Here is a 72089-nt window from a genome sequence, read left to right as displayed (position 1 = left end):
CTTGGAGGACACCACGCAGCTCTGTTGTCATCTCATGTATCTGAACAGTGAAATTTTATCTTTGTTTCTGGTGTTTCTCTAAAGTTTTGATTGATAGAGCGTCTGCAAGAGAAATTTTGGCATTCTGTACCTTTCTGTATCTCAGAAGCTTGACTGGAGGTGGAGCTCAGCCGGTAAATATTCTGCTTTCCAGAAGATCCTTCTGCTTGCCATTGGTCTTTCTCTTAAGAGTATCTTCCATCTCTGCCTGTCCCTGTGGACAGGCCAGAGGGTGGATCGATGAATTCAGATCGTAAGTCCTTCCCTTGGGATGGACTAACCCCTACTAACCCAAACTAACCCCTTTCAATGCCACAGGCTGGAGACTGTTGGAGACTGCTTTTGTGGGGCGTAACTCTATGGAAAAAACCCTGATGTGTCTCAAGGATGTTCAGACCTGAAGCACTTGCCCTGTGAGAAGAAACTGAGGAACCAAGACTGGTTCAGTCTTGGAAAGACACTGCTTTGGGGGATCTGGCAGCAGCCCTCAAGGGGGTGTGTTCCCCATGTGAAGTTGTGAAGTAGATGGGACCAGGCTCTTCACAGTAGTGCAGGGCAGAAGAATGAGAGACAACAAGCATAAATGTAAAGAAGGGAACTTCAGGATGGATGTAAGGAAAAGCTTTTTCACCATGAGAAGAGCCAGGCAGTGGAGCAAATTTGCCAGAGAGACTCTGCTATTTCCATCATCAAAAGTTTTCCAGATGTGACTGGACAGAGTCTGGAGCAACACAGTATGATCTCAAAAGACTAGTCTGCTGTTAGCAGGAGGATAGACATGAGACCTTTCTGACCTGAAATACTCTGTGATCATATGATCAACTATTGCTGAATGTTTTGAGGCATCTGACACCTATAATCAGTGTTAATGGGAGAGAGAGAGGATAGTCATGACTCCAAAGGTTAAAAACCTGGAAAATTATGACAACTTTAGAAAGGAATTTGGATATTGAGAGATGGTTATGGGATTGGGGAATAAACAAACAAATAGATAATGAAGAGGGAAATGGACGCATAGGCAAGGAGAAAGTAATTAGAGATTAATAAAGGTGGGATGTGAAAATGACTGAAGGGGAACAACTCAGGAAGCAAATCAGTTCAGGCAGACAAACTTACAGTTAATGGGAACAGGCCAATGCTAGGTATTATGAACCAGTTCATATTTCAGAGGTGGGAGCTCAATTATATTTTGTTTTGGAGCTTTTTTTTCCCCCAACATGTCAGGTAAAACTACCCTGCCTGTGACAAAATACACACTGGCTTTGTATAACTTTTAAACATTATTCTATAAAAAGGAAAAAGTGCTGTATATGTTAAATATCACTGTTTATATGAATATATTTGCATTAAATCAGTGGGACTGGATAATGCTTTGTGAAAGTATCTGGCATTAATAATAGCTTGGGTTAATTTGTGTGACTGGATAACAGAACCTGGCCTACTAACCTTGTGGGAAGCAACCTGTTCAAGGACCAGTTTCAGGTTCTGTTACTCCTTTCTGGTGGTGCTTACTCACCTAATGAGTGAGGCTTAGTGTTGGAGTAAGGTACCATGCAGATTGGAATAACTGTGAGAAAAATCTGTTTTTTACTCAAATTGTATTGACTTCTATTATAAATAACCCCAATTCAAAATCTAGCCTGAAATAAAAAATAGTTGGATTTAAAATTCTCGAGCTACTTATCTTTTGTTTCTCAAGAATGGTATCGCATTACTGTTTTCAATGGTCTTGGCATCTGCCATTCATATTATTTCGTCATGATATACCGTTATTGTTAAGGAAATGAAACACTGAAAAAGAACAAGAGATAATCACAGAACCACACAAAATAGTTTGCACTGGAAAGGACCTTAAAGAGCACCTAATTCCAAGCCCCCATTGCCATGGGCAGGCACACCTTCCACTAGACCAGGTTGCCCAAAACCCCATCCAACCTGGCCCTGAACACATCCAGGGATGGGGCATCCACAACTTTCCTAGGCAACCTCTTCCAGTGCCTCGCTGGAAATCTACCCTCTTTCAGTTTGAAACCATTACCCCTAGTCCTATCTCTACACTCTTTGATGAAGAGTCCCTCCCCAGCTTTACTGTAGGCCCCCTTTAGGTATTGGAAAGCCACTATAACATCTCCCCAGAGCCTTCTCTTCTCCAGGCTGAACAACCCCAACTCCTTCAGCCTGTCTTTATAGGAAAGGTACTTCATCCCTCTGATCATTTTTGAGACTTTCCTCTGGACCCACTGTAATAGGTCTGTATCTCTCTTGTGACGGGGGCCCCAGAGCTAGATGAACATACTCGTGGCCCTCCTCTGGACTCATTCTAATAGGTTAATGTCCTTCTTATATTAGGGGCCCCAGAGCTGAACACAGTACTCGAGGTATAGCCTCACCAGGGCAGAGTACAGAGGGACAACAACTTTCTTAGTCCTGCTGACCACACTGTTTCTGACACAAGCCAGGATGCTGCTGGCCTTCTCAGTCACCTGAGCACATTGCCAGCTCATATTCAGCTCTTAACCAATATCCCCAGGTCACTTTCCTCTGAGCAGCTTACCAGCCACTCTTTCCCCAGCCTGTAGCTTTGTATGGGGTTGTTGCATCCTAAGTGCAGGATCTGGCACTTAGCCTTGTTGAATGTCATACAGTTGGCTTCAACCCTTCAGTCCAGACTTCTTGTATGAGAACTGTTAGCAACAGCTCCTGAAGCATACGGAAGAAGACACTTAAGGGTGTGACAATGTTTCTTTCAAAATTTAAAAAAAATACTCAACAAGTTGATAGCTGATACAAGAGATATCTTTCAGATATTTGAAAATAAGTTATATCATGGTAATTTGATTGGTTTTTATCCTGTTCTATGGGGAGAACAGAACTAGTTTGTTCTACTCATGACCTTTACTCCATTAATTAAACGGTAGCAGACAATGGCATTTTACTTTATTGAGTAGATCTGTGTGGCCTACTTTAATCTTGTTTAAAGTGCTGAAAATTCTATTTGTAGGAGAGCTAAGGTATCAACAACACATTATGATGATCTCCAGAAGTCCCTCCCAGCCTCAACCATTCTGGGATTCTTAAACACATTCTTAACCATGAGAATTTAAAAAGGAAGTTAAAACATTCTTTTTTTTTTAATTTTGTACATTATAAATCTCCTAATATTAAGAATAATTATAAAGACACAAGGTGAATATTATAAGTTAAAGCAGTTTATTGTGTATAATTTTCCTAATTACATTTCTATGAAAATACGCTCTTGTACCTCCTCCTACACAACTGAGCAGGTGCCAGTATTTCTGTGACACAACACTAGACCTCTACACCATACTTTTCCCAACAACTTGGTATATGCTCCCCTTTTAACTTTTTATCCTCCACCACAAAAGAGCTGCACTCCCACACTCATTTCATAGGGGGATCTTGATGGATGTCTACATTTGAACAGCAAAGTTAGAGACCCAAATGATGAATTCTTCTGAAAATGAGGATACTAATTCAGGAGTTAAAAAGAGAATAGGCATCTGAGGTGAAAAAAAACAAAAACAAAAACAAACAACAAACAAACAAACACAAAAACAAACAAAAAAACTTGATTCAGCTTAATTCTTAATAGCATTATTATTATGATATCTAATCTATTTAATAAATCTGATCATTATTAAGAAAAAAATATTTACTTATTTATATTTATTTATTTTAATATTGATGCAGAATGACATATATAGATGCATATTGATTCTGCATATTGATGCAGAATGACATATATAGAAGTTACTTCATGTGCCTTAGACCTACATGTATAAACTAACAAATGTTGAATTCCTGATACAGCTTGACAGAAATATATTCCTGTTTCCTGTTAGTCTGTAGTTAAGATATTGAAATCTAAAGTTGAAATCCTCTTCTCCAGGCTAATCATAAGCAATTATGCCCTACCGCATAACTGTTGTTTCTGGACGTTCTGTTACATAAACAATTCAATGTGGCCTATGGGAGAACATTTAAATTGTAACATACTAGTTTTGCTATGATCTGTTGAAGTCTCTGCACTCAGTTGGCCACTTCTTTGATGATGCTTGTAGGTTATGTGTCACTCTGTCCACATGATGGCATAGGCTCGTCTTGAACTTGAGATAAATGATTTAAAACAGTTACACATAATCACTCCCTTAAAATTTCAACCTTTGTGTGAGTTAAGGCTTTTAGAGCTTGTTAAAAACAGCACATAGTGTTTGAAGATACAAAGAGTAGCCACGACTTCAGTCCTGAGTATGAGAATCTCCAGTTCATCCTCATTTTATGTGAGATCAGTCAGGAAAATAGCTGCTGTCACTCTTTTTTGTAGGCATTAGAGTAAGCTTGTGAATGCCCTCTCCTCTCCCATATCCTGCATTCCTTCCCAGTCCACCAAGCCCAGGCATAGGATTCACATAGCCAGTGAAGACTTAAAAATAGTGTTTGCTCTTTGTTCATTGTTTGCTACTATCCATTACTATTTTCCCCTCTACAGTTATTGAATTGCTTACAAAAAAAGCACAATTTATATCCAACTGAACCCTTACTCTACAGCAACACTAAAAGCTCTACAATTTACCATAGACTTGATATACATGTAGTAAAATATTTGTATATAGCTTGAATGCTGGAGCCATAATCTTCTCTGATGTTGAGCTGTATAAGTTTCTTGCATGTCTCTAAGACTACATATGTAGAGCTTTTCCACCACTACCATTGTGTTAAATGAGTCTGCAGATTCCATCAGGTGTGTTCTGTCAAGCCAAGGAATTCTCAATGGTTTATTTAATAACTGCAATAAAAATACTGCTTAACTTGAAACAGGTATACCTGAAGACATCAAAAGTCACTCCAAAACATTGAAACTCATTTGGAACAAATAAATAAAACAAGAAGTTTCTAATTCAAGTCATTTTTAAAGATCTGACTCTGTCCAGTGGAACAAGCACGTGGGTTTTCAGGGGGAGCTGGTGAGCAGAGTTGCTTGAATTACAATAGTGCTTTTTGAGCTGTGATTAACATGTCATCTTTTGGCTTTGAAGAACCATGTCATTAACTCCTGTTAACACAAAATTCAGTATTCACTTGTCAGTAATAATTGCTTAACAGAAACAAAATTACTTTTGCACTTTGAACAAGTAGTTGCAACTGTAATGTATCATGTCCTTTCATTTGTTTATCAACAAGTAAGGATTAAAGTTATATTTTGTTTTAACTTTTGACGTGGCTTTGTGCATGAATGATAATCAGACAAACTGTGAAATTAGTGTTGGTAACTTGAGTAGAAAAGTTAATGGGAGTCAAAGCTGGGGAGAAAAACAACAGAAGGATCCAGAGAAGTATTTTATTATGATAAAGACAAGGAAAATATGCAGTTAGATTTTTTTTTTTTTTTTGAAAAATCAAAGAATATATACATGTATATGTATTTCTATGTATGTGTGTACATTTATGAAGAGCATTCAGGTTTCAAAGTTCAATATCTGACAGCTGTTGAGATGGGTTCATTCCATAGAAAGTATGCAGCTTGTTTTTATGGGCTAAATGCAATAAGATTTTTTGTGAAGCGGAAAATACTCTTAACAAGCCTAGGTAGATAGCAAGAACATACAAATATAATAAAATGACCTATTAATAAATCTGTTGTTAATAAATCTATTTATTATTATATATAATAATATATAATATATTAACGTTATATTATATTAATCGTATTATTAATACAATATATTAATATATAATTAATATATAAAATAATATATTATTAATAATTATCATTATATTATATTATATTATATTATATTATATTATATTATATTATATTATATTATGATAATAAATTCCATGGTTTTGATTAGCAAAAGAAACTCATAACTAGAGAATGCCTATTCCTTGCCTGTAGGACTGCAGGCTTTTAATAATGTTGTTAAGATCTTCCTCTCCCTCTCACAGAAACTTTCGCAGGGTCCTGCAGGGCATCTCCTGCTTTTCCCAATATATCAGGAGCTGTCCTGGCGCTTTCTTAAATATAGAAGAATCAGCTCAAGAATACACTGAAGAATTATGTGAAGAATTAGCTGGACTGTGGAGGAAGGGGATAAATGGAGGCATAAAATGAATATATATTCATAGGCTCTCTGGTTTGAAAGGATGACTTTATGACAGATGTGTGGGAGGGAAAGAGAAAAGCAGATAGAGCAAGGAAAGTGATGCCAGACTACAAAGAGTTGAGGGATAAGAGGAAATAAAAAAAAATACGAGCATAGAGGATCACATCAAATACTTCCTTACGGGTCACAGAATCTCCAAGGGCACTGCTTTGATTCCTTGACCTCTACAAAACCTACATGTGTTATATTCCCACAACAGAAGTTTTGATGAGGCCCTTCCCTGTTTCTTCTGTTTTGACATTGTAACACATTGGATTTCAAGTGCAATCACCATGTTTGCATACTTTTTTTTTGGAAGTGGCTTGCTATGGTTTATTCATTTTTAATGTAAATTAATAAGAATAAACTGGAGTTTTGCTCAGGTTATTTCCCCTTTTTACCCAATGTTTTTCCAGTTTTTAGGAATGGAGAACAGTGTTAACAGTTTGTAATAATTAAAGAAATTCACACCTCAGCCAGTATGCAATATCAATTCAGCAAATATTTGAAGTTACAACCTCCTCATCAGATTGATAGCCAGAAAACCCTACAGCACTCTTTCCAGAACATCCCTTGTCTATACAGTGTAGTAGGCTTTGCTGTGAGCTCTGATCATCAGAGAATATGGAATGACAAGCACCAAAGGTGAAGTCTAACAAGCAGAGGTGCAGGCAATATTGGGCTACTTGCTCTCTCTTTCACTGGCATTGATTTTCCATGCAAGTATTATAATGAATCATTTTTACAGTGGCTCAAGATCTTGTCACTTACCTTCATGGACTTAACTAGAACACCTACACTAAGAGCATAATTTTTTGATTCAAGTGCTTAGTTTGGGACTTAGATAACAAACCTCTGTGCAAAACCTCAAACAGATGAGTTTAATTTTGCTGCAGTTTGTGAGTGCCCTGTTACTGTGGTAGGGCTGAAGGCTCTGAGATGGTGTAAGACCTCAGGGTAATGAAAGGACTCCAGACATTCATATATGCATAACATAAAGAATGGGAAACATTCAGTCTGTAATTATGATACGAACACTAATTCTTAATGTGATTACCTGGATAATTTGAGCTCAAATACATTAGTGCTCAGAATAATCCAAGCAATAATTTATTACCTTTCCTGGTTTGTGTTTCTGTATAAATGTATTCTTTCTCCTTGTCACATTGGAGGGTGCTTACCAGAATCAAATATTTGCCTTTTTCAGAGCTCTGCCAAGGATTTTCACTAAGACATTTTAAGAACCTCCATCCACAAAGTTTGTATAAGATAGAAGAAGAAGTAACTGCTCTACTCCCCTCTTGTCCAGGAGCAGTGCTTATCAGCGCTTATCAGACTAATAAATCTGACTGTTCTCCACACTCCCCTCTTTGGTGTCATCCACCTGGGGACTCTCTTTGCCTGCAGCCATCCCTAACTGATGAAGGAGTACTAAGCAAAAATAACTGAAGAAAGAATCAATGTCTGTAGGGCACTAATATGTGTATAAGAGTATTCACGTGCTAAAAGGGCAAAGCTTCATTCAATCTACTCTATTTTATGTAGACAGATGAAAGCATTTTCTTGAATCCCGTGCTTCAGCATCACTTTTAAAAGTCACAGTCAATTTTAAACCACTATTTTAATATCACAGATATGTACCTCTATGATTTCATAGCATTGCATAGAGTAGTTTCAGAAAGTTTCATTATAAAAAGAATAATCAAGTTGATAGTGTGAAATATTTCTGTAAAATTGTATTAAAAGTCTGTATCACTTTATTCTACAGAAAATTTTAGAAGTAATTCTCTCAGTTAGCATGTTTGTTCCAGAATGTTATTAAACTGGGGCATGTAGTCATCAGATTTTACAGTGAATTTCACTTACTGAATGTCTGTCTCCCCTTCCTCAAGATTAAAGATACCTTAAGGTAGATAATTTAATTTAAAAGAAGATACAGTTTCAGTTTGTTTTTGTATAACATTATTTTGCTGTGTATCAGGCAGATATTAACATTTCTACATTGTTCCCCAAAACCACTAAAACCTTAAAAAAATAGCACTGCCACAGACCTAATGATACCTACTTCCACACTGTGATAGCCTAATTCCCCTGCCATGTTCTCTACCACAAATTTTTTTTCTCCCTCAGCCTAACAGTATTTTTATTTCCAACTTTATCTTCAGACTTTTATCTACCATTCCCTATATGCCCTATATAGTAATTGGACAGCAGCTTGCCTGGCCAGAGAAACGGGATTACTTTAATGTCATCTTTCAGGCACTGTTCTCTGTTTTTGTCCTAGACCTAACTACTAGATCTTCATCACATGATCTTCAACAACTCTTAGAGTTGTTACCTGTCTGTTAAATTGTTTGAAAATGGCCTACGTTTTCAAATGCTTTCAGTGAGGCTGACGGGAATTCAGAAGACTTGAAATATAATTTTCTTACATAATCAGAATGACAGAAGTATTTATGCATTTCAGAGATAAGAACAGTCCAGCACTGAGTTGTAATTTAGTAATTTTTTAACAACATATAGAGACACAAATGCCACATCTAATCACTATTGAATAGCAATGCTTCAATTGAGCTTTTTCTTGAAATAACCATTTGAGTATTGGAAAGGAAAATACATTTCATTAAAAATAAAGAAATAAATAAACTTTTAGCGATAAGTCCAAGACCTCATTATTATCAACAACAAAACTGAACCAAAGTTCACAGTGAATATAAAGGAAAATGCTAATGTTGATGGAAAATCTATCTTTTGTGCATGAACATCTGTCTTTCATATGGTTCCAGTTATCTCTTATGCGTCATTTTTATGCTACAGTGTGCTCACTATTTTACAGCTTTCTCAGAAGCCAGTTACCAGCATCTTGAAAAATTCTCAAAGTTTGATGCAAGAAAACACATTGACAAATTATTTTTCTTAAATTACTCCTGCCAGTGTTTGAGTATGAATCCCCAACATGTGTCTTGCATATGCGAAAGTACATTTTGGTAGCATAACAGATACCTGTGTATTTTGAACAACTGGATCTGATAGCAACCTTTAAATTTCAATCTTGGAGTAGTACCTAAACAAGACTGGGAAATTTTCCCAGATTCAATAACAAGAATAAATGTGGGAAAACAAATTAATGAAGACTAACCTGTAAGAACTGCCAGCTGTCTTCATTTTATGATAACGAAACTTCCCTAAATGTCTAAAATGCTAACAGTTTGGGGATGGTCTAGAAATCTCAAAAGATAAGACTTCTTTTTGAGATTTCCAGGAAGAAACACCACACGTTGTGTTGAAACTGAGGAGAAAAAAGCATGTGGTGGAAAATCAAAGAGCAGAATTTATAATAAAGATTTGACGTCAAGTTTCATTTTGTCTGGAAATGCAGGGAAATTCTGAGGAGTACAGGAGAATTCCACTCCACAGCTAAACCCTGATGTTTTGTGCCTTTGGCTGTCACTGCTGCTATGTAAACCATGATCAGGTGCTAACGGAGCCAACTAGGAAAGGTGCCCTCCTAGACCTGTTGCTAGAAAACAGAGAGGGTCTGGTGGGAGATGTGGTGATTGGTGGCCGCCTCGGTCATAGCGACCATGAAGTGGTTGAGTTCAAAATTTATGGTGACAGAAGGAAAAGTGCCACCAAAACCTCATCCCTAGATATGGGGAAAGTGGACTTCAGGTTGCTCAGGGAACTAGTCAGCAAGGTCCCCTGGGAAACTGCTCTTGAAGGCCTCGATGTCCACCAGTGCTGGTCACTCTTTAAGCGATGCCTCCTAGAAGCACAAGATAAGGCAATTCCAAAATATCGCAAGTCAGGCAGGCGGGGCAGGAGGCCGGCGTGGCTAACCAGGAATGTTCTAATGGAGATTAGGCGGAAACAGAGAGTGTTTCGCTACTGGAAGGAGGGCCAGGCGTCATGGAAAGAATACAGGGATGCTGTTCGTGTTTGTAGGGAGAAAGTTCGAGTGGCCAAAGCACAGCTAGAGTTGAAGCTGGCTGTGTCTGTGAGAGAAAATAAAAAGGGTTTTTTTAGATATGTAAATGGAAAAAGGAGAACTAAAGAATACATAGGGCCGCTCCTTGATAGGGAAGGTCTCCTCACAGACGATGACGTAGGCAAAGCAGAGACGCTTAACGCCTTCTTTGCCTCTGTCTTCAATGCCGATGATGGGCTTCGAGACCCAGGGTGCCCTGAGCTGGAGGACCGGGACGGTGGGGATGACAAACTCCCAACTGACCCTGAACGTGTGCGGGATTTGCTACTCCACCTGGATCCCTACAAGTCCATGGGTCCGGATGGGATTCATCCCCGGGTGCTGAAAGAGCTGGCGGATGTCATCGCGGAACCTCTCTCAATTATTTTTCAACGATCCTGGGAATTTGGAGAGGTCCCGGTAGACTGGAAGCTGGCAAATGTTGTGCTGATTTTCAAGAAGGGTCAGAAAGAAGACCCTAGCAATTACAGGCCTGTCAGTCTCACATCAGTGCCTGGTAAAATCATGGAGAAGTTGGTTCTCGGACTTATTGAGGCGCACCTGGGGGACAAAGCAGTCATTGGTCCCAGCCAGCATGGGTTTGTGAAGGGTAGGTCCTGCCTAACTAACCTGATTTCCTTTTATGATAAGATCACCCGTATGGTGGACCAAGGGAAACCAGCTGATGTGATTTTTTTGGACTTCAGCAAGGCTTTTGACACGGTTTCCCATAGGATCCTACTGGACAAAATGTCCACCATACAGCTAAATAAAAACATCATACGATGGGTGAGCAATTGGCTAACGGGCAGGGCCCAAAGGGTTATGGTAAATGGGGCTGCGTCAGGCTGGCGGGCGGTCACCAGTGGGGTCCCTCAAGGTTCCATTTTAGGGCCGGTACTTTTCAATATTTTTATAAACGATCTGGATGTAGGAATAGAGGGTATTTTGAGCAAGTTTGCTGATGACACCAAACTTGGAGGAGTTGTGGACTCAAATGAGGGCGTAAAGGCCTTACAGAGAGATCTGGACAGGTTGGAGAGCTGGGCGATCACCAACGGCATGAAGTTCAATAAGAGCAAGTGCCGGGTCCTGCACGTGGGACGGGGAAACCCTGGCTGCATGTACAGACTGGGCGATGAGACGCTGGAGAGCAGCCTAGAAGAGAGGGATCTGGGGGTCGTGGTAGACAGCAAGTTGAATATGAGCCAGCAATGTGCCCTGGCAGCCAGGAGGGCCAATCATGTCCTGGGGTGCATCAAGCACGGCATTGCTAGTAGGTCAAGGGAGGTGATTGTCCCGCTCTACTCTGCGCTGGTGCGGCCTCACCTCGAGTACTGTGTGCAGTTCTGGGCACCACAGTATAAAAAGGACATGAAACTGTTGGAAAGTGTCCAGAGGAGGGCTACGAAGATGGTGAAAGGCCTGGAGGGGAAGACGTACGAGGAACGGCTGAGGTCACTGGGCCTGTTCAGCCTGGAGAAGAGGAGGCTGTGGGGAGACCTCATCACAGTCTACAACTTCCTCGTAAGGGGTTGTCAAGAGGCAGGAGACCTTTTCTCCATTAACACTAGTGACAGGACCCGCGGGAACGGGGTCAAGCTGAGGCAGGGGAAATTTAGGCTGGACGTCAGGAGGGGGTTCTTCACAGAGAGGGTGGTTGTACACTGGAACAGGCTCCCCAGGGAAGTGGTCACTGCACCGAGCCTGTCTGAATTTAAGAAGAGATTGGACTGTGAACTTAGGCACATGGTCTGAACTTTTGGGTAGACCTGTGCAGTGTCAAGAGTTGGACTTGATGATCCTTAAGGGTCCCTTCCAACTCAGGATATTCTATGATTCTATGATCTAATATTTGAAATTGGGCCAAACTTTCACTAACAAGTCATGTTAAACTTTTCTGCATTTGGTTTTCTTGACAAATTTAACCATGAGTGTTAAAAGGAACATTTGGGTTCCCAAATGTTTTGAATAAACTTGGGCCTGATTTGCTGAAAATTTTGTGAAAGCTGTTATTTAAAAATTTTTGGTTGCAAAGCAAAAAATAAATAAAAAAGGATAAAAAAATTGAGCTTTGTATTTCTAGGCTGACTTTGCCCTGATTTTTTATTCGCTGGAGCGTGAATACATATGTGGAGACTGATATTGGTCCCAATCACAGACATAGCTCAAGAAAATCTGTGGAGTGAAAAAGCTAAAGTTACAACAGCTTTGGGTCTATGTACGATGTGTGTATGTCCACCAGTGAAGAACTGGACAATAAAACGACCTATCTGAGTGTCTGTAGGGTTTAGGATTCAAGGAGGCATGGGTAAAATAAATTGAAGTTCAAGACAAATGCTTATTAGTTGTTAATTAAGCCCAGCTGATTTATATACTAAAAATTAAATAAGTGAAGGAGCAAATAACCCTTTTAAAGAAGATAAGTATCACAGAATCACAGAATCACAGAATTTCTAGGTTGGAAGAGACCTCTAGATCATCGAGTCCAACCTCTGACCTAACACTAACAAGTCCTCCACTAAATAAGTAGACTGAGTTGAATTTAAAAGTATTTTTCCAGAGCTATATTTCATTATGAAGAAGAAACCCTATTTTTAGAATTGTTTGCTTTGCTGAATTACTTCATAGAATCATAGAATATCCTCAGTTGGAAGGGTAATGACCCTATATGACCCCATAAGGATCATATGACCCCATAGTGACCATATAATGACCCCATAAGGATCATTGAATCCAACTCGTGGCACCACACAGGTCTACCCAAAAATTCAGACCATGTGACTAAGAGCACAGTCCAAACCCTTCTTAAACTCCAACAGGCTTGGTGCAGTGACTACTTCCCTGGGGAGCCTGTTCCAGTGCGCGATCACCCTCTCAGTGAAGACCCTCTTCCTGAGGTTCCTTCCTTACTTGAGAAACATTAAGCGTGTTATTCCAGTGATGTCATGGGTTGTTAACACAGGACAGGATGGTTGTCTGATAAAAAGACTGGGTGCCAATGCAGTCTTATTTTCTTTCCATCCCCTTTTCTATACTTTTTTCTAAGTTTAGAATCTGTTGCAACTTCTTGCACAATAAATAAATAAATAAATAAATAAATTAGCAATTATTACCAACTGCAGTTCTTCATTTTCAGAAAGTGAAGTTGCCATTTCAGTGATATATTTATTTATTTTAGCTCAAAGGCAGTTAAAATGTTGGGAAAAAAAAAAAAAAAAAAAAGAAAAGAAAGAAAAAGAAAAAAGAAAGGAGTAGCTGTACGTGCTGAGTAGCCCTCTCTTCTGGAAACCCACAATAATTTTCATAATGTTAGTCAGAGAAGAAGTTTCTTTGAAGGATGGGATGGTTAATATGCCAGCATCTGTAGGATGATGTATCATGGTTAGGATCGTAATTCTTTGACAGGATATGGAAATTACTGACTGTTGAATAAATGTTATAATTAAGATATGCTGCTTTTAATAATTTCTTTGAATCTTGTTAACATTTCTTGAGTTTATTGAGGAATATAAATTATCTAACAGTGATTTGAGATATTTTAACAAGCCTCAATCTGCCTACTAAACTCCTAATTATGCAGCACTCTATTTGTTGGTGAATATTTGTTTGTTTGTTTTAAATAGCTTATTTAGGAAAAAAATTGTTCAGACACTTGTTTTTAATATTTAAACTACTTTTATGTAAGTGTACTTTATTTTTTGACAGAATGTTGTAACTAAAAAAAGGTCTGATCATTTAGAGTTTAAAGAATCATAAGACATTTCCCCTTCCAGTCATGGGCTAGTTTTTTCTCAATTTTTCCCATTACTGTGACAAATGTAAAACATATTCAGTCGTGTTGTGGTGGAATATATTTCCATTTCCTTACTTTAAAACCTTTGTAGGGCAGTCAGGACTTTCAACTGTTCAAATAAAAATTTGAACTATCCTTCTCTCTGTCATACACTCTAAAATCTGTCCTCCACCAAAAGAAACTGATAACACGTGAGAAAATGATAGTATGACCCTAATAGATAAACCGATTTATTGTTTCCATCAGATTTTTCTTTTTGAGAATAAAGCTTTTTTCAAAATATTTACGTCAACTGAAGAGACTTTGGGACAGTAGAATAGAACAATTCTAAAGCAGATTGAGGCTACTCTCTTTATAAAGAATACAAAAGCTGTAAATATTTGGAAAACAAAACAAAATAAAACAAACAACCAAACAAAAAACTACATTTTAAATAAAGTTCCCTTTGCTAACTATACTTTTGGTGTTACCTTATAAGGTTGTACATATTTTCTCTTGTGCTTGCTCACTTCTATTTTCTCTCATCTATTTAGTAAAAATACATGTACTTGATTTTAACTAGTATTTAGTCTCTTGAGGCAGATCTGGATCTGCCACTCTGTTCAGATCAGAAGTAGAAGTTTTTCGTATTTGGAAAAGAACAGTCAAAGGAGAAACTATTGACTGTCAGATGAGATTTGTTTCAGTTCCAGAACTGTCACTTGTTCTCATCTTCAGAATAGGCATCTCTTTATTTACCATTTCCTTTCTAAAGGACAGCAATAACTATTATATAGTTTTTCTCTGTTTTTGTTTTTGTTTTTTTGCAAGGACTGTATACTTCTTTAAGGCCACAGTATAAATTATATATTTGTCCACTGTTTTCCTTTAGCAATAAATTTTTGTTTCTGTGGAGTGAGCTAACATCACAGGTTTGAATTCCAAATTTCTCAGTTTGGACTTGTGAAAGGTTTGAAAGACACTGCAATGTTCTCTTCTGTCCTCTGTCCTGTGTTAAAGAGCTCATGACAAGTATGAGGGTTACTCAATCTCTGTGTCCAATGACTCCTTGTCTTTGGGATGAGGTTACCAAAGAGATGGAGGATTGATAGCTACTGTAGCTGTGGTCACAGATCAAGACCAGAACTATTTGCATGGTTGCCACAGGTGTTGGTCTTTGCACAGGAAGTAGAAGTTCCTGAACGGAATTCATATGCAGGTTGTGGTAACAGTTACGAAATGAGGTAGTCTCTGTGGGGGAAACTGTGAAAGCCTGTACTAATATCATATGAATAAAAATTTACAAACAAGCAAACAAACAAAAAGTATTATATTAATTGTGTAAAAACAAAACAGATGTGCTCCAGAAAGGCATCACCAGGTTGCTAAGACCAAGTTGCAGTGAGAATGGAGCTGAAAGTACCAACATGCTATTAGATTTAAAATCAATGCTGCCCTGGATTACACTGAGTCAACACTACTGATTTATAGAATCACAGAATTTCTAGGTTGGAAGAGACCTCAAGATCATCGAGTCCAACCTCTGACCTAATACTAACAGTCCCCACTAAACCATATCCCTAAGCTCTATATCTAAATGTCTTTTAAAGACCTCCAGGGATGGTGACTCCACCACTTCCCTGGGCAGCCTGTTCCAATGTCTAACAACCCTTTCGGTAAAGAAGTTCTTCCTAACATCCAACCTAAAACTCCCCTGGCGCAACTTAAGCCCATTCCCCCTCATCCTGTCACCAGGCACGTGGGAGAACAGACCAACCCCCACTTCGCTACAGCCTCCCTTGAGGTACCTATAGAGAGCGATAAGGTCGCCCCTGAGCCTCCTCTTCTCCAGGCTGAACAAGCCCAGCTCCCTCAGCTGCTCCTCATAGGACTTGTTCTCCAGGCCCCTCACCAGCTTCATCGCCCTTCTCTGGACCTGCTCAAGCACCTCGATGTCCTTCTTGTAGCGAGGGGCCCAAGACTGAACACAGTACTCGAGGTGCGGCCTCACCAGAGCCGAGTACAGGGGGATGATCACCTGCCTAGCCCTGCTGGCCACACTGCTTCTTACACAAGCCAGGATGCTGTTGGCCTTCTTGGCCACCTGAGCACACTGCTGGCTCATATTCAGCCGACTATCCACCATCACTCCCAGGTCCTTCTCCACCAGGCAGCTTTCCAACCATTCCTCTCCCAGTCTGTAGCTCTGCTTGGGGTTATTGCGCCCCAGGTGCAGGACCCAGCACTTGGCCTTGTTGAACTTCATGCAGTTGACCTCAGCCCATCGGTGCAGCCTATCCAGATCCTCCTGCAGAGCTTTCCTACCCTCAAGCAGATCGACACATGCACCTAACTTGGTGTCATCTGCAAACTTACTGAGGGTGCACTCAATGCCCTCATCCAGATCATCGATGAAGATATTAAAGAGGACCGGCCCCAGCACCGAGCCCTGGGGGATGCCACTAGTGACTGGCCTCCAACTGGATTTGACTCCATTTACCACGACTCTTTGAGCCAGTTTCCAGCCAGTCCAACTGGCTATCCAGCCAGTTTCTAACCCAATGAAGCGTGCGCCAGTCCAAGCCAAGAGCAGCCAGTTTCTTGAGGAGAATGCTGTGTGAGACGGTGTCAAAAGCCTTGCTGAAGTCAAGGTAGACCACATCCACAGCCTTTCCCTCATCCACCCAGCGCGTCACTTTGTCATAGAAGGAGATCAGGTTCGTCAAGCAGGACCTGCCTTTCATAAACCCATGCTGACTGGGCCTGATCGCCTGCTTGCCCTGCAAGTGCTGCATGATGACTCTCAAGAGGATCTGCTCCATGAGCTTCCCTGGCACTGAGGTCAAACTGACAGGCCTGTAGTTTCCCGGGTCAGTCCTCCGGCCCTTCTTGTAGATGGGCGTCACGTTTGCTAGCCGCCAGTCAACTGGGATGATTAAATGATTTAAAATCATTTATAGAATAATCCCTCAGCCATAAAAAAATACAACATTCCTATCATGATATAATTGAAATATAATTTTTAACTGTAGTTTAAAAATACAGTATTTGAATAACTCTTTTAAGCAATACAACAGATACATATATCAGAAACATTCTGTCACAGGAAATAGGTAACAGAAACAGCTGCTGACAAGGGATATGCTGTAATATGAATAAATACTTCTCATCATTCTCTTAAGTCTCTGAATGACCTTCCTGAGCAGAGAGTTAAATTCTGTAAAAATAAATAAATAAAATAAAATTCTTATCAGATCATTGGTAGAATGAATGCATTTAAATGGACTTATAAGGCTGATTTACCTCGCTTATCTATGCTGATTTGCCTCCATGAAAATTCAGAATAAAAGAACATAAATGCAGACAAAAATAGACATGCATGAAATAATCAAAAGAAGAGAAAGATTGGAAAAATAAATGAAGATGTAAAATAAGAGAACCAGTCATTTCATCAAGCAAGTAATAAATCAAAATGGAATACAGTTCATCATACCTTTTACAAGTATTTTGTCATGATGATGGTGGCTTAGGATATACTGTGAAAGCATACTTGTAGGGCCAAATTCTGGTCTTTGCTGTGAGTTTTTTCTTTTTGTTCAACAGAACTATCATGTGGCCCTTAATAAAAAGCCTCTAGGCTTTTTTAATAGCTTGCAGTACTCAGTAAGACTTACAGTTAGTGAAGAGAAATATATTTTTATTTTATTTTATTTTTTTTTTTTTTGGATGTGGTTATGAATTAAAGCCATGTTGAAATATATTTCCCATTTCTTTTATTTTAAAAGTGATTTATGTCACAATCCTTTGTTTCTTCTCAGGGGATTAGTTAATTTATTTATTCTTGTGACTAGTTTACCAAGAAATGATGACGGCAGAGTACTTGGAAATTGTACTAGAAGTGTTACTAATAATGGATTTCTTTAAAGTTTTGTTACCCCACCCCAGTCCCCAACTCTTTAATGTTTGAGAGTGAAGAGCACACTTGGATTGCCAGGAATAGGAGCCCAACACTTATGGATTGAATAATGTGCATCTCTTTGGCAAGCAAAGCTGGACAGAAACAACTTGGCTGTGTCAGCTTTGATTCTATTACTGTCTAATTTTGGTGAGCTTAGTAGCACCCAAAGAAAACACATGCTTCTTCCCAACTCTCACTTCTTGTGCCTGCAGCACCGCTTCTAAGAAAGCTTAATGGTTGGGTAAGGTTATTTTCTGGAAGAACAACAAGCTGAAGCTGTACTTGAGCAAGATAATTTTGGAAAGGGAAAGCAGGCTAGAAAGCTGCAATATTACTCAGTGTGGTCCCTTCTGGCTGAAAGGACACCTTGCAATCATTACTTCAGCAGTTTGGGATTATTCCAGATTTCTTTCCTTCTTGCACATCCATTTGTCCAAAGAATAACTTCTGTCATCTGTGGCATATAGAGAGATACTGTCACTGCCAGGTGAATGATGCTCTTGGTTCCACAACAATATTTTACTGTAGAGCTTTTGAAAGGGTCTTCTAGCAGAGAATATGGCAGTCTCCTTTATGTGATGAGTGACTGCAGTCACTCCTCTGTAATTGCTTTGCAGATACACAAAATGGATCTGAAGGTCTTTGAAAGGACTTAAATAGTAACCAGCTTAGAGATTTATTTTTATTTTCTTCCCCAGAAGTAGCAGGTTTGTAATTTCTGTGGCATTTTAAGAAGCCTTAGTCTCTCCCTACATCGTCTGATATTTAGTTTCTGTTCCCTGCTGGAAGCTTTCTGCTTTCCTCACTTACAACACAGACACGTAAACAGTGTACCCTGTGGGGACAGATGAGTTGAAGGGGTGGAAAGTTTGGACACAAAGTGAGAGCAAGTGACTTACAGAAGACGCAGAATCTGATCTGCTGCTGATAGAAATTAAATTAAAATAAAATAAAATAAAAATAAAATCTCTTCATACCATACCACATCTGTTTTAGGAAGGTTGAACATCTCTGCTGGAGTATGTGCCAAACCACTGCCTACATGATCACAGTGACCACAGGAGATGGTCCCCTGGGGCTGAGTAAGGAGTGGAGGTCTGAAAAGTAGGATCAACAATTTTGTTTACATCCTACTTTCCTTGAAATTATAAACATATTTGGCAACCAAATCAACATTATCAGTCATACCTACTGTTATTACCTTAAGGGATAACATTTCTGACTCAAATTTTTTCTCAGTTTGGGTAAGTTGTCCTGGCTGTTTCCCCTCACAAACTCTTGCCCACACCCAGCCTACTGGCCTTTGAAGGGATGAAGAGGCAGTCTTGATGCTGTGCAAGCACTGCTCACCATTACCTAAAACACTGTTATTAACAACACTGTTCTAGCCACAAATGTACAGCATTACATGTGCTGCTATGAGGACAGTTAACTCTATCCCAGTGATACCCAGTATACTCATGTTGGCTTGGAAAAATAATATTTTGCTTTAGTTGTTATGATCTATTTATCACAGGCAAGCATTCTTTGATGTTTACAGAGATGTTTATGTAGCCTGCAAAAACAGAGTATAGACTGGTCTTTCTACGGCATGACATCAAGCTAAATTAGATAGTCTTTCTCTGTAGGTCTACTGGTGGGGTTTGAGCAAAAGCTGTTCCTATGCAAAGGATTAAAAGAAAAAAAAAAAAAGGGGGGAAAAAAAAAAAAGAAAAAAAGAAAAAGAAAAGAAAGAAAAAAAATGAAAAGGAAAAAAGAAAAGGGAAAGAGAAATATATATATATATATATTAAATAAATAAATAAATAAATTGATATGAAGTTCATGAGTTTTAAGATCACTTTGACTAAGAAAGAGGTGACCACTACTGCCAGGATCTCACACAAGTTTCAAAGTAATTAGATTGCACCAATCAGTGCCATTTAAAACAAGTTTCTGTGGGGGCTGCATTTCAATATATATGTAGTGAGAGACTGGGAGAGACTCACTTAGAGGGAATGACTGACAGATTGACTCATTTTAATAAGAAGGTAGGACTGTATTTTCCAAATTCCTTTCTGACAGCTGAACTTAAAAAATCATTAACAGTGAAGATCTACCATATTTTCATGTTGTAAAAGAGGATTTCTGGTCATTTCACTGATGACACAAGTATTAGTCAGTGGGAATAGCAAAAAATGGATGTATTGTAGGAAGTGCAAACTGGAGGAAAAGTATTATGCCGTCTATAACATCTATGTAGAATTCAGAAAGGGTTTAAGAAGGACTAGAGTTGGAAACTGGTGTTCAGCTTCTTTAATAATTAATTGTGTGATTTGAGGCTAAAATGGGATGAAGGTCTAGGATTCTTTTGGAGAATAAGTATTCTTACCCAAGACAGGACATGATAAAATGTAATGTGACCTACGAAACAAACTGTTTTCTCATGTTTTCTACCTTGTACACATGCTCTATTTTATAGCCCTTTTTTTTTCTTTTTTTTTTCTTCCTTGGTTTTGTTTTGCAGTTTCTGTGAAGTGTAGTTATTCTATTATTATTTCAGATTGATTTTCATAACATGTCAAAAAGTCAGGATTGGAAGGAGATTGTTTTTCTAACTACTTTGTCAAATGCATGAAATACACTTGTTCTGAAGTGCAGACAGTAGTGAAGATGTCTCAGTTTAAAATAAATGTGATAATTTATTCTTAGCACTTTTGTGCTCTTTCACATTTTGTCTCTGCTGTGCTGACAAACTACAACTAGTGCTACAACTAGTGAAGCAACAGTTGCAGAAATATTCTAGGAATATTTATTCCCATGTATAAATTAATTTACATTCTCCATTTGTATGACTTTTATGCCCTAAAGTTAAGTGTTTAGGTTTATTTGATCTGTCTGTTCCAAACACAAGCCTACAAAGTAACCCATCTTAACCGTGCACCTTGAATGATTTTGTGACAGACATGCTCAATCTTTCTTTCATTATAACATCAGATAATTACCAAGTTTAAAATGAGAACCTAACATAAAATTGGGATTAAAGGCAAGTTCACCAATTCCAACAAATCAGTGAATAGACAGCATTGGCAGTTATAGACTTTAGCATCTAATTTATATGCAGTTATGCATAGTGGGTGTGGAGGGCCATGAGCAAGATGTTGTGCAGTAAAGCATTTTATTTTTCTAGTATATTCTGACAGCATGTGATAATGGATAGTAATACAATGGAATACAAAATACCATAAAGATAAGGTCATCGAAAAACTAAATATTCTTCTTCGGTTCTTTTTGTTCTTCATTTGGTAATTACTAAATGAATGGTAATTACTAAATAAATTGGTAATGACTGCAATACACATTTGAAATGGCAGTTCAGATGGAAAAAGGAACTCTTAATGAAGTTGCCTTTTTACACAAGGATGAAATTATCAACTTGTACAAAATTGTAACATTTGTAAAATTGCCTAAGATCCTCCAGTGAAATTGCATATGTAATATTATTGCTTAGAGATGTTGCAGAAAGTACCCATGCACAGGCATGGATAATCAGATAGGGAAAAGAGAAAAATCTCTCATCTGTCTCTTTCCCAAAGTTTGGAACATTTCACAGAATCACAGAATCACAGAATTTTCTAGGTTGGAAGAGACCTCAAGGTCATCGAGTCCAACCTCCAACCTAACGCTAACAGCCCTCACAGCAAAACAAGTATTTATTCTCATGAAGCATCTATGGTGAGAGCCTTTTCATGGTATTTTGAATTTAAACAAAGCAACTAGACTCTGGAATTTTTCCACAGTGTATTTGGAGATCCTGAGGTACCTTCTTCAGCTGCTTCAGTCACTACTTGATGCCACATTATTCATTTTGTACTCAGAGAGCAACAGAAAAGGCTTTGCAGTACAAGACATTAGCCTACATAGCTTTTAAAAGAGGTCCATTACATGGACTGCCTACTCTCAAGCAAAAATACTTCTTTTCACACTGTGAGGAAATGTTTTCATTACAGTTTGACAGCAGAACTGAGCAAGCCAGTTGTCACCAAATTTTTAACACAGTTTTGATTATCTGATCTCTGTCAGGACAAAATCATTCCAGATGTACATTAATGACAGAGGGATCACAGTCAGAGCCTGGCAAAATCAAGAACTGATCAATGTTAACTTCCCTGCTAACTCTTATCTTCCAAGTCTCATCTGCCAATGAATTATTTTTTCCACTTTCCTTCCTGAAAACGGAGACAGTGTCTGCTTCTCTTCACCCCACCACCTTCAGGTTATGTTGCCAGATGATGCTTGACTATCTGATCTGTCACAGAGCCATGATCTGCCTCTGGGAAGTCTCATGGCACTTTCTAATGGTCAAATAGCACAGCAGAGACATCAACAGAAATAGTACTACTATCCAGGAAACATTCTTTTGTTTTGTTTGAACTCTGACTGTGGGAAGCCATTTACTTTGTACTTGACTTTGATCTCAAGGGACTTGCTTTTTGGCATGTGTTGGTAGAGTTCCCACAGTGATGTGACTTCCTACCATGCCATGTGGACCAGACACATGATGCCTGAAATGCACATCCTTACCTAATGACTTTAAGTTCTTCCAAATTAAGAAATGAAAAAAAGTACAGCACAGTAAGCAAAAATAAATAAATAAATAAAAATAATAATAGTCATGGAAGATAGCGAGGAGCTGGATCTTTGAGGGCTACCATTTTTTCTGGAGAACCAAAACAGTCATTTTGAATGGGTAGGTTCTCAAAAAGAATTACAAAGCACAAAGACAAATTGGATCACTCTTAAATTTTCAGTGTCTGGACAAATTATTATACCTTACCTCACTATGTAAAAATACTGTTATGATTGTTTAGCATATATATATGTTAAGCAAATAGAAGAATTTACATGGATAATCTTTCATTCTAGAAATCAAAACATATAAACAGGACACTTTAAATGTAATTTCTGTCAAAACAGGTAGTATATGTTTATATTGAATCAGTAATAACTTCTTGGAGGGCAAACACTGAGGACAATTTCTTGGGCTGTGCTATGATATCTTTGATTTAGTATAACATTTAGTAGCTTCCTTTGTATTTGGGATGTCAAGAATTGTTCAGGAAGAACCAAGGACTCAGAGTTTGGCCCAGCAATTTGAACTGTGTATTCTTTAAACATTCAAAAGAGTTACATTTAAGACGCTAAATAAAAGTGTTGTAAACAACACAAATATGAAACAAGTAGCTTGACAAATAACTTCCTTTCATGAGAGTGCTTTAGTAAGTGTTGTTTGCTTGATTTCTGAACACTTTTGGGAATAAATAATTAGATCTAATAATCTTATATTATGAAATATAAGAGCTAATTTTACAGCTGTATTCTGATCTCAGTCACTTTGACCTTGACATTCAGTGCAACAATTTCTGTTTGTTGTTGTTGTTGCCATTAAAATGAAATGTTCCAAAAATCACTGAGAAGGAAGGAGGGGCAGAGAGATGGACTTTCTGTCAAGATGAATCTTTTATCTCTTGTAAGCACCCTGCCAGAGGTTTTTGTTTATTCTACTGTCACAATGGTGCAAAGATCAAGAATTGTTTTAGAAAAGGGCATGCATCAATTAAGTGTGAAAAAGGATCAAAATTGAAGTAACCAGAAAAGCAGATCATCCAGGCTGAAGGTATAGTTTGAGTGAGAATTTGAAGATAAGTGGGGTGAGAATAAAAGTAAAACAAAAAGGGTCATGAGGGAAGACATAAAAGTGGGGAAAGAACACTAGAAGCGAGCAATAAGTAGAAGAGAAAATGATGGGGGAAATGCTCAGGAAGCTATGACCACTAAAATACATACATCAGGTCAATCTACCCACAGTCTCCTGGAAGTGGCTACCATAAGCTCAGCCCTAAAGGAAGCATGGATATTGGTTTTAATGCAGCAGGGGGCTGCTTAAGGGAGAAGCACAGAAAAGACTCTCAAATTCAGAGGCAGTAAGGAAATATCTGGGAGAGGGGGAAGGAGTGCAAGAGGGGTGTTAAATATTTTGTCATTAGAGAGTACCTCAACACACATAAACAGATTAAGTGCTTAAAATGTTGCATACTGTAACTTTATGCAAATGATGTGTGTGTGTGTTTGTTAGGGGATAGTGATCTGTGCAGCAAGGAAGAAGGGAGGACAAGGAGTTGGACTACTAAGAGTCTGGTCCCCAGCCAGTATCTTTCCTGTCATTGAAAACATGTAATGAGAAAAATCTGACCTCTGTGAATTGTACACAACAAGGAACATCTGTTCTAAGGAGGTGTTATTTGAGCAGACAGCTTGCTTATACCACTATGTTGTTGTTGCTTTCTGCAATTTTCCATCCTCCTTTTGCGATTCTTGAGCTCAGCGTATCAGCTTCTTTCTATCAAATGATTCTTGTCTTACCTTTGGCACAGCAGTCATTGGTAAAAACTCACTGAAGTTCTTGGAAACACATATTTAGTAACTACATTAAATACTTTATGAAGTGTTCTAATCAGTAACACTTCTGTACCATTCTTAAAACACGTGAATGGTGAGAAAAAGGCAGATAAATACTGCTAAGCATATAAATCTCTTCAATGGGATTCATAAGTTAAAAACTAAAACAAAACAAAAACAACCAACAACATAAAAAAATACACACAAACAAAAACAAAAAACCTACCTCATTAACACAGCTTGCAATTGGAATAAAATCAACTTTAGATACTTTCCATAAACCTTGATTAGAGAGCCTTGGCCACTGTTTGTTCCTCTGAGAGTAATGTGAGCTGCTCCTTTCACCCAAGGGCAGATGTGCTGCCCTAGTAAATCTGCCTCAGATACAAGAGAACAAGTGGAGGATGAGAACACATCCCTTTCTATAGCAATCTCTGGCCAACTCAAACGTTGTTATTTCCTCTTTGCACTGACCTTGTGTCCTGCCTCCTGCCTGTGCAGTATTCTTCTGCAGTAACAAGATCAATTGAAGCGGCGGTTTATATTCCCAGCTGGTGCCTGCTGGGAACACTTCTCCCTTGCACTATATTCCCTTCACCAACCACTCAGCATGGGCTCCCTTCCTGTTAAGCTGACTTGAAGGTATAGGAGAGCTTAACCATGAGTCCATCTTCCCATTCCAAGTCCCACCCAGTAGCTGCAAGGTCTGTGAGAGAAATGCAAGGTTCACTGTCTGGCCACCTAGGCTGGGGAGAGTCTTACTCTCCCATGCATCCAGGGAACCTAATAGAACTCACTACATAGTCTTTTGAACAAGGTATTAAACACATAACAAGGTTCAACACATAAACTTAATGAAGAGTCTAGCGGTCTTCTATGGTCATGTGACTGTATTGGAAAAGAAACCTCTCATCTACACGGATTTCTGTAAGCCCTTAATATGGTACCCCACAACATTTTTGCCTCTTCATTGGAGAGATATGGATTTGATGGATGGACTATTGATGGATGGATGGCCACATCCAAAGAATAACAGTTAATGGCTCAATGTTTAATTGGAAACTAGTAACAAGTGGTGTTCCTCAAGGGTTGTAATGGGACTGATATTATTTAATATGTTCATTGATAACAGACAGCTGGACTGAGTGCACCCTTAGGAAGTTTGTGTTTAACACCAAGCTATGTGGTGCAGTTAATACAGTAGAGGACAGTTGCCATCTGGAGGGGCCTTGACAGACTTAAGAAGTGAAGTTCAACAAAGTGAAAGGCAATGAACCTGAGTCAGGGAAATCACCCAAATCAGTACAGACTGGGTGACACATTGATAGCAGCCCTGCAGAGAAGGACTTGGGATACTGGTGGACAAAAAATTGGATATGAGCTAGCAATATGTGCTTGCAGCCCAGAAAACCAATAATGTCCTGGGCGTAAAATCAAATGTGGCCAGCAGGTTAAGAGAACTGATTTTCCTTGTCTACTCTGCTCTTGTGGGGTCCCACCTTGGGTACCGCATCCATCTCTGGGGCCACCAGCACAAGACTGATACAGACCTATGATAGTGGGTACAAAGAAGGGCCACAAAAATGATCAGAAGACTGGAACACCTATGAAGAAGGCTAGAAGACTTGGGAGTCATTTAGCCTAAAAGAGTTGGGGTCATTTATCCTGGAGAAGACAAGGCTCTGGGGAGATGTTATTGTGGCCTTTCAATATATAAAGGGGGCTTATAAGAAACATGGAGAAAGACTTTATACCAAGGCCTGCAGGGACAGGACAAGGGGTAACAGTTCTAAGCTGAAGGAAGGGAAAGAAGGTTCATTTAGATTGTGTATAACAAATAAATTTTTCACAATAAGGATGATAAGACATTGCTGCCCAGGGATGGTGTGTAGGCCCCTTATTGGAATTGTTCAAAGTTGGGTTGGATGGGACTTTCAGCAACCTGATCTAGTGAGATGACCCTGCCCATGGCAAGGGGGTTGGACTAGATGATGGTATTGTGTTTAAGTAGTAAGGTTTTGGTACTGGGGTGGCTGTAGTGGTGGCCTCTGTGAGAAAAGTCCAGTAGCCGCCCTGTGTTAGATAAGAGCCTGTTCTGACTGCCTTGAAAAGGGACCTTTCCAGCTGATTTGAAAGGGACCCACTGCTGGTTAAAGCTGAGCCCATGAGTGACGTTGGTTGTTCCTCTGTAACAGCATATTTAAGAAAAGGTAAAAAACACCGTGCAAGAGCAGATGTGAGAGAGAAGTGGAAAATGTTGAACGAAACAACCCTGCAGACATCAAGGTCAGTGAAGAAGGAGGGCAAGAGGTGCTCCAGGTGCCAGAGCAGAAGTTCCCCTGCAGCCCATGGAGAGGACCATGGCAGAGTAGGCTGCCCCCCTGCAGCCCATGGTGTAGCAGATCTCCATGCCACTGCCCATGGAGGAGCCCACTGTGGAGAAGGTGGATGTGGCCTGGAGGAGGCTGGAGCCCATGGAGAGCCCCCACAGAAGAAGACTCCAGGCTGGAGCTACCCTGGAGAGAAGCCTATGGTGGAGTTGGAGGTCTGGTGGGAACTGCCATTTATGAGGGACCCATGTTGGAGCAGTCTGTTTCTGGAGGATGGACCACATGATATGGACCCATATTGGAGCAGTTCTTGAAAAAATACGGTCTGTGTGAAGTCCATCAGTCTGGGAAAGACTGCACCATATGGTACAGACCCCACACTGGAGCAGAGAAAGAGGTCTTTTTAGCTTGCTTTTAGTCCTCACTGCCCTAGTCTGTCATTAGTAGGCAAAAAATCACATGAATCTCCCTTATGCTAAGTCTGTTTTGTGTATGACATTAACTGGTGAGTGATCTCCTTTGTCCTCATCTCAACACATCATTTTTTCCATATTTTCTCTCCCTGTTTTTCTGAGGGGTGGGAGTAAGAGAGGCATGGTGGTGTTTAGTTGCCCATTGGTGTGAAATTACCACAATTACACAATTACCTTTATGTGTCCTGTCCCTTCCAACCCAAACCTTTCTGTGATTCTATGATTCTATGAAGAAACATTTGAAAAAAGTGATTCTCCTGTTGGAGGAGGTAGGTTCTCCTCATTATATGCTCTGTTTGGCAACACACGATGTTCTGCATGCATGCTCATTTTTTCATTGAACAGAAGGACATGTAATCACACGTCAGAGTCAAATCAAACCACATGGCTTTAATTCTGGAGTGTGATGTTTTATTTTACTAACAAAGCCTATGGATATTTAATTACATTTCATTGCTTTGTAACAAATTAGAGTATTGTATTAGTTGGCAGTTTTGTTATAAAAAACGAAGCAGTAAAAAGGCAATTTGGGGAGGGATGATTCACATTTTCATTTATTTTTAAATATGAAAACAATTTAATTTTTCTTTAAAGTAGTTCATCAAGTCACCCACTCATAAATTCAGAAATGTGATCTAAATGAGGATGTGAAACAGGGAGGTATTTTCTGCTGATTTATTCAAGAATGTCATTGTGCCGTTCAGCACAGGAAAATTAATTATGAAGGTAAATGATAATTATGATAAAGCACAAAAGGAGCAACCTAATTTAGAGATTTCAAGTTTATACAAGTGTAGATCAAAGAGGGCACAAATGAAGCAGGAGAAAATCTGGTCTCTGGATGTAGAGAGAATTCTTACCAACTGGTGATATCAAGTGTACCTTCCCTGAGTACCCTTTCTTCAGCACTAGGAGACCTCTGCAGCTGAAATGTCAATGAGGATTAAGTGGTGGGTGCTAGGGAGCCTAAATTCCTACCTCACAAGATTTACTGCCAGCTGGGGCAGCACCAGGCCTTTGATTCAAATCAGCTCCATAAAATGGTGTCCACTCCTTTGGGGTGACAGCCCTCCTCCATGGTGGCATTCACTGCTCTCCCTCTCCTCCTTCCCCTCATCTCCTACCTCTGCTTGCTCCTGAATGGGCATTTTCTGTAATGTCTTCCCCAGACATTTTAGCAAAGAAGTATGGTGGTTTTCTATGATGGAGTGACTGCATCCGAAGACAAAGGAAGACCAAGTTCTTTGCCTTAATCTTCAATGGAAGTCAGGCTTCCCATGTCCCTCGAGTCCCTGACCCTCTAGGCAAGGGTTGGTGGAGCAAAGTCCCTCCCACTGTAAGCAAAGAGCAGGTTTGAGACTACCTTATGAAACTGAACAGGTACAAGTCTATGGGGCCCAACGACATCCATTCCAGAGTCTTGATGGAATTGGCTGATGGAGTTGCTAAACTGTTGAGGGATTTTTGAAACAGCAAAGATCCCATGGCTTGCTGCAGCTGAGCAAACCAAGCTACCAGGACGACTATGAGAAGTTCCCATGACAGTGTTCCCACATCACCCAACTGAGGAATTAAAAAAAAATATTGTTGCCAGTAGTTGGCTTCAAGGACAAGGTCTACGTGACTGCTAATCACAAGGGAGTTGTTTTCTTGCAGGTGGGGTTATTTTCTTGTAGTTGTTTGTCTGAGTGCTTTTGACCAATAATCTTGTGTGAGACACTATCTGTCCCTGTTAAGTTCACTATAAAAGTCAGGCTATTCGGGTAATAAAATGGAGCATGATCTGACCATACTAGTGTCTGTCATGTTTTCGGCTGTTCTTCCAGCAACACCAAACCACTCTCTCCATCACAGTTGAAAAGTCATGGCAGTCAGGTGAAGTCCCCTGTGACTGGAAAAATCACTCCCATTTTTAAAAAGGGTTGAAAGGAGGACCTGGGCAACCACAGACTGGTGCGTCTCAACTCTGTGCCTGGAAAAATCATGGAACAGATACTCCTGGAAGCAATGTCAAGGCACATTCAGGACAAGGAGGTGATCCAAGAAAGCCAGCATGGCTTCACCAAGGGCAAATTGCACCTGACCAATATGGTGGCTTTCTATGATGGAGTGACTGCACTGGTTAGCAGGGGGAGACCAACTGACGACATCTACCTGGACTTCTGTAAGGCTTTTGACACAGTCCCATACAACAACCCTAAACTGGAGAGAGATGGTTTTAAAGGGTGGACTATTTGGTGGACAATTGGCTGGATGGCCACACCCAGAAAGTGGTGCTCAAAGGCTCTATGTCCAGGTGGAGGGTGGTGATGAGTGGCGTCATCTTGGGACCAGTTCTGTTTAACATCTTTATCAATGACAGACAGTGGGATCAAGTACACCCTCAGCAAGTTTGCAGATGAGTGGTTCAGCTGATACAAAAAAGGGATGCCAGGGACAAACTTGAGTAGTGGGCCCCAGTGACCAAAGGGACCTGGACAAACTTGAGTCATGGACCCCAGTGAACCTACTAAGGTTCAACAAGTCAAAGTGCAAAGTGCTGCACCTGGGTTGGGGCAATCCTAGACATGAGTACAGGCCGGGCAGAGAACTCACTGAGAGCAGCCCTGCAGAGAAGGACTTGGGGGTTCTGTTGCCATTCAACTCAAACCATTGTATGTTTCTGTGATTTCTGTGAGAGGATCGCAGGAAGATGAGTAAAAGGGATGTAGCTTGGTCCTGGAGATTAGCAAGTCATTTGGGCAGTGGTCCCTCAAACTCTTCTGTTTTCTCAGGCTGTTCATGGTCCATTCTGTTGTCATATGGATAATTTAGGCAATGAAAAGAGTTTTTGTTCTCCTCTGGATATTCCCCTTCTGGCTGCTCAAGCTAATGAAAGAAATTGCCATTTCTTTTTCTGCAGACAATTTCGAAAGAATACATAAATACCTTCCAACATTTGCTTGGGTTCCTCAGTTCCTAAGGGTCCTCAGGGTTCCTAAGGGATTATTAGGACTAACCACTTGTTCACTGACAGAGAGGTAGGGCTTAGTTTCAAGTCTTTTATTCATAGTACATTCTCAAATCTTCAATTTGTCACAGGGTAAAACAGACCATCAAAACAGTTTAGTAGTTTCACCACAGATATTCCCAGCTTGAGAATTTAGGTAAACAAGCCATTTCCCAACCACTCTTGGCTTCAGACTTTGCTTTTGGCAAAACACGTTAAGTGGTGTTGAATGGTAATTGTCAGTGTTAGAAAGACTGTCTTCCAGCACAGAGCACTGTTTGAGATTCTGTGTAGCACTTAAATTTGTGTTAAAGTTATAAATGCCAGTATCATCACCTCTGAGGCTCTAGTTGTCAGGTTAAGATCTTTGAAGACATGTAAGTAATGAGCATATTGCTCATACATCTGGGAAGTAATTTCCTACCTATATTTTAAGCTATGGTTCTGGATTCATTGGTATCTATAAAAGATGTTTTTATATGGCTTTGTACCATTAGGATGGTAGAAAAATATACAAAAGTTTTATGAATTGCTTATATGTTAAAAAGATACCTTCATATAAGTATCTAAAATATGAAAGCTCCATCCTAGATAATTCAGTATGAGAGCATGCATCTGAGTTGGGTTCAAAATGTCAGGTGAATTTTCTCGATACCATGCCATTGGCTAGTCTAGGATTGATAAAATATTTATTTTTTATAGTTGACAAGCATTTTTCTGAAAACTAGAATCATTTTGAATGTAGAATAAAAAGAAAATCAGGAAGTCTTCAGGTTTCCCTAGACACAAGTGACAGATTCAAAACAATTGCATTGTATTTAAACCAGGGATGTCTATTTGCATTTCTTATATGGCCACAGTAATATTTTCAGAAAATTTATTTGATGCCCATTTGTCCACAAAAGAAGAGTACAGTAAACCTAATTTGCCATGACATAGTCACAGCACCAAGCCTGTTGGAGTTTAAGAAGCATTTGGACTGTGCTCTTAGTCATATGGTATGAATTTTTGGTAAGACCTGTGTGGAGACAGGAGTTGGACTCGATGATCCCTATGGGTCCCTCCCAACTCAGTATATTCTACGATTCTATGATAATTTTGGTATTTATATGTTTATTCATGTACTAGAAGTCCAATTGCAGAGGAAAATAATACACACATGAGTTAAAAGATTAGTATTTTGTCATTATAAAGTTTATAAAAGTTGATATCCACTATCTCATACTAGACTGTGTGCTAAAGAATGTGTAGCCACAGATTCACTTGTCACATGAATCTAGTGATCCATATTCTATAAACTATTATGGAAGAAAACATTTTAAATTGAATTCTTACAACCGTAGAATGTTCCATGAAAGTGTCTCCAAAGCCTAGTTGCAGTCTGAGCTTCAAGGCTCAATGTTTCCTTTTTCCCTCTCCTCTCCTCTCCTCTCCTCTCCTCTCCTCTCCTCTCCTCTCCTCTCCTCTCCTCTCCTCTCCTCTCCTCTCCTCTCCTCTCCTCTCCTCTCCTCTCCTCTCCTCTCCTCTCCTCTCCTCTCCTCTCCTCTCCTCTCCTCTCCTCTCCTCTCCTCTCCTCTCCTCTCCTCTCCTCTCCTCTCCTCTCCTCTCCTCTCCCTTCTCAGAACCACATATACTACTATGTTTTAATTTCCAACATCTAAGGTGACCTGTGCAGATATCCTCCTAGTTCGTCTGCTAGATAGAGATGTCATAAAAGTTAATCATTCTAAATACAGAAGTTATAAAATACATATTGGGAACAATTCCCTTTCAATTCATTTATGGACTTTTTCCTTGAATTGTTGGATGAGTTTTCAGCAATAGCAAAAATAAAACCCAATTTATTAACACAGTGGTGCAGAAGTGAATCCTGAAGCTGCTTATACAACAACATTGCTCTAACTGATAGTACTGTTGTATAGTAAACAAGAATGCTGTGCTGGAGATAAAGCCTTTAAGTGACAGTGTCTCTGTTTGCACTACTTTCAAAGCCAAATATGCAAAATTTTGCTTCAGGGTAGGCTCTGTTGCACAGAAAAAAGGTCCTGCTCTGTTCCACCTGTTAATTCTGGCTGGAAAGAAAGGACACTTTCAGGTCATGTTGGCAAGCCTGTACAGAATGTCATTTATCATCTCTATCCTGTTGCCTGGGCAACAGGTTAAATAACTCCTCTACTAGCGGATAAGATAGTTCCAAAACAGATATTTTTCTTATGCTATGAAGCCATGTGCCAGATGTTACTTAGGATAAACTAAATTCCCAGTGAGGATTATGGCTTATTTTAGTTATCCATAATTTCAGAATGAGGTCTTAATCTACCATGAGCTGCCATGTCAGATGAACCTCTATGTGAATATGGTGAATATAGTTGTTGTAAATGAGGGCTAGATTGCAAAAATGAAATTAGTCTTTTCAGTCCTAAACTTACATGACATATTACTAGTAAATAAAGTAAAATAAATAAATAAATAAATAAACACACTTTATAGATGTGCATTCAAAGCTAAGAATATCACCAAATGGAACACTGAGTTGTGAGAAATGAGTATGAACTATGAACTAATGTTTCTTAATTAAAAAAATTAATAATAGCAGTGCACATTATGATTAGCAATTTTTGAGTAGTGTTTGATTAGTTTTAGCTTATTTTTCATTCATTTGTTGTTTATTTTCATGGGCTCTTCAGCCACAGCAGAACAGCAGGGATTTAAAAATGCAATGCTAATTTTGTGATCTTGTCAGAGTGGAACTGGACATATGTTTTTCTATTTAATGCAATACTAGCATGGTACCCTGTAAGCTGTTCTGCAGCTACAGCACCCCTACAGCACAAACAAATGCAAGGTAGTAAAAGTGGTGCAGGTGGGAAACACTGCATATAGACAATGCAGATTAACTAGACTGACATAGGGAGAGGAAAAAAAGAAAGATTCATGGTCAAACATAACTGAAGTGAGATTGTGGTATGACTCCCCTTCAAGGCACCTTCAGAATGTATCTGCTTTCATGTAATATGACATCTGCTGCAATAGAAAGTGTTGCTACATCCCAGAATGACTTTGTGTCAGGGGACAAGGTTTTACGGCTTTCCTGTCTACTGTTGCATTCATTGCTAGTTGTATTAAATAAGAATAACAGTTTTTGTGCCAAAAATTGCTATTGTCCCAGTAATTTTACTGGATATTAACCATGAGACTACATTACACAATCAAAATATTTCATAAATTATTGTTGTCATGGTTCCTTTTGTGAAGCAGTAGACATTCTTAGTAACAGACACTTGATTAAAGGAAAATTTTCGGCAAGGATGAGATACAGAGCTGATGTCTGTCCATAAGTGCTTACATCTCCAGCCTTTCAAGTCTTGCAGCCTCATTTGAATTTTACATTTGGAACCATCCTCTAGCGTAATCATTTTGCTTTTCTATAATTATGGTACATAAGAGATCAGGAGACAAACAACCAATGGTAATACCAATTATTTCATTTTAGTTACTCCTATTACTTCTATTTAAGAAGTCAAAAAAAAAATGTGTAGACACTATAAACTGGGCTTCTAATGGCTTATAAAAGTCAATTAAACAACCTTAGCAAAGTATTTGTTGGTTAATCACTTTTTAGTGTAGCTGTAGAATGCTGCACTAAGGACTTCAATCACTTCTGATGCAGTATAATCACTGAAAAAAAATAAAAATAAAAATAAAAATAAAAATAAAAATAAAAATAAAAATAAAAATAAAAATAAAAATAAAAATAAAAATAAAAATAAAAATAAACAAAAACAAAAACAAAAACAAAAAAAAAACAAAAATAAAAATAAAAATAAAAATAAAAATAAAATAAATTAATCCACCATTTTACTAAAAAAGTATGCCTCATTGCTCATTGTGCAGGACTCTCCAGAAATTCTGGAGTCTGCTGTCATTCATTTCACAAGTCTTCTTTGTAACTGTGAAAGATGAAGGTCAAAAGCTCTGAATGAGAAATACTAGTAAAGTAAATAGAATAATCCTGATTTTTTTCCTAGCTGAGGATTAACCTCAGGTCTTTGTATAGCATTACTTCATTTGTATTGTAGGAAGGATAATATTTCTGTAATCTTCTTTATCTACATAAAATGCAAACTGATGATAGGTCATATGTCCTACTAACTGTTTATACAAAACCAAGCATAATAAAATCTTGACCTTAGCAATTTTATTATAATACAGCTAGTAGAAATTGCAGCTAGGAGGATTTCCCATTGTGTTGGTCTTACATGGCAAGGTTTTGGGGGGACTGCAGGAGTGGCCTATTTGAAAAAAAATCGAGAAATTTTAGAAAAGAGAGAGTTCCAGCTGAGTTGAAAAGGGATCCTCCACTAGTCAAAGATGAGCCAATGAGGAATGTTGGTTATGCCTCTGTGAAAGCGTACAAAAGAAAGGGGAAAAATCCTGTGAAACACCAGATGAGAAAATGGGAGAAAAACAAACCTGCAGACACAAAGGCCAGTGCAGAAGGAGGATAGGAGCTGGTCCAGGCATGTAGCAGATGTTCCCCTGTGGCCTGTGGAGAGGCCCCTGGTGGAGCAGGCTGTTCCCCTGAAGCCCATTGGTCCCACGTGGAGCAGATCTCCATGCTGCAGACTGTGGAGGAGCCCCTGGTGGAGCAGGTGGATGTGGCCTGGAGGAGGCTGTGGCCCATGGTAAGCCTCCACAGGAACAGACTCCAGGGTGGAACTTCAGCTCGTGGACAGGAGCCATGGTGGAGCAGGTGGTCTTGTACGAGCCATGCTGCAGCAGTCTGCTCCTGAAGGACTGGCCCTGAAGTATAGACCCATATTGGAGCAGGTCTTGAAGAAGAGCAGTCATTGGGAAGCCCATGTAGGATCACTTAGGGAAGGATGGAATTCTGTGGAAGGGAGCCCATGCTGGAGCAGGGGAAGAGAGTGAGGATTAAGGAGTGGCAAATGACGAAGTATATGGACTGCCCATAACTCCCATTCCCTGTACCTCTGCACTGCTGGGGTGGAGGAGGTAGAAGAGAGTGGATGGTGTTTCTAGATTTCTTCTATCTTTTAACTGCTCTACTCTGTCATTAGTAGGCAATTCATTTATTTATTCTCCCTATGCTGAGTCTATTTTGCCTGTGATGGTAATTGATGAGTGATTTCCCTGTACTTACCTTAATCCTCAAGCCCTCTTTCATTGTTATTTATTTATTTATTATTATTATTATTTTTATTCCCTCTGTTCTTCTAAGTGGGAGTGAGAGAGCAATGTTGTGGAGTTTAGCTAGCCATTGGTGTGAGACCAACACACCCATTCACAGGAATCATATGAAATTTCAAATATATTTTGTTCCATAAATCAGCCAAATATAGCTTTATTTTCCCTAGGAATAAGAAAGGCAATTTCAAAGTGAGATTTTTGTCTTGACTTAAAAATATATAAACACACATATTTAAGTGAGATGTCTAGAGCTCTGACAGTTTTGTGGATAGGAAAAAACCCGTCTCAGAAACAGAGACAGACATTTAAACATCATGTTGCATCCACTTGCCTTAATAGTATGTTTTCAATCCAAGCTACAAATATTACCAAGCAGGATGTGGCTTCAAGTTGTTAGTGGTATTCAGATCACTGTGCATCAGAATATCCTTGTGGTACATGAAGGTGACATAAAAGTGTTAGCTCAAGTATGTGTGACACTCCAGGCTCTCTGTCTGCTAATACGTTGTTCACAAGATTTCTACTCTAAGAAATACTTTTGCAGATACATAGAAGTGAAGTAGTATGCCAATTATCGTGACATTTTAGAGGAGTAAATATATTGAGGAATTATCTTAATTAAATGTAATTCAGTGAGCTCACAAACCAGCAATGAAAACTTGGAGCAAAAGTGCCTCATGGTATCCTGGGCTGCATTAGGAGAAGAGTTGCCAACAGGTTGAGGGAAGTAATCCTTCCACTCTACACAACACTGATGAGGCCACATTTGGTGTACTGGGTCCAGTTCTGGGCTCCACAGTACGAGAGAGACACGAACATACTGGAGAGAGTCCAATGAGCCACAAAAATGATGAAAGGACTGGAGCACCTCTCCTGTGAGGAAAGGCTGAGAAAGAAGGGACTGTTCAGCCTAGAAAAGAGAAGGGTCAGGGGGGATCTTTACAATGGGTATAAATACCTTAAGGGAGTGTGCAAAAATGATGGAGCCAGGATTTTTTTAGTGGTGCCCAGTTGGCAGGAAAAGAGAAAACGGACTAAAACTGGAACATAGGAGGTTCCTTCTGAACACCAAGAAGCACTTCTTTACTGTGCATGTGACTAAGGGTGCCTGGAGAGGTTATGAAGTCTTCCTCCTTGAGAATCTTCAAAAGCTGTCTGGACATGGTCCTGGGCAACCTGCTCTAGATGTCCTTGCTTGCGCAGTGGGGTTGGACCAGATGACCTCCAGAGGTCCCTTCCAACCTAAACCTTACTGTGATTCTGCAAATATCTTGCACCTTTTTCAAAACCTCAAAATCCTTTATTAATAACATTTCAGAGTTTTGTTTGTTTGTTTGTTTGTTTGTTTGTTTTGTTTTTTTTAAATAATGCTGCATCAAATCTGAGGAAGGGAAGGTACACTACTTTCTGAAAAAATAAAATTCTGAAGCACCTGTGAGGCACTTGCCATGAAAATACTGCTCTTCTAGCTAAAGCAAACACAATGTGATTTTTTGAATCATCTCACAAGTTTTTCTACTAAAAACTGGTGTGAGAATGTTTCAATGCAAAGAGTATGTTGGTTCACTATATTTGAATATTGTGATGTATGCATAAGCTCATGAACAAATACAAGGGAGAATAGCAGAAAATATTTAAACAGTCTCTCTTTCCTGAGCAAGAAGGTAGGAATAATTACAATATTGTCTTTGAAATGAATGCAATTTTATGATTACTGAAAGAGTGGAAGAGCCTTTTCCAAATGGTACATAAACCTGGAAAAACCATGGTTCTTCTGTGAATATGAACAGGTGGGGGGGCAGCATTATGAAAATAAGATTCAGTGTAACAGTGAAATAAAAACTGCCTCAGCAAAAGACACAATAAAAATATTCATAAAGAGCATTTTGTGTAATGTTCACATTTGTGAACATTACACATTACAATTTAACATTACACATTAATGTTCACAAATGTGAACATTACACTACAGCTAAGAGACCATGATGGGAAAGGAATTACATCAAAAATGGGTGCTTAAGTGGAACAATAAAATGATTTAATTTCCAGGGAGATTTTCTTCCTGCTTTTTCTTTGTCTCTTTGTGAAGTAGTATGAAGTGATGTTATCTGAGTACTGGCTTAATGAATCTGCTGAAAGGCTGATACTCTCAGTAGATAGAGTATATTTTTGAATAATTATTTGCACTATTTCTGAATCTATATGTGTGGGGAGAGGAGGAGAGAGAGGAACAGCAGAAGAACAGTGTGTGGGAGAAGAGACAACAGTTTGTCTGCTTTCTGCATGACTGGCACAAATATTTTCATAGTCATAGAACCACTTTGGAAAAGACTTTCAAGATCAAGTCTAATCATCAACCTGAACTACTGAATTCCATTACTAAACCATGTCCCTTGTCTGTTTTGTCTTGTCCTCATAAAGGTACCTGTGGAGTGACTTCTGATTTTGATTTATTTTTTGTGTTAGTGTCCTCCCACATTACAATATGTTATCTTCTCAGTGTACAGCCCATCATTTGGATGGACATTTTCTGTCTCTAACTTCATTTATTCTGTGTAAATTAACTTGTACATTATTTGTAACTTCTTCATTAGCTTTGATTTTTATGACAGACATAAATGAGCTCATTCAAGGTCTTTGCTGAAAGGCACAAACTTCTTGTCAGCAATTTATGAAAAGAAATGTTTACTATTTTTATAGTAAGACAAAATTGGCCAAATACACTATAGGCATTATTCATCCTCTTCAAACACTGTAGTCTGAATGCTAGGTGTAGTCTGCAGAATGCTACAGGAAGATACTTCACTAAAAATGTAACAAACTGATTTTTCATGGATCTCCTTCCATTTGGTTAAATACTGTCTCTCTTTGTCTCTCTCTGTCTCTCTGTGAGAGACTCTCTCTGTCTCTCTTTTTTTTCTCTTTTTTTTTTTTGGGGGGGGGGTGGGAGTGGGAGGGGTGCTTTCTGAACAACCTCTAAGGTTGTCAATCAATAAGTTTTAATTACTCTTACATCTTAAGATTTGAAATGTGAATAAAACATATCAAACTCATAACAATTCAGCTCCAGCAGGATGCTAAAGAAATAACATTAAATAATTGTTTCTTAATAGTTATGTGTAAGTTTTTTTCTTTACAGAAGACTATTCTGTATTTTAGAAGAATCTGTTTTTATCCCTTTATTACACTAATAATCATCCCAAACTGAAATAACCATCTACATTAATAAATATGTGCCTCAGAACCACCATGTATATATTTGTCTATAGCAAGTTGTAGTAATCTAACACTGGAAATACAGAGATTCTAGAAAAAAAAATAAAATCCTAATCAATAGGTTTCAATAGTTTGTTTTAAAGAGAGTAAGTCAGCATAAGCACTGAATTTACATCAGGTGGCAGCTAGAATTAAAGTCTTTTGTTTTCAGTAGAAAATGTTAACCTGTAAATACAGCTAAGTTTAAATGTGACACATCAACATTGCTTATAAGGAACCATATGAAGGGGAGTTTTTGCTTTTACATTTCTCCTTGAAAGCATAAACTTTTTTTCTATGTGCTTATGAAACTGAAAAGAACTGTTACTCTAATAGTAGTAATGGAAGAAAAGGCAGCTGAACTGACAGTTGGTGAACATGGTAAATATGATTCTGATGTGAATCTGATGTGAATTACTAATTAATAAATTGCTTTAACTTTTGATGGCTGCCCAATGTCATTTATACACTAAGACTGAAGTTATGGTCCTCCCTATCCATAAAACTAATGTAAAAATGTATGACGTCACTTTTGCTGGCAGTGTTCATGAATAGAAGACTGCTCCAAGTCCAAGAGACCAAGAGGTTACGCTGGGTGCTAAGATACTTGTAAGGAAGTGGCATTCCCAAACCTGGCAAACACATTCATAAGTACTGCGAACAGGAAGATGTAGGATGCTGAGTATGGAATTCATCAGAGTTGACATACATATGGAGGGCAGGGAAAAAAGACACAGAACACACAGGCTGACCAAATGCAATCCTGGCAATAAGAAAGGATGTAAGCAAATAGTGTGTCTGAATCAAGGCTCCTTCCCTGACTGTAGTGGAAAAATAATAGGATTGGAATTGGAGTCCATATGAACTACAGTCTCTAGTCTGAGCTGTTTCCCTGGGCTTGGTTGCTTGGGTTGTCTTTTGGGGTATGTTTTCTTTCCTTTTTTTCTCTTAAAATATGCTTAGAAGAGATGATCTCCCCCACTTCTGATGTTGGCCTCAGGGCAGCAAACTTCCAGAACAGAAGAATATCTCCATGAAGGCAAACTTATCTCTCTGGTTGACATGATGTGAAAAATAATACAGAATTCATGATACCAGTAAGACTTGCTCCACTGAGATTAGCTAGTGGACTAAAACTAAAAAAAATGCATTTTCCCCATTGATCATGAATCTTATGATTAAGGAAAGACATGCAGCCACAATACTGAAGCAATTTTTTTTGAAACTGAAGGGAAAAAGAACTTTCTAAACAAATCACATAGTAGAAAAAGTTCTGAATATTGAGACTCCACCAATTTTTAATGAATTTTAGTGTCTAATAACATGCACAGCTCATCAGGTATTTTTTTTTTTCCTAATTTATTACTGAAGCACAGTACTTTCTTCCTTGTTGTAAAGTGGTTGTGATTAAAGGGTATAGCTAGACTTTCTGTTCATGGGAAATGTATAGCTCCTAGAGAGTGGGAAACAACTCTGGAGACAAAATTTTGTCATTCATGGAACACAAACCATATGGTTAGTGGTAGTGTAAATAATCCTGCATTGCTAAACCAATGTGCACTAGAGTATTATGGGTATGCATCCAAGAAAATAGCTGACAAAGCATCGTCTTCATGCAATTAACAGAGTGAGAGTTAGTACAGACTTGGCTAACTTTGACATAATGATTAAAAAAGCACATTATTAAACTCCTAACTATAAACTAGCAATTTGTAAATGTAATTAAAAAGGTAAAGACAACCCCAAATATCTTTAAATGAATTATTTCCTCAGTAAAGTGCTTCAAGACTTTAGCTTGAATACTGAATATGTTTCATCTGCCACAGTCTGGAACTTGTGAGAGTGAGAAAGACTTGTCTTATGAGAAGAAACTAAAACAGTGCAGCTGGTTTCATCTAGAAGAGTAAACAGAGTGGAAGAAAGCTAAAAGACAAATGTGAATAAATTCAAATGTTTCCCAGTTGCCAGTGTGTGACTTGCACTGGTGTGACTTTAAAAAAAAAAAAAAATTAATAAAAGCACATAATATAATATGAAGTTGTTACTTATGACTGTGGAAAACCAGATCAAGACTCAAACTATCACTTCCAGACCTATCCTGAGATAGGGACTGAAAACAATTATTTGTCAAAACGTTTCTTCCAAGCTTTGAATTTAATATTATTGTAGTACAGATCTGTTTTTGGCTTAGTCTATGATGTGTAGTAATTCTGCTCAACGAAACTGTTATATTCAAGCAATTGAATGTGACAAGACCGTGTAAATAGCTCTGTATTCTGATTCTTGCCAAGGTGATCAGCTCAGGGCAGACATGTTCTGCAGCTGAGTGAGGGATCTCAGCATGCAGGGATTTCCTACACCGAGGCCCCTCAAGGAAGCTGATGGAGCCACCAGGACCTGACAGCTCTCACAAGGGTGGCTGATGAGGAGTGATGAGGAGGGTGGCTGTCGTGAGACAGGAGCACGTCCCCTTCTGTTGTACAAAGGCAGCCCCTAGGGAGCAGGGCAAAGAGAGTATGGTGCATCAGATTGTGCAGGCAGGGTGAGCAGGCAGGACAGAGTATCCCTCCCCATTCAGGAGACCAGCTCACCTATCGACTGCCTCCCAGACACCAAACCCATCTGTGACCTCCACCATGCAGAAAGGTCTCACCAAACAACTGTGGCAACCCAAACTGACACAAGAAAGCTTTAAACTAGGTATGAAGGGGGACAGGGATGAAATGAGGCTTGGCAGAGATGAGACTGGGGGAGCAGTCCCAGGGTTGGGGCTGAGGGCAATGGTGCAGATGAAGTGCATCTACAACAATGCATGCAGCATGGGCAATAAATAGGAGGAGCTGGAAGCCACTGTATGGCAGGCAAACTACAACCTTGTTGCCATCACTGAAATGTGGTGGTACCACTGCCATGACTGGAGTGCTGCAATGGATGGCTACAAGCTCTTCAGAAGGGACAGGTGACAAAGGAGGGGTGGTAGAGTGGCTCTCTATATTAAGAGTGTTTCAATGTTGATGTTTTTGATGTGTCTAAGGGAGAATATGAAGTAAGATTAGAATTACAGACTTGTAGAAAAGCATCTGTGGTGAACAGAAGTTTGGATACATGACATGTGGTATAAATAAGAGTGCAAAGCAAAGGATGCATAGAGAGGAAGAGATGATATAATAAAATAAATAAATAAATAATAGCTACATCATATGTAGCTGTATACAAGCCAGGACAAGATAGTCATTCACAAAACTGAAAGAACAGAAAATGCTGGAGTCTGGATAAGAGAGAAGATACCACCAGACTAGATTCTTTCCTAAATGCTGAATGAATAATGTATACTGGATTTTTATACAAAAATCAGAGTGAAAACAAGGTAGGGAAAACAAAATATGAATTTTCAGGGCTAACATACAGTTGATGTATTCTCATAGTAAGTCTTCCACTACTGATAGTGAATTATTTGGTCCAACTCAGCCAAAAATTCTGGCATATGGTGTATATGTGGAGTATGGATTTAATGATATATAGATTGTATATGTGAATTTTTTTAAATAAAAACCTGAAAACTTCCAACCTCTGTTCTGCATAAATTAACACAGAACCTTATTCCTTGGTGTAGCAGATATAATGCACTTCAGATTTCCACATGCATAGTACATATCCATTGCTGTTTTCCCAGGGAATACCTTTGTTTTTATTTTATTGTGATGTCATTATGAGGACTAGTCTCTAGGGACTTTGTGACAAAGGTCAAAGGAAAACTAATTTCTTGTCTCGGGGCTTCATTTACCCTGTCTTTCAGGGAACAAATGTTTTCTTAAACTATCTTGTAATAAAGTGCTGAATAACTCCCCTACTGTCCTATATCTGTTACCATAACACAGGGATATGAAACACATAGGAATTAACCATCCTCTCTGTAGGGCTTGTATGTGATTCCTCTACAGCCTTTTGCTTTGCGTAGTTAGGACTATTACTTTATCTCATTATAGTGTCCAACACTATAGTGCAAACAAACTAAAATAGTTGGTGAGCCACTGATGCTGAAAAAAAAAAAAAAAAAAAAAAAAAAAAAAAAAAAAAGAAAGTTTCATCCCTCTGCACAATTTTGGTTTGAACTCTCTCACTCTAAAGCAGAGGCACACCAGTCTGTGGAGGTCCTTAAAGCCATATTTATTCAGTACTACTCTTCTCTGTAATTCCAAACATTTACCTGTCTTTTATTTAGTTGCAATCAGACTGCAATGTTGCCAGCAGGTTGAGTGAAGCGAGCTGTCATGGCCTGCCATGACTTTGTTATAGAATGCTGCAAATGCATAAAATTAGTTGGAAGTCTTTCACAGATTTTATCATGATTTCTTACAAAAGACAGAAAGATATGGATTTGGGGGTTTGACTGTATTTTATTGTGTAACATACACATTCAAATCCTGAGTTGATGAATATGAAAACTGTAAAGCCAAATAGGGAATTTAAGGTGATGAAGCAATTTGGTTGAATAATACTAACAAACTTCAGAAACTTTGAGCTTCAGGATTGAAATAAACTCTTAAAAAATAGTTCTCAGTTATCTTTCATAGAAGAATTGTGTATTGTATGCTGCTTTAGGAAGTAATTCCACAGTGTTAAAAACACACAAACAAACATAACATGTCCTGGGAAGAGCAGAGCAATATACAGCTAGTTGAAAGATATGGAAGGAAACACTTTTTGTAGGGACATTTAGGAGATAGTGCAGTATATGCTGCAAGCCTTAGTGTTGCAGCGGTGTTCAAATGTGAGCGGCTTAGAAGAGGGGACCTTGTTCCACAGAGATATAGTGGGTAAAAGATTTCTTTTTACAAATCTTAACACTTGTAGCTTGTCAGCTACTGTATTCTGAGCTCACATTAATTTTTGAGTAAGCCATGTATGCTATTTCATAGTTCAGTGCAACTTGGTAGACAGGGGTAGGATGCTATGTAAAGTGGTAAACATCTACTTTAAGACTTTGAGGAAGGTGGGAAGAGGGAAAGAGGACAGCAATTTAATAGAAGGTTGAAATTATGTGCTATTTCCCAACTGTCAGAGGAACTCAGAAAGGAACTCAGGAGATGTGTAGATATTATGAGAGGTGAGAGGTAACAGTAGTAAGAAAAAAGAGAGAAACTTGAACTTATCACACCATATGAAATGAAATAAGGGGAGAAAAAAAAAAAAAAAAAAAAAAAAGAGCAGAAGGGAGGCAAAGGCCTTTGTGGCTGTTTCCAATGGTGCCTTTGACGTTGCACTTAAAAAAAATAAGAAGGATACACATTTCACACTTTCCTGCTGTATTCACTGCCTGTTGAGGAATAAGTACTGCTTTTGTGAATACTAGTGGTAGAAATTGGGCCTCAGATGAGAAGAAATTTTGATGCCTACAGGTGTGTAGGAGCAAATTACAGTATTTTCTTAGATGTGGAAGCCACAGGACATGCTTCATATCATCAGGCTCAATACTTACTTCATCTAAACCCTCTGCAGCCTGACCCAGGGCTGGTCAGTAAGAGTTGAAATGTTTTTTTCATTACTTTCAGTGGCTTTTCTTCTCATTTGTACTACCCAGTGTAGTGTGTATAGTTTAGAAATTTTTACTTCTTGTGCCTGAGGCTTCTATGGAGCAAATTGTTAAAAACATGTTTCTTAAATTATTCTCTGCAATTCTCAGAACATCAATCAATGCCTATAGTCATGCAGAGAGGACTTATAATTCTTGTGGCTTTTTTTTTTTTTTTTTTCTTCCACACACTGTTGCCTTCAAATATGGGAATGAAAGAATGATCTCTTGTGTTGGGAGTAGAGATATAATGGACTAGCTCCTGTCTGCCTCTCAAAATGCAGCATACCAGATTCACTGCAGGCTAAAGGCACATCTTTCTGGTCTAATCATCTCCTTTGGAGCAGGGTGGAGGAATTTTTGGGTTTTGCTGAAGGGCTCTTTAGGGTGGTCCTCTCCCAGAGAGTAGAGTTGCTGCTGGCACACCCTGTCCCCTCCCTCCGCCCCCCCCCCCCCCCCCCCCCCCCATGGAAGCAACTACTGCATGTACTACAACTATTTTTGCCTTAAGGGAATGGTCTTTTGCTGCAAAAACTGTTTGTGTGGCATGTCAAAGCCCACATTTGACCCAAACTCATATTTTCTCACAGTAAAACCACAAAAGTGGGACTGTGGAACCCTCAGTTTAGGTCACAACCTCGGGAGCTCTATATTTAGTAGTGAATCCTAATTCATAATGGTAACTGTTTGACAGGAGTGAGTTGTGGCTGAGAAAACCTAGCTAAGGGAGAAGCGGCATTTCTCACAGTCCCAGGATCCTGCTTATTGCTTTTCAGCTAAGTTGAGCTGACTGCTCCCCCTCTTCACGCCTTCAACTCCTGGGAAACCATAGGCTTCAGCTGATGCAGGGTAGGGATGTTGTTCATTAATACCTCCCAGAAACAGGCTAGAAAGGGAACGTGTGCATCTGGGCTCAGAGTACACTTTTTTTCTGGAGTGTTCTTTTTCCAGCCCAGGAGGTGAGGCTCTGATTTCAGCTTTGAACAGCTGATAACCCCACTACTGGGATAAGGCAACCTCCTCAGGAGGTAGAAGCAGCCTCTCTAGTCTCTGCTGGGCAACAGGACTGTTTGCTTAGGTGGGTTGTTAGCCGTAACAAGTGTCATAGGGGCCAAACCTAATACCAAATTATGATTTTCTGTAAGGTTAATGCTGTGTTTATATTGTCACACAAGACCAGACTGAAAAACAGGAAGCTATTGGGCACTGAGTAAGCATAATAGTGGCCACCTTGTCCTTCTTGTAGTAAAGAGACAGTGGAGTTCTTAGTTCTTCATACTCTCCTCTGTCTTCCTTGCTCTGCATTGAGTTGCTCAGTTCACTCATTTTCTTCATAGTACCTTAAAGCATGTAACCCCCTACCTCTGTTGCCGTTAGCTAAATACATACTTCTTTTTCTGCCCTCAAGTATATAGTTTCTTTGAGCTAGAAGGGTTTTCTAAACTGATTTATTTACTGTATATATGTCTGTCCTCAGCTGTTTTGCATTAAATTTTTAGTCTATATCATACAGCAGATAATGATACTTGAATTTGTGTTGTTTCTTAGGACTGCTTCCATGAGATGACTAATACAGGTGTTGGTAACAAATTTGATGATACTTTGGATAAATTCTTCATTTGCAATTCAGAGTATGATTTATCAGTCTGTTAAAATACTGGTGAGTTGTCTAGAGATTTTACAGTCTGTATAACAAATTACAGCCTATTTCTAGCTGAAGTTGATTTTTTCAGTAATGTATATTACAAGAAAAGTAAGAAAATCTTTATTCCTTTATAAGCAATTTCTATCTTTTGAAAATCTTTTTTTTTATTATTTATTTTTGTTCTACTTGTATTACATTTTGATCAAGAAATGTATTCCGTATTCAGCATTTCTTCTTAACGGCATTTTAGCTATTATTTTATTTTCAGTGTCAGATTTGTTGCAGCTGTATTATATCTGTTTAAAAGTTTTTTGTTTTTTTTTTTTTTCTTAATAATTTTACTACTGTTCTGAGCATTTGATTCTGCACTTGAAGGATGTTGATTGCCTGTATAGTTGGGTTTCTTATTTGTGGTTTTAGTCATAAAAAAGAATGGTCCTAGATTTTTTTCCAGTTCTTTAAACAATGTCTGGTTTTATTTTATTTTGATTGTTAATGAATTAGTTTTAATTCCACTATTCTGGCCCACTGAACAATGGCATACAGGGAATTTTGGCCTGTATTGTACCTTGGGCTAAAGTTAATAGGGCCACATTACGTTTTTATCAGACAAAGTTTAGCTTTTATTTGCCATAATATTTACAAGTTCTTTTCTAAATGCATTTCATGTAGAACCATTGAAATCTGAGTATCTCCAATGTATGTTTATCTGGTCTCTCTGATTTAATTCTGAACACCACATATTTGTGTTATTCTTCAATATAGTCTGAGGAAGATATAGAAGATTTATTTTCAGATGGAGCAAGAACACTGATATTAGTGGTTCTCCACTTAGTTTCGATTGATAGATCTCCCCTTTAAAAAAAAAAAAAAAAAAGACATCCACTAGGGTAAACTGTAACCTGTCCAACCAAGCTTCTTGGAACACAGTGAGAATAGTAATTAAATGATCATTTTGATCATTTTGTTGTATAAAATAATGATTGGTCAACATCGTGGTAGCTCAGTTGGGTTCTTTGAGCTTTTTTTTTAAGCAAACAAACAAGCAAACCATACTCTCCTCTTTCTCCCCCCCACCCCCCCCCCCCCAAAAAAAAAAAAAAGGGCAACAAAAAAGACAACAGTAAAAAAGACCAAAGAGATGGGCAGTTTCCAGCAAGGGACTAAGAAGATGATGACAGTTTGAGCAGCAATGATGGGTGGAACAGCTTGTGTTCTTGTGCATTAAATGCTTATAAATTCAGGAGGAGAAATCAATGAGACAGAATGACACTTTTTGAAGACTGTTTATAGCAGAACTTTCCATTTTGTGCTTTTTCCTTTGGCTCCTGATTTAAAGCTAAGATTTACACGTTTCATTTTATAACTAATGGTATAAGAAAGTGCCGCTTACTTTTTCATGTCTGTTTCCAGCTAGGAACTTGGGATTCTCTGTGGGAAAACCTCTATAAGCAATTTAGTGAATCTTTAGTAAATTTCAGTGACTTTTCATATTTTATTTATGTAGCTTTTTCATCTATAATATACTTATTCTCAGATCCTTTCAGTAGCATAATGTTCTTACTTTTCCTTCTCTGTAAACAGATGAAAATTGATTCCATAAGACATTTAATTAATGAAAGATGCAGAGGTGTCTGATAAAGTTTACAGGTTTACAGTCTTTTTTTTTTTTTTTTTTTTTTTTTTGAGACACTTATCCTAAGCAGCTGTTTTCAGTTCGTAGTATGGGTTAAACAGAAAAAAAATAAGCATCTATGTTATATGTGAATCCCAAAATGCAATAATGAAAATCCCACTTTACCACCAGAAACAATCTGTTCATATTTCAGGTTTTGGTGGTCTTATTGTCTGTAAACAAGAAGTTGATTTTCAGATTTTGTGCAGAGGCTTGATTGATACCGAAGGGAGCTGGTCCTTGCCTATTTCATGCTGAACTCTTATCTGGACTTAGAAACAGTGTTCCCCTGCAAAATGTCATTTGAGGGACACCGTCAAAAAGCATTCTCCTGGATAAGATGTAAATGCTTCCCTCTTCTCACTCCACCATTTTTAAAAAACAATAGGGGAGGAAGTAGAGTTCATATATTTTTATATTAAAAGAATATATTGTAAGGTAAAGGATGTGAGAGATCCTGGTTCAATTCTCTCTGTATCCTTCACACTTGCTGGGGAATGTGCTTTGTACCAAGACCACAAACTTGTTGGGTGGAAGTGCTTCTGCTCAGGGTTTCAGACTTGCTGGGGTAAGACTGGAAGGTTCATCAGGTTTCAGAGGGTAAGTGATTTGGTGCAGGTAGGGAGAATAAGTACTGTCAAGGCCTGGCCTAAATCCTGGATTTGGATAGTCTGTGTCCCTTACTGGTTAGGTACCAAAGTAAAGCATGACTGTTAACCCCCCACCAGAGGGTGACAACCCCTCCAAATTTATTTATTTATTTATTTATTTATTTATTTATTTATTTATTTATTTATTCATTCATTCATTCATTCATTCATTCATTTATTTTTCTTGAACCTGCATGGCTTCTGAGACAGAAACTATAGGCACTGATCTTCAGTGAAGCTTTATAGATTCTGTACACTTGAGATACATTTTCTGAGGCAGGTGCCAAGAAAGGAACATATTTAACACATGCTTATGTAGTGTATTGGCTCTGCCACATGGTTAGCTCAAGCCAGTTTTGTGCTCATAGATGATGTTACTGTTGTTCCCTGAGACATTTTTCCTTTTGTTTTTCAGGTAGAATCTCAGCAGAACCAGGCTGCAAAAATTCAGTCCTACTGCCTGAGATAACTCTGGGTGTGTGGGATGATCTAGGTAGTGTTAAAAAGCACTGAGTGTCTATAGAATAGGCAAACAATCTCTCCCATGACTCTTCAAAGCAGTGCGTTCTGTCTTTGAACATAGTTGTATAGAAAAAGTCTGCTGCAGTGCAAAACGTTACTTTGCTGTTCCCCCCTCCCTCCCAGATTCTGTTACCTCGCTGTTGCATTATGTTTTTTCACTTGAGAGAGTGACAAAAGTGGATGATTCTCTTGGGATGTAGAGGTCTCAGTCCTGCAAGAAGCTCCAGTTGCATAAGCAAGTCAGTGGGAAGTACAAAAATATGAAATAGGATGCCCCAGCTCAGCTGAACAAATGTCTGTGTTTATTTCTTGAGCATGTTCTCAAATGAAAAAAGAGAGAGAGAGAGAGAGAGAGAGAGAGAGAGATGTTACAAGTTGGAATTCCTTAACTTGCAACAGTGTTCTTCAATAGCACTTCGTTTTCTATATTCTGATGAGATGTCTTGGCATCTCACTTCTGCCTATCAAAAGCTGGGTATAGCACATAGGCAGTGATTGTATTTTGTTTTTAAAGTGGCTGCATACAAACAGTAGACAAAACATTGGTCTTATTTTTGCTCTTTCCTGCTAGAACAGGTATAATGTAGAGCAAATGCTATAGTGTCACAACAAACCTTTTTATGTTTTCTGCCTAAAGACAAAGCTAAGATTTTTTTACACCACTCTAGTGACTTATTGATGTACCTGTGTGAGAGAATGAAAACATTCCTTCAAGGGGAGGAAACTGAAAGGGAAGAAACCACGAAGGCTAAAATTGTTATTATGATGTTTCCCATATAGTCTGTGGACTTACTTGAAGAAGGAGAAAATAAAAATTTGTGGATTTCAATTACTTAGTTTTATTTGTGTAAATCTTCCTTAGTCAGCTGGAAACATAATGTGAAGATATAATATACATTTAAATGTGGTACAAAAAAATGCAGTATTCTTAGTGGAGAAGACATTTTCATCTAGATGTATTAGATATCTGTATGCTTCAAAAATCAACACATACACCAATGCTTTTTTGGGACCCACTATAGACATGGGCTAAGATGCAACTGTAAACTGCTGTTAAGACTGTGAGTTTTGATCAAATGAAGCCAAGGCTTTTTAACCACTTACAAGTTTCACAATTACTGAAGTATAGCATGTCATCCTTGCTTTAATGTAAACTCAGATATCAGTGTGTAATAGTTTAGTATACAGATAACAGTTTGTTATACTATAGTTTATCACAATATTATCATGAAACAGCACAATGTTGCTTAAAACTGTATGAATGTTTCCATGACTGTAACCTCTTGAGGTCTTGATTTTTCATAAAAATTGTTAAATATGAGGGGGTTTTGCAGGATTTTTTTTGGTATAGTGTTTTATTTGTGTTCTTAAAAACATCAGATTATAACTTTTTGGTCATAGGCAAAACTAGCAATCATACTGAATTTCTGCTGTGTTTCGTTGTCCTGGTTTCAGTTAGGACAGAGTTAATTTTCTTCCTAGTAGCTGGTAGGGTGCTATGTTTTGTCTTAGCATGAGAAGAATACTGATAACATGCAGATGTTTTAATTGTTGCAGAGCAGTGCTTACACCAAGCCAAGGACATTTCAGCTTCTCACTCTGTCCTGCCAAAGGGCAGGCTGGGGGTGCAGCAGGAGCTGGGAGGGGACAGATCCAGAACAGCTGACCCAAACTAGCCAAAGGGGTATTCCATACCATCTGATGTCATGCTGAACAATATATAGGGGTGGCTAGCTGGGGGGGGGGGGGGGGGCGGCTGCTCGGGGTTAGGCTGGGTCAGTGGGTGGTGAGCAATTGCATTGTACATCACTTGTTTCATACACATTAGTAGTAGTAGTACTATTGTTATTATTATTGTTGTTGGTATTATTTTTCTGTCTTAATAAACTGTCTTTATCTCAACTCATAGGCTTCACTTTCCTGTTCTCTCCCCCATCTCAGAGAGGGAGGGGGGAGGATGAGCGAACGGCTATGTGGTGTTTAGCTGCTGGCCGGTTAAGCCACAACATTCGTATATGTGGTTATGTACTCATTTGATTTGATTACAAGGGAACAAATGTAAACAGAGCTCTTTCAGCATCACCTGTCAATATCTGTTTGTTTTTTTTTTCTCTCTTTTTCTCCACTTTTTTTTTCCTTCCTTCTTTCTTCCTTCCTTCCTTCCTTCCTTCCTTCCTTCCTTCCTTCCTTCCTTCCTTCCTTCCTTCCTTCCTTCCTTTCTTCCTTTCTTCCTTTCTTCTTTTCCTTCCTCCCTCCCTCCCTCCCTTCCTTCCTCCCTTCCATCATTCCTTCCTTCCTTCCTTCCTTCCTTCCTTCCTTCCTTCCTTCCTTCCTTCCTTCCTTCCTTCCTTCCTTCCTTCCTTCCTTCCTTCCTTCCTTCCTTCCTTCCTTCCTTCCTTCCCTCCTCTCTTTCTCTCTTTCTCTCTTTCTCTCTTTCTCTCTTTCTCTCTTTCTCTCTTTCCTTCCTTTCCCTAGAACAGATAAAATCTGTTGACTGCCTTCCATTCAAGGAATAATATGCCTTTAGATTAACTTTGAGATTCAATTCAACTGTACATGTACTGTGTTACCAAGCTGTGCACTTCTGCTGATGCTTCAGATAGGCTTCATTTGCAAGTTTTCTGCACTTAAAACATTTAATTATTTAGTTTGTTTTAGGTTGCATCTAAATATCTTATATCATTTTGTTGTTATTCTGTCTGCGATGTTGAAAGCACGAAGTTGCATGTACGCCTTGATACACTTGATTCAAAATACATATTTACTAATAATTGTTTTGAGGAAATCTAAGAGGTTAACTTTAGTCCCTAATAAGTTGCTTGCTGTTCTTGTTTTTAAGGATAACTGCTGAGCTTTCTAGATACCTCTAGATCACCTGCTTTTGTCCTTATGGGAGGCTTCAACTTGCCAGATGTTAACTAGGAATGTCACACGGGTGATGCAAACAGGTCCAGGAGATTCCTAAAACATCTTGATGATAACTTCTTGGTACAGACACTAAGGGAGCAAACTAGGAAAGGTCCCCTTCTAGATCTGTTGCTTGTAAACACAGAGGGTCTTGTGGGTGAAGTGGCAATTGGTGGCCATCTTGGCCATAGTGACCATGAGGTAGCTGAATTTGAAATCTTTGGTGACAAGAGGAAAACAGACAGCAAAAACTTCAACTGTGGATATGGGGAAAGCAGACTTCAGGATGCTTTGGGAACTAGTTAGTAAGGCTCCCTATGAAACTGCTTTTAAAGACATAGGGGCCCATCAGTGATGGTCAGTTTTCAATTATCACCTTCAAAGAACACAGGAACAAGTTAATGTTAGAAGTCAAGCAGGAAGGGCAGAAGGTCAGCTTGGCTGAGCATGGATCTTCTAGAGCTTAAGTGGAAAAAAAATTATTGCCACTGGATGTGAGGTTGTGTGACAACAGGGATGCTGTCTGTAGAGAGAAAATTGGGGTTGCCAAAGCTCAATAGAGCTGAAGCTGTCCAGCACTATGGGGGACAATAAAAAGTTTTTGTTTGTTTGTTTTGTTTTGTTTGTTTGTTTGTTTTTTAATATATTAATAACAAAAGGAGGACCAGAGAAAACATTGGTCCATTACTCGATGAGGTTGGTCACCTCACAAACAGGTACATACACAAAGCAGAGACATTTAATGCCTTCTTTGCCTCTGCCTTCAACACTGATGATGGGCTCTGGGACCCAAGGTGCCCAGAGTTGGAGGACCATGACTGATGTGGCAATATACTCCCAGCTAACCCTGAAGTTATGTGGGATTTGCTATTCCACCTGGATGCCTTAAGTCTATGGGGCCTTATGGGATTCATCCCAAGGTACTCAGAGAGCTGGTTGATGTCATCGCAGGATCTCTCTCAATTATTGTTCAATGATCTTGGGAATCTGAAGAGGTCACAGACATATGGAAGCTGGCAAATGTCATTCCAGTTTTCAAGATGGGCAAGGAAGAAGACCCTGGTAAATAACAACCAAGATAATGCCCAAACATCTGTAATACATAAATTACACTAACTGGACCTATTAGATGAAAAACATACCGATCATTTGTAATTTCCACAAAGAGAAAAAGATAAAAAAATCTCAAATAGAAACAGAATAAACCTAAATATAGATTTAGATTTTCTGTTGCTGTACAACTTCATTCATTACCCCATACACTTTAGCACGTTTTTGGCACTAAACTTGTTTCTCTGTTTTTAGTAGCATTCAACAGATTTATCTTTGGAGAATGTGTCTGGTATCTTTTCAGTCCAGGTGAACTGGATGAGTCTGGGACTCATCCAGTTCACCTGGATGAGTCTGGGACTCATCCAGTTCACCTGGATCCAGGATGAGTCTGGGACTCATCCAGTGGGATCCATGGGATATTGAATCCATGGGATTCAATAGGTCTGCTAGCCTTGACATGGAGAAATACTGTATGTGTGTGTGTAAGCATCTCAGTTCCATTCATTCTTTTATTTGTTATTTTATTTTATTTCATTTTTGTTGTTGTTGTTTTTTAAATGTTTGAAAAGCTCTTAGTTTCACAGATGGAATGGTGAAAGATTTCAAAATATTGTTTTACTGCCCCACATAAGTGGTTCCCTGTCAGACATTAATTAACATTATATTGCAAAATGAGGAAAATAAAGGAATCAGAAGTTTACTTCATACAATTAGACAAAGGTTAATACTCACAACTGTTAGGTCTGCTTCTTAGTTTAGAAAGACCACCAAAAATATACAGTTTATGATTTTGCTTAGAACAAATGCTTGAACAATATAAATCATTAAGATGAATGTATGCATAGTGGTCAAAGCATTGTAACATTTTTATACAAAACAGCAGGATGTCTATTATTCAAAATGTACACTGGGTGTTTGGTGTTTTCAAAACATAGGGTTGGAGGCATGCATATTGACAAGTTCATGCTTTTGTATGCTTGAAAAATTGTGATTTCAATAACTAAAGCTACTGCTGAATCCTGTTCCAAAATGAATTGAAGAAAATATGTGAATTATCCAAGGTGTTCTAATGCTGCAATAAAAATGATAACAGTAGTTAGAGGCTTACAAACAGCAGTGCTGAGAATGGTTGTAATACTCAGAAATTTCTCTGTATTAGCATGACATGGAATTGGAATTTTTCAGTCACCCAAATTAGGTTGGACTCAAATGGACTGAGCTGTAAATAAAGCTGGCTTACTTTTTGAACACAGTTTGAAATATACCTCCGTAAGACTGCATTACCACTTGCAAAATGTAGTTTTAGTTCAGCTGTCATTGTCAGCTCCCTTCTAAATGCTGGCCAGGCTCAAACTACCATCTAATCTTGCTGTAGATGATGTTTGGGTTGCTCTAAGCAAAAACCTTGACACCTACATGCTGCTATGGGTTATTAAGAATAAATAGCCTTAAATATTTTGAACATATAGATAAAGGTAGCAATTCTCTGTTGCTGAACAGAAGTACACATATAACTGATACTTGGTGTGTGAAGTCCCCGGATTTTAGTATGTATCATGTCAAAGATGTAGCATGGTTCTTGGGGTAGTTTCATGTTGGCCACTAGGGCAGAATTGCATATCAAGTATGAGGAGTGGTACTTCAAACAAACAAACCAAAACCAAACCAAACCAAACCAAACCAAAACCAAAACCAAAACCAAAAATAAAAACAAAAACAAGGAGCAGAAAACATGTTAGGAAAATAGAATTTGTTAAAAGTTAGCTGTGTAAACACCTTGTTTTTCCATGGGTTTTATGTGGGGAATGTAGCCTATTCCTGTACGGACTTGATGCACGTTCAGCTATATTTTATGTTACTGAACCTTCACTAACAAAACATGATTTCTTCTAAGGGTTTTATTGTCTGGAAATATGTGCTAAATACTTTTGAATATTAACTTCAGACTAGTTTGTTTACATACTGTTATTGATCTCCCAAGTCACATATTACAAGATCCGTTATATGCAAGGTTTGCAGTCAAGATGTTAAAGAAAGCCATTACCCATGTTCTAAAGAAATCAGGCAACATATTTATTAATTGAATATGAGTGATTGCTCGGTTTCACCTGTGAATAACTTTGATTTGCTTGTGCCTTGCAGTATATTTTTGAACATTGGTTTCACTTAAAACAGAACCTGACACTTGGTACCAGAGTACGGTTATGAATCTCAGGCAACAGTCATCCAGAATCAGTTCCACATGCATTTCAGTGGGTAGTGTGAGCCAGAAGAACATCGGCTCTACTTTAGGTGGGTCCCTTTTGGATCTGGCTGAAACTGGCTGTTATCTGACACGCAGCAGCTTCTGGACAGCTCCTCACAGAGGCCACCCCTGCAGCCCCTTGCTACCAAGCCCTTGCCATGTACCCAATGCAGAGACTAAAGTATAACTACCGATGTGTTCTTACCTATGTCAAAGAAAAAGATTTTAATTTGAATGAAAAATATATAAATTTTAGCTTAAACTTCTATGCTTTTAAAGGAAGTTTATAGCAAACCTCTAACAGAAGTGTCCTGAGATATCTGAACTTATGATCTGGCCTTTTTTTTCTTTTTTTTTTTTTTTTTCCTGATTTTTCTTCACTGTGGAAATTACTCTGATTTCCTTGTCATGTTCAGTGGGTGCCACTGAAATGATCTCTGTCAAAACAAGTCACCATGTTCACCTAAGATTGTGCTGACATTTCTTTTATACAACCAGTAAAATATTCATTTTAGAACTGATGATTTTAAGCACAGTATTGTGAACTTTTACAGCATTTTCTCCCCACAGGACTATTTATCATTCTAAATAACAAAATATTATGTGAAAAAAAAAAAAAAAAAAAAAAAAAAAAAAAGAGCAGGCTCTTTAGATGAATGAAGATCTTTATGGAAGTGAAAGGATCAGGCATTTGCCTAACCATCTGTGAATAGCTTTAGCCCAAAGAAAAGTAATTCTTCTTCTCTAAGTACCTTGAAATGATACCCTATTTTAATGTGCATATAAAGGATTATACAGTATCTGACAACCCATTAAATAGTACTGGTGCACTTACACTAATTGTGAATTGAGTAGACCTAGGTTTTCTGAAATGACAGTGTGGACTGCCATGGCAAAAACATTTGAAAAGTTGAAGTAACATAGAGTCCACATGGAAAGGATATTTTTATCATGTTTATATGACCTTGCTTATATTGGGAAATCTTTGTTCACTTATATAGACTTTGTTTAGAGGGATTTCAATGAGTTTCCTATCTTGATATTAAAATTATTTTTAAGCAAAAGTATAGATTGCTTTTTACAAAACACAAGTTATTCAAAATATTCAAATGTTTTGAGTATAATCTTCCATTGTATTCCATTATTGGCAGATAACATTTGCTTGAAAGTTCAATAGAGTCAGACAGTGAATCACAGAATCAGAATCACAGAATCACAGAATCACAGAATTTCTACGTTGGAAGAGACCTCAAGATCATCGAGTCCAACCTCTGATCTAACACTAACAGTCCTCCACTAAACCATATCGCTAAGCTCTACATCTAAATGTCTTTTAAAGACCTCCAAGGATGGTGACTCCACTACTTCCCTGGGCGGTGTAATTAAGGTGTAAGAAAATATGATCCTTTAATTAGTCTTTACACACTTTTAAAGTAATTAATAATGGATGGGAAGTAGGAATAAAGATTCACTTGCAACAGAACTCAATTAAAATTCATTTTTATTCACTGTGATCTACCAACAAGATAATATAGTACTACACATGCACCATTTGTGATATGGAAGTACCAATGATTAAGAAGTGCGTATTTTTGGGTGCAGGGTAACAAATTACAAATAACTCACTAATAGCCCTCATATTTCTTGAGTGGAGGGGGGGAAAAAGGCATGATTTATCTTTTAATAGATAATATGAAAAACTTGATTTCTGTTTTCAAGACTCATACATGTAGAAGAAAAACAAACAAACAAACAAAAACACCTCTGTCTTAAGCTCCCATGCCTAAATCCAAGCTTCTGTTCATGGAATCCTTCTGCCACATAGTGGAAAGAGACAGGTTTAAATTTTACTGGACACTAATAAACTTTCAATCCACAGAAGTTGGAAAACAATAACTAAACTCTCCAGTCCTTACACCTGCAAAACTATGGTGATTTGCAAATGTTAAAGTGGCTGAAGGTGTTTCACTGAAGAAAGAAAGCAAAAGAATAAAATATAAAAGATAAAAGATAAAAAGGCTAAACTGCAATAACTGATTGCTTCATTTCAAAGTTATTTAAAATTGCTCCACTAATGATATAAATTGTTTTTTATTGCTGTGGAGTTTTTGTTTCTTTGATTGATTGATGTGTTTTGGCTTTTACCTTTGCCATGGGTTTAAGAGCTAAGCTAGCCAGCTGCTTCAGCCTTTTCAGGTTGAATCACTCAAACTTTGTAATTATGAGGCATGAGGACTTAATTTTCTGCAGGGCAGTGGGATGAGGCCTGATGACAGACTGCATACCTTAATACATGCAGGCATCATCTGCCCATAGGTATGAGAAAATTGCAACCAGTCTGCATTGGTAGTGAGTGAGGTAGTGTCAGTCTGGCACTTAGGCTTTAGGGTCTGTTAAATCAGGAGTGAGAAACTCTGGTACCTGTACAATCATAGGTGTCTGCCCCTTTCCTTCTTAGAGCTACTACCAGACAGCTTCCCAGTGTTTATTGTGCAGAGCTAGCCTGTGAGCAGGATCAGACCTTATTTTCCTCCCACCAACTAGCCCTAAAATGATGTGGGCTGTAATCTTGTCACAAACAGTGTGTGGACAAACTTTATTGAATAGGGTTTTTTCTTAAAAAGATGTAAAGAGGTCAGCAGGTGATTCTAAATCAAGTGAACATCCTGAGTACTGCAGTTGCTTTTGGAAAAGGATGATAATCACAGTGTGAGCAGAGAGCTGCAAAGTCATATCTTAACAGAGCACAAGTAATGCTGGTAAAGCAGGGTGGAGACCGGAGATAGAATGAAATATGCTTCTGCTAGCACAGATACTCAGACCGTGCCATTTCTGGAACTTTATTAATTTTCTAAATGGGAAACAAGCTGCGTAGCATGATTCTTTTATCTTGCACAATAATTCCTGAGCAGATTTTGCCAAGTATACTGAACAACTAGGAAATACTTGATATGCCTGTTTCCACTTGGAAAATCTTAGTGGTCTGTGGAAGTTTCCCTGCATCTCTTGGCTATGCACTTGGTCTTCCCTAACAGAAAGTCCCAGCACTAGAGCTTGCAATTAGCATGGTGTTTGTTGGTATCTTCTTCAGTACCTTCCATGTTTATGACAGATCCTGATGACTATGTAGTGGGACTGCAGAAAATCTTCAGATCTACTATGCATGAATGTGATGACCATAGCAACTGTTTTTGTCATGGACTGGGGCATTACCTAACTACTGGTAGGACATAGAGCACACCTGTAGTGTGATTGTCCTGACAAAGACTTTGAGCAATGCAACCTGGGGAGCATTGACAAGTGTCCTGAAATCTTTAAATCTGTCTTCTAAACTTAGACTATAGTTGAACTCTCCTACATACTGTATTGTACAGCAGTAGAGACATAAAAGTTGCTCTCTTCTGATACTATATCACAGCTTGCTAGGGTAGTTTCCTTCATTATATAATTCCTGGAGGTGACATTTATTTTTCTCACACTTATGAGTAGGTGATTATTGCTGACACTGGAGTCCCATATTGTTAAGTGGTAACAGCACTTCTGAGATTATCTTGGCTAATTAAGAAGTGGGAGAGAGATAAAGGTTATTTTTCTAGGTCAACGGTAAATACAGTTTCTGGGACAAATGGATGTTCAATTGCAAAACACTGGAGCTTTGCAGCTGTTTCTGGCAGTTGATGGAGCATATGCTTTTCAGTATAACTCAGTGTTCTTTTTGGATACATCCTTGCTCAGAACTAAGTGCCCTTTGTTTATGGCATCATGCTATACTTGGTGTTACTCACTCTGTGTGATAGTTACCTCTGCTGTGCTGTAACAAACTTGCTGAATAAAAGCTACTTATCAGGAGTAAGTTAGGTTTCCATAGTTTAAATTATGTTATTTACCACACAGCCAATTTTTATATCTGCACTTCAAATTATGAAAACATCTATATTAGCATATTTTAAAACACTTTATTAAATAATTTTCACATGTCTTAATGAGAAAATTTGTCTGTTCTTCATGATTGAATACATTATTGAATTCTGGTAGTAAAGTGGATAATAAGCTGTAAATGACACAGAACAAAATGCAACTTGAGGGATGTAAGCAACTGCTGCCCTTCTGTGGGAGTTCTTAGGAAGAACTGCTGCTGGCTTTCATTCAGCAAAGAGAATCATTTGGTGTTAATCACAACTAGTGAAAATTAAGCATGTGAATCTTGTAATGAAAAATGTTAGTGAAATAAAATTAGAGAGGAAGTAATCGTTCATATTTTGTCTAGTTGTACTAATATTCTTAGTAGTACTAAAGCATTTTTTATTTTCAAACACATATTTTTATTTTTTTTAAACATATACTTGCTTATAATTACAATGATATACTCTTGTCTTTCAGCTAATGAAGAGACTTAGCTGAGAATCTGAATTTTCTAAAGGATTCTCTTTTTGCAGATGGAAGCAGGTGTGCAGGCACACTTTTGTTTTTTGTTTTTTTTTTTTTCCTTTCAAAATCTTGAATGAGGGAGGAAACTTTTCATTTTTGATAAATACCAGATTTTGATAAAATAGTTTAGCTTGGAATAATGCATGTTGTTTAGTTTATCAGAAAACTGATAGACATTATCCTGCTTAGAAATAATTAAATTTACTTAATAGAAGAGTTGGCCTATCATGGAATTCTCAATTCTTTGGCTATAAGCCTAAGATAGTCTGGACAGATGGAAGAGTTTAAATAGGAGACTGTAACTGCTCTTTGGTAAGCTGTTCAACCCACATATTGGTGTTGAACATTAAAACTGAATGTTTTCTTAGATTACTTCCAAGGATCCACAAATGATCTATTTGTTTATATTAGTCTTATAGGACTCTAATCTTCTGACTGCAGATAACTATAATTGCGTTTTAAATGTGTGTTATATAAATATTTTACTTGCAAATGTTGCAAATAATATGCTTATTGAAAATGCCAAGAGTATTAAACAATTATTGAGAAATGTATGAGCCATGCATGTCTTTAATTGGGCTACAGGATTACAGATGGATGATACTGAATAGAGATTATTAAATGTAGGATAAAACTTCAAAGTCATCTGGACATAATCTGGGTTTGAGAAGAATCATTGAAGGCTTTATTTTGCTTTTGATCAAAAATTGATGAAGCTGTGGAAGTGGAAAATGTGAGGGAGGACAGATGGCACAAGTTTCTCAAAGGTTGATTGAGAAAGATCTCAAGGTTGGTCTCAAAAAAGATTGATTTCTATCATGCTTTGATAAAATCACTGCGTTGTTTTTCTTTCAGACTAGAAAATGTAATAGACCTAATATCTCCAGAATTCACTACAGCATGAGCAGTATAATGCCATTGGCACATCACCTGCTGAGCTGGTGACAGTGGAGTTACCTACTAGAACTTTGACACTACTAACTTGAATGTATTTCTCGATGCTTCAGATGTTTGAGGACTGTCAGTACCATGCCTTTCATGTGGATTTGATATTTAGCCTGTCAGCTCTGCACCTTTGAGAACCAATGTATATTCAGCTGTCTAAAAAGAGACATGAATGAAAGGTCACTTTATTAATGATGCTGTCTTGTTAAAGACAAACGCTACTATTTGGGAATGTCTCTGTCTGCAGTCTGAATGCCTTGTGAAACCAAAACCTTGCAAATTAAGCTGTAAGTAAGCTTTCAGCTCCCTGGACTCTTGCTGAGTGAATCTGTCTTAAAAAGGCATGTGAGGCAATTTTCAGAGTCCTGCTTCTCATCTAATGCATTTTTCTTTTGAATTGTGAAAAATAGAAATATTTTCTTCGAGGCTCCTCAAAAAACAAAGTACTATTTTAAAGTGGATTTTTCTTTTGAATGTAGCTGAACTATGTTTTTGTGCATTCTGCAAGAAAATATTCAGGTTCAATCAATGACTTGAAAAACTTAATGCAATTTTTTTTTTTTTAATCTTGCTTTATTTTGATAATATTTTGTACTTCTCATGTATTGGGCATGTGGCTCTGGGCTGTCCTAAAATGCTGTTGTATGCATTGCATTGATTCCTATTTCTGTTGACTGATAGCAGCAGTGAATCTTTAACTTTCTGTGATCTGTTAAAAGTTGCAGATATAGGCTGCTTCTGAAAATATTTTTCTGCTGTTCTTCTGGCTTTTTAATATTTGTGCAGTGAGTGCATCACATTTTATGTGGTACTGCTTTTAAAAATGTTAAATGTATAAGAAACATAAGAAACAGAAATGTATAAGAAACATAAGAAACAGAAATGTATAAGGCACCTATTCGATTTGAAAAGCGTTTCTTGAACTAAGTAACCCAGAAGAACATTCTCATCCTTTTCATATATGGATGATCAGAAATAAGCAGTTAAGTAGCTGTGCCAGTTGTGTTTTTTTGTTTGTTTGTTTGCTTGATTTCTTGTTTGCTTGTTTGTTTTCTTGCTTTTTTTTTTTCTTAAGTAAAAATTATAGTCAATCTGTTCTGTTGCAGAATGTTGTTAAAAGTCACTAAAAGCCTCTTTAATGTTTATAACTTTGTATGCTAGTACATAAAAGATTGTATAGCATGAGCACATCTCAGTAGCCAAGTTGTTCAGGGAGGTAGAGTGAGTTACCATTTGGGGAGGAGCATAAGAAAGAAGTGATGGTCTAGGCATTGTAAACAAACAATGGCCACAGACTCTGGGTGTATGGAGTGCAAACAAGTAGGGTAGAGGCCAGTGAGGTACAAGTGTTGTGAGTGAGGAAAGGGCATCATCATCAGTGTTAGGATTTACTGCACAAAGTTGTATTGTGGCCCCTATAAATTAAATTATGTCAAGATCCTGAGCTGTCATTTAGCACAAGATGAATTTAGGATTGCAATGAAACATGTAAATATTGGATAGAGAGATGGTATTTCAGACATGTTTTTCCTTGGCTATATCACATTACGTAGCTCAAAGGACTGCAACATTTAATAATGTTAAGTGGGAGAATATAATTTTAACCAAGATGTTTACAGGTTAGGATCAGTGATTTTTATAGAAAAATTGGAGTCATTGTTTATAAAATCTGTAAGTTAAGAATCTGTTTATAAAAGCTGTATCTTTAGCTAAGCCTCTGACATGGTTTGAAGGTAAAAATAGGCTTTGAAGCTAGTTCAAACTTGGCTCTCTAAATACAAGTCAGGCTGAAATGACATGGCTGAAAAGTGTTTGCTCAGAGCAAATGCTGTACTGCGTCTTTCTATTGTGTCATGTGTCATGGCCCCATAGACTTCTGTATGTGTATGCGGTTTACCAGGTTGTTGACCGTTTCCTCATGGATTATGAGGGCTTTATTCTGCTCCCTGTCCCTGTCTACTTGCTCAGGGAGCTGAGTTCCTGGAGAACAACTAGTCTTGCTGCTAAAGAGTGAGGCAAAGAAGGCATCAAGTACCCTATGTTTTCCTCATCTCTTTCGTCATCTGCACAGCATGGGGTCTTAGTAAAACTGAAAACTAGGAGGATGACAAAAGAGATTCTACAAATAAATAATAAATGCATTATGAATAAATAATGCATAAGAGAGTTATCTAAGGAAGAGGTATTGAAAGGAAAACTGTTCAACTGAAGGAAATTAATAGGTTAAAGGGCTGGAAGGCATGTCCTATGAGGAGTAACTGAGGATAGTGGGTTTATAAGGCCTGAAATATGCAAGAGACAGCAATAAGCAAAAATAGTCCTTAGCCAATCACCTCATTCTTCACAGGATGGCCTATGCAAATGTGCCATACAGCTGGATAATACTGCTTATTCCCCCTGCCTTCCTATTCAGTAAATAGGAAGAACAGAGAGAGGCCATATTCTCACTGCCTGCTATGTTGACTGTTGTCCCCTTATGCAGACTGCAATGCTAGGCTATCCTGTCTTGTCATGAGACCCAGTTCACTGCTGTCTTTTTATGCACTACAGAGAAAATCCACCACAAAGGTTCATCTTGGCTTAGAAAAAATAGTCTTGGGCAGCAGATTTGTCCTGTTAAAGGAGAATAAGAGAATTATGCAGTCTAGTATTATTTCAGAACTGAAATGATTTAGCCTTAGACTTTTGCGTGGTCAATTTACTCCTGTCTTTAACAAGCTGAAAAGGAAAAAAGCCTTCATGTAATTTATGGTCACACTGTATTCTGACTGTGTAATCTCTCTTCTTCACTCTATGAGATGTATCATAGGTGAGATTAAAACTCAATTTGAATTATTGGTATATTTGGAAATAGTTTTATTGAGTGTAAATTTAATGTTAACTCTTTGTCTACCATTTACAGTATTGACTTCAGCATTGAAGAAAAGCTCAAAGGTAGCATTGCAGAAAGGGATCTGTGAGTCGTGTTGGAAAACAAGTTAAGCATTGGTCTGCAATGTGTTCTTGCTGCAAAGGCTTCAAAGAAGGTATCCTGGGCTGCGTTAAGAGGTCTGTTGCCAGGAGATCAAGGGAGCTGATCCTTCTCAGCAGCCTGAAAACCAATGTGAATAGTCATCCTCTTAGAATGCCTTCTTTGCATTATTTTGAATTTAATATCATAGCAAGTGATCTTTTTGATAACAATGTTGTGAGTGTGGAATGAAAAGTGCCTGTGATACACAATAAACCTCAGTGTCAACATAAATGTGAATTACTGTTTATGTGTGCTTATGCATTTTGAGTGTGGAAACGTCATTAAGTTGCTTTTATAGAGTCCTTACAAAATGAGACTTTCATAACAGATAGATAAGCCTTACTCAATATAATTCCTTTCTGTTGCTTTTTAGATTCCTAAAATGGAAGGAGTCCCTAATGGATACCTTAAAATTAACTGCTACAACTTTATTTTGAATAAAATGCTTATATGCAATTCCATTATCCACTTTGATGGTAATTTTAATAAAATTTGTATTTGAATAGTAATATGTTTAATATATTTCTTAATCAAAACATGAGATAAATGGATGAGGTTTTCAGTTGAAAGTAAGAAAAATTTTGGCCAAATATCTTGGTTAGAGTAATCAAAGCTTAACATACCTATCCAATACCTATGAAGAAAAGAAACTCCAGATCTTCTTGAATCCAAAAAGCTGTGCTTTTTCTTACTCTGAGATTACTGGAAGAAAATAGGATGGCATGAATGTATTTTAATGCACTATGATAAAACTCCAGATATATTCACTCTGACTTCACTGTAGTAAAAGAGCTTAGAGGAATGCAGATGCCTCTCTGGATTACAGTGTGTGAGTAATGTGAGCAAGAAAGGCTTGTCTTTATGCTGCCAGAGCTTTATTTAAGAAAGTATGTTGATTAGCTCATTAATTAGGAATAAAATAATGAGCTGTATCAAAAGAGGGGTGAGAGGAATACTAAATGAACAAATTAAACACGTCATTAAGAGTTGTTCTAGAAACAAACAAACCAATTATAATTTCCCAGATAAAAGAGGAGTTGTTTCTGCAGGACTTCGGATGTACTCTCTGAATCTTACATTGCAAAGTAGAACCTTTTTTTTTTCTTTTTTTTTTTCTTTTTTTTTCTTTTTTTTTTTTTTTCTTTTTTTTTTTTTTTCTTTCTGTTTCTCTAGTATCTGAGGAATCCTTGACAATCTTAGGAAATCTTAGATTTATAGGGTAACAATTCATGTGAAATTGGTTGGAAGGAACCTTCAGAAACCACATACTCCTACACCCCTGCTCAAGCAGCATCACCTGCATGTTACACAGGATCATATCCAGGCTGGTTTTGAATATCTCCAAAGAAGGAGTCTCTACAACCTCTCTGAGCAGCCTATTCCAGTGCTCTGTCACCAGAACTGTTCTTCCCCATATGGTGATGAAACCTCCTGTGGTTCAATTTATATCCATTACCCCTTGTCCTATCACTGGCCACCACTGAGATGAGTTTGGTCCCATCCTCTTTACATCGTCCCCTCGGTTATTTGTAGAAGTTGATAAGATCCCCTCTCGGTCTCCTCTTTCTAGGCTAAACAGGCTCAGCTCACTTAGTCTTCCCTCATAAGACAGATGCTCCAATCCCTTAATCATCTTTGTGTCTCTCCACTGGAGCCTCTCTAGAAGTACTATGACCCTTTTATACTGGGGAGCCCAGAACCGGACACAGTATTCCAAGTGTGGCCTCACCAGAGCTGAGTAGAGGGGGAGGATCACCTCTTTCAACCTGCTGTCCACACTCCTTCTGATGCAGGTTAGGATCCCATTGGCCTTCTTGGCAACAAGGGCACCCTGCTGGCTCATGGTTAGCTTGTTGTCCATCACAACCCCCAAGTTTCCCCACACAGAGCTGCTCACCAAAGGTCAACCCCCAACCTGTACTGGTCCTTAGGATTGTTCCTCCCCAGGTGAAGGACCCTGCACTTGCTCTTGATGAACCTCATGAAGCTCTGTCCAGCTCCAGCCAAAAAGGAAGGTTCTTCTTTGCCCCAAAATGAAAGTTTTGTTTTGTTTTGTTTTAATGTAGGCTTTTATTTTTTTTTTATATATTGTATGTATATTGTAAAGTATTTTGTATTCTACAAAAGCATACATTATTTTACCAAAAATTATAATTACATATTATTGCATACTGATTGGAATTACTATATACTTCCAGCATTTCCAGGATATGTAAGGCATTATGATTTCTTTGTAGAACTTCATACATTTTTAAATTTCTTTGATTCTGCCGTGAAATGCAAGGATATAATTGAAATTGCTTTCTAGGAAAAAAAAATATATATTTTTTGTATTCTTTTGTTTCTTTTGCATATAAAAACTTATTATTATTATTATTATTATTATTATTATTATTATTATTATTATTATTATTATTATTATTTATGATTGGCATTTCAGCACAGTTTAGCACAGTACTATTTCTGTGTGTAAAGAAGAATTCACGGTTTTATATTCCTGTCAGTCATCATCATTCAGCTGACTCAGAAATGACACATATCAAAAGCAGGTGTACATACAGAAGGCTTTCAAATTTAATATAGAACACAAAAATGTATTGTTTATATACAAATTTTGGAAGCAAGTAATGATGACTGTATGACAAAGTATACACTTTATAAGAACTAATTTTTCTCTGGTTTGCTTTGAACTCTCTGAACTTACAGCAATCTAAAACTAATAGAAGATTCTTTTCCTATTGTTGTACTACATGTTTATTTTTCATGCAGAGTTTTTTTGTACTAAACTTATTTCTCTTCCTTGTTATTCAACGTTTAGAAATATACTGCTACCATTAGACTTTCTCATCTGGAATCCAAAGAGGAGTGCAACCTCAAGCACATCTTTAACTCTTCTATTTGAATTGCTGTACATACTTATGGGAAAAGGACAGTATGTAATTACAAGTCTTTAATTTTTTTTTTTAAGAATACCTCTTTATTTTTTTTAAGAAAGCTGCATTCATGAACTCTTTTTTTTTTTTTCTTCCATAAATTTGATGCACCGAGTCACACATCAAATGAAAGCCTATTAAGTGAATGTGCTGGTAGCACTGCTGTGTGGAAGTTAGGAACGAACTGATAATTTTTGTGGTGGCTGTGATATGAGAAATGCATCTAAATTATTGATTTAGTGTGCTGAGATTCTTTCTCTTGTCAGTTTGCCTTGCATCCTTACCTGTTGTCTTTTTTATACACTTGAGCTTGTTATTCATGTACTTTCAGTGTTTTGTCTCCTGCTGAGACTAAACCATGCTTCATGGCACCATCTGAATCTTCAGTGTGTCTACATTCAGTGTGGACAGACCATCCTCCAGTAGCGTGCTTCTGAGGCCAGTGTAGTACATGATTAGAACCAGTAATTTATGCACCAGTATGGTGCTAGGACCAGCGGTTTATGCTCCATGCACCAGTACATGCTGGCGGCCACCCATCTGGAAAGCACTTTTGCAGAAAAGGCACTGAGTCCTGGTAGACTCAGAGTTGAATATGAGCCAACAACGTGCCCTTGTAGTAAAGAAGGCTAATGGTATCCAGAAATGTGTAAGGCAAAATATTAACAGCAGGCTCAGGGAGGTGATCCTTTCCCTAGGCATTGGAAAGGCCACACCTGGAGTAGTGTGTCCCAGTATAAGATGGACATGGACATAGTGGAGAGAGTACAATGGAGGGCCACAAAGATGATTAAGGGACTAGAGCACCTCTCCTATGAGGAGATACTGAGAGAACTGGGACTGTTTAACCTGGAGGGAAAAAAAAAAAAAAAAAAAAAAAAAAAAAAGATTGGGGGAATAGAATATTATCACTATCTATAAAAACCTGAACAGAGTGTGCAGAGGATGCAGCAGATACTTTCCTCCTTGTCCCATGCCAGTTAATAATGTAGTTATACCCTTAGAAAATTTGATCCTCACTGGTTTTCTAGAGCCTGCACACTTCTGGTCCAACAGTTTCTTCAGCTGTGCAATAACTATAATGAATAGTAATTAGCGACAATATGTGGAAAGTGGATAAATAAAATAAACACTTACAGACTGTAGCAAAGAATAATGCTGTCACAATTCATAGCACAATACATTTAATGCCATTGGAGAATAAGAAACTATGTCTCTGATTCACTGAAATAACGTGTGGGTCTGATTTTTATGGTCAGGATTATATGCCTGATGGGGGACTGATATATAAGATGTATGCAAAGCTTTAGCTGTTCTGCAGTAAGTAGTAGAACATTTGGCCTTATACTAAAGAATATTTTATGAATAGAAGTACATTATTATTATTTTTTCAGGGTACTTCAGGTTTTCAATTCATAATGTAAGTTAGAATAAATGTAGTAGTGAGATACTACAAAACACTGAGATAATTTTTGGAACACTCAGATGCCCTGGTTACCCTTTGCAAGCTTAGTTACCCATAATGCAAGACACAAGTACGGACTGGGGGACAAGTGGCAGAAGAACAGCTCAGCAGAAAAGAGTCTCAGGGTGCTGGTAGTCAGTAAGCTCAATGTGATCCAGTAGTGTGTTCTGGTAGCCAAGAGGACAAACTGCATTTTGGGGTACATTACACATGACATAGCCAGTCAGTCAAAAGACGCAATTCTCCCACAATATTTAGTGCTTGTGCGGCCTCAGCTTGAATATTGTGTGCAGTTCAGGGCTCCACAATATAAAAAGGGTGTTAAGATCCTTGAATGCATCCAGATGAGGCCAACAAAGCTGGTAAAAAGTCTAAAATGCATGTCCTCTGAGGAGAGGCTGAAGACACCTGGGTTGTGTAGTCTGGAGAAAAAAATGATAATAGATAATGAGATTTTTTCTTCTCCTTCCCAAGACATGTTTTCAAACACTTTTTTTTTTTTTTTCCTTTTTTTAATCATCCTTTCCTTTTTAAGAGTTCCTCGGTGTAAGTGAATTTTCTACAATTATACTATAGTCAACCACAGGGCTTTTGTGTATCATAAAATTGAATGTTTTCTGAATGTTCCAACCATCTGTAATTCAATTAATATAACTGTTTAAAGCCTATTTTTATAAAAGAAGAAGGGAAAAGAGATTTTAAAAATATAAAGTACTTGTTTATGAAAAGCAATGTTTTTTTTTTTTTTTTTTCACAAAAATCAGAATTTCACATTCTGGACAAATTACAAAAGACTTGAATAAATATTCAATATTTTCTTTCTTTTTTCTCCAAAACTAGATTTTCAGATATGACCCTAGAGATATTTAAATCATTTGATATGGCTTTTACTCACATACTTCAAGAGTAATGGGTAATTTACAACCTAGTTGAGCTAAATTATCTGAGGATTATTATTTGAGACATACACTGTATACAAGGAGAGTTGTTATTTATTTGTTGCTCATAACAATATTTTTTTTGCATTTATTTTGGCTGCATTTAGCTCTTCTTCCCACAACAAAAAAAAAAATCTTTTTATATAAACTCAAAGATAAGTAGACTTCAGGAACTTTTTAGTCAAGTTCTACTGACCTTTTAAATTAATTCTGTAATGAATTTTGCAGCTTTTAAAACATTATATACCCTACTTTTTATATTAAATTTCAGTGTCTGAAAATAGCGCCCTTTTAGATTCCAAAGATTCTGATTTTGTTGACTCAATAAAGGAAATACAACTTAATGCAAGTTTTGAAAAGTAAGTGTTTGAATTAAACTGATGCATAATTTCCTTCAGGTCTGTCAAAACTTCTTCTGAACAAGTTGCTGTGGAAAATATATCAGAAATAACAGTTATTAGATAATGTTTCACTCATTGCAAAGTATGGTGGTACTCTGCAAGCCATGGATGGGGTTGGAAAGTTGGATGTGTTAAGTAATGAACTCTCTGATTTGGTATATCTTTTTCTGATAGCCACTTCTATTTCAGATTTGCTGTGCAGCATGATCAAGGAACTAAAAATTCTCCAAATACTTACTTCATTTACATCAATACCAAAACCAAATGATTTCAATTGGATTTATTCCCTTCCTAATTTTCCTTATGCATAACTGTGTGAAGTACTTCAGCTCCTGTGAGCAATATTTTTTGATCATGATAGAACTCTGACATACGTTCTACCTGCTGATTCTCTTTCTTGGAAAATTAGCAGCATTTGAGTTGTAATGCTAGGAGGCAGGGTTGTAACTTACTGCCTTTGACACATCTAGAGCCATAGCAGAAACATTTCAGGCCCAAATCTTCCAAATTTGTTATAGTGCTTTGTGTTATCGTGTTGTTGATGTTTACCTGCGCTCCTTTTTTAATGTATAATGATAGGAACGAGTCTTCAGATGAAGTAGTTTGTACTTGCTTGATCAATAAATGTTTTAGGAAGAATGTTCTAAATTTGCTCAGGAAATTATGTCCAAATCTTGACCAAAGAAATTGTAGAACTGAATCTCTTCTAAATGAGCTTGAAATATGCTATTCAATGTCTTTATTAATGACTTGGACAGTGAGTGTCTGACTCATCTATTTGGAAGGCAGAGTTGCTATTCCAAGGAGACTCTACATGGGAGACTACTTCACTTGGGAGCCTGTTCTAGTGTGCGACCACCCTCTCGGTGAAGAACCTCTTCCTGATGTCCAGCCCAAACTTCCACTGCCTCAGCTTAACACCATTCCCGTGGGTCCTTGTCGTGGTTCCGCTCAAGTGGGCAGCCAAGCTCCACCACAGCTGCTCTCTCACTCCCCCTCCTCAAAGAGGAATGGGGAGAAAATATGTGAAAAGGGCCCAAAGGTTGAGATGAGGATGAGAAAATCACACAGTAATTATTTTAATGGGCAAAACAGACTCGGCATAAGGAGATAGTAAGATTTATTGCTTATTACTAACAAGCTAGAGAAGTGAGAAACAAAGGAAAGAAACCAAAAGCATCTTCCCCTCCCCATCCACCCTCTTCCACCTCCTCCCCCCAAGTGGCGCAGGGGAATGGGGGAATGGGGGTTATGGTCAGTCTACAGCGCTTCTCTGCCGCTCCTTTTCGGTCACTCTTGTCCCCTGTGCTGTGGGGTCCCACCCACGGGATGCAGTCCTTGATGAACTGATCCGGCGTGGGCTTCCCACAGGCAGCAGCCCATCCAGAACTGCTCCAGATATGGGTCCGTACCACGGGGTCCATCCCTCAGGAGAAAACTGCTCCAACCTGGCTCCCCTACGGGCAGCAGCTCCTGCCGGGTCACCTGCTCCTGTGTGGGCTCCTCTCCACGGGCTACAGGTCCGGCCCGGAATCTGCTCTGGCAGGGGTCTTCCACAGGCGGCAGCCTCCGTCGGTGCAGGGCCACCTGCTCCACTGGAGTCTCCTCCACGGGCTGCAGCGTGGAACCCTGCTCCACCGTGGTACTCCATGGGCTGCAGGGGGACAGCCTGCTTCACCATGGTCAGGTTCCACAGGCCGCAGGGGACTTCTGTTCCGGCGCCTGGAGCACCTCTCCACCTCCTTCTTTGCTGACCTTGGCGCCTGCAAGGCTGTTCCTCACTCCTCTCACTCTCCCACCTGCTGTGTGGCGCAGCGCTTTTTTTCCCTGTCTTAAATATACTCTCACAGAAGCGCAAAACAACATCACTTATTGGCTCGGCTCGGGTCAACAATGGGGCCCCTACCAAACATGGGGCAGCTTCTAGATCCTTCTCACAGAAACCACCCCTATGGCCCCCTGTTACCAAAACCTTGCCACATAAACCCACTACAGAGAGGGACTGGACTAGATCACACTACACTGTAGTGTGATGTTATAGAATATTCTACGGGCTCTTTATAAAACTCTTTTTTTTTTTTTTTTTTTTTTTTTTAATTAATTTTCCAATTCATGAGCTGGAAACTGCAATCTAAATCAGGAAAAGCAGTTTGATATTGATGAACCATACTTTGCTTCATGTCCATAACTATTCATCAGTAATGCATTTTCCAACTTAAGGATAACTTAGGGTCATGTTTAAGATTATCTGGTTGAAAGAGTCCATGAATGTCAGTGTACAATATATGTGCACAAAATATGTATTTATATATTATATACTATAGTATTGTATACAGTATATAGCATATATTAATTATATTCATTTATTTTTTTAGTCTGGAAGTTTAATAATAGCCAAATATCAGACACTTCATCTGGGGAAAAATACGTTTTGACTTAGTTCCTTTCTAGTACTTCAGAATTAGAATGATGATATGCAAACAACTGTGATAATCAGTTCTGAAGATGTTTGCAGCAGCTTTTCTTTCTCTCCAAGATTTTGAAATGAGATAAAAAGATGCTGATGAAACTTTTAAATTTCTAGGTGTTTGCAATTGCCTTAGCTCAAAGCAACTACTGAATGGCTTTTTTTTCTACTGTAGTGTAACTGAAACTTGCAGTTGTAAAATACAGTGTCCTTTTAAAAGAAAGACCAGCATAAGATGAAGTAATAAAATGCAATGTAAATTTTAAAGTATACACACAGAGCCATTAAAGTCAACATCTATCACACTGTGTTTTGTTCAGGTTTTCATGATTATATTCATTGAACTTAAAATAACTTTGTTTATATTCTGAACAAAGATCTCTAAGGGCATCTGCTTTAAACAATAGATAGGATATCCTCTGGATACATCCTTCTCAAACATCCTCTATGATCAGATTAATTTTCAAGAAAAAATAATATATTTCAATGGTTTTGTGTCTATAGTGACTGTTGGTACACAGTATAAAAAACAGAATTTTAAAAGTATTATGCCTTGAAATGTCTTTCAGTTGTTAAACAATTTTGGTGTCTCCAAAAAAAACCTGAAGTTTTTCTTTAATTTTTTTAGGTT

Source organism: Aythya ferina (assembly GCF_964211825.1).
Source record: "Aythya ferina genome assembly, chromosome: 2".
In the NCBI taxonomy this organism is placed as follows: domain Eukaryota; kingdom Metazoa; phylum Chordata; class Aves; order Anseriformes; family Anatidae; genus Aythya; species Aythya ferina.
This window is presented reverse-complemented; position numbering follows the sequence as displayed.